We start from the raw sequence: 69,412 nt of genomic DNA, 5'->3' as shown, positions 1-69,412 counted from the left end.
TATCACCCTTCATTCTGGCTTCCATTTTTCCACTTGTCTATTCTCGTTCTCCGTCAGGGAAAGTGCCACATTCCTCAGGTAGTCCCTTAACAATCTGTACCTCTGTTCTGCCATTCACACATTCTGATCGCTTAATGGACACTTTCTTAGCCTTTCTCGTTATCATTTACATTTCCTTTGTCCAATTACAGCTGCCTCCCCTCATCTTGTCTGATTCTCTTTGCTCTCAGCCCTGATGAAGGATCCTAAGTTCATAAATTCATAAGATATAGGAGCAGAATTAGGCCATTCGGCCCATCGAGTCTGCCCCGCCATTCGATCATGGCTGATATGCTCCTCATCCCCATTTTCCTGCTTTCTTCCCATAACCCTTCAACCCATTACCAATTAAAAATCTGTCTAACTAAAGTTAAAGTTAATTTATTAGTCACAAGTAAGGCTTACATTAACACTGCAATGAAGTTACTGTGAACTCCTCCTTAAATTTACTCACTGTCCCAGCATCCTCTGCACTTTGGGGTAGCGAATTCCACAGATTCACAACCCTTTGGGGGCGGCACGGTAGCACAGTGGTTAGTACTGCTGCTTCACAGCTCCAGGGACCTGGGTTTGATTCCTGGCTTGGGTCACTGTCTGTGTGGAGTTTGCACATTCCCCTCGTGTCTGCGTGGGTTTCCTCCGGGTGCTCCGGTTTCCTCCCACAGTCCAAAGATGTGCGGGTTAGGTTGATTTGCCATGCTAAAATTGCCCCTTAGTGTCCTGAGATGTGTAGGTTAGAGGGATTAGCGGGTAAATATGTAGGGATATGGGGGTAGGGCCTGGGTGGTATTGTGGTCGGTGCAGACTCGATGGGCCAAATGGCCTCTTTCTGCACTGTAGGGATTCTATGATTCTATGAAGTTTCTCCTCAACTCTGTTTTAAATTTGCTGCCCCTTATCCTAAGACTATGACCTCTCGCCCTAGAATGTCCCACAAGAGGAAGCATCCGCTCCATGTCTACTTTATCACCTTATAAACCTCAATTTGATCTCCCCTTATTCTTCTAAATTCCAGAGAGTATCGGCCTAAATTATTCAATCTCGACAAACCCCTCATCTCTGGAATCAGTCTAGTGGACCTCCTCTGAACTGCCTCCAATGCCCCACTACATCTTTCCTCAAATAAGGGGACCAAAACTGTGCACAATACTCCAGGTGCGGCCTCACCAGTGCCAGGATCATCCAGACTCGAAATGTTGGCCCCATTCTCTCCCCGCTGATGCGGACAGCATTTTCTATTGCAGCAACAGCGCCCCCTCTGGCCTTGGGGCAACACTGCAGTAACTGCACCCCCCCCTCCCTGTGGCCACGCCAGGAACTGCAGCATGCTAATGTCCTATGTTGAGTCACCCTCCCCGGTCAGATATGGGGAGCGCACCGGTTAATGCAAAAAAAATACAAACACAAATGTTGGAAATGTTCAGCAGCATGGGTGGGGAAAAGAAACAGAATTAATCCCTTAGCTCAACGGTCAGTTTGGAAGGTCACCCAGTGGAAGGGACAGAGCACAGTGACCAGTGTCCTGATGGCTGGGTAGCCCTCGGCCCCCAGACGGGAGGTCTGATGACTCCTTCAAAGATGCCACATTGGACTCGAAACGCTGGGCGGAATTTTCCCGTCCCGCCTGCCATGGAAACGGGACGGGACAGGACCATGCAAAAGTCTGTTGAGCTCGGGTGGGATTTTCCAGTCTTTGGGGTGGGGCGCGGATGGAAAATCCCACCTGTTAACTCTTTCTCTCTCCACAGACGCTGCCAGACCTGCTGAGATTTTCCAGCATTTTCTGTTTTTATTTCAGACCTCCTGTAGAAATTTACTTCTACGTCCCGATGAAGGGGCTAGCGCGGCATTTTTCATTTCTCCGTAGATGCTGCCTAAAGTGTTTCTTGATTACATTTCAGCAAAAAAAGAAATTCCAGCTGCTTTTGCGGCCGGAACAAGACTGGTCTTGTTTTGCGATGAAGCGTCAGAACGACCGTTGTAAAGGGTTAAGACCACATGAGCACAAAGCCTTGTAAACAGTGCAGAAAAAAAACATTTTTCAAGGAAAACTGTGCCTCGAGTCACCCAGACAAGTAAACAAAACCTGATCAAAACAACTTCACTCCAGGGTTGGCCTGGAATCTCCTGGAATCAAACGTCAATCTCCAGGACATCACTGTGTCCAACCCTGGACAAAAAAAAAATCACCAGGACATTGAAAGATTTTTTGCCATTTACTTTGAACATTTCTCTTTACCAGATATTAAAACATTAAAAATCGGGAGGAAAGGCTGTTTGGGTGACAGTCAACCTTCCTTCTATTGGGGAATGTGTCTTTTTGCGTTCCGATTGGCGTAGGATCATGGAATCTCTACAGTGCAGAAGGGGGTCATTCGGCCCATCGAGTCTGCACCGACCACAATCCCACCCAGGCCCCATCCCCGTAACTCCAAGTATTTACCCTAGCTAGTCCCACTGACACTAAGGGGCAATTTAGCATAGCCAATCAACCTAACCCGTACATCTTTGGACTGTGGGAGGAAACCGGAGCACCCGGAGGAAACCCACGCAGACACGGGGAGAACGTGCAAACTCCACACAGCCAGTGACCCGAGCTGGGAATCGAACCCGGGTCCCTGGCACTGTGAGGCAGCAGTGTTAACCACTGTGCCACCGTGCCACCCTGCATGATGTAACTTGATGGGAGTGGAGCTGATACACATAGCCAAACTCAATAGGGAATCTGGGTCCTTGGCGAACAGGGAGCCAAAGAGTCAATCTCTTAATGCATGGCATTTAAGGACTGAGAAATAAATGGAGGAACAATAAGAGTGTAAATTAGAGTCAAACCAGATACAGAAAGAGAAATAAAGAGAGGGAAAGATGCAATTGAGAGAGAAAAAGGTAAAACTAAACTAAAATATCTCTACCAACAATTTCATACCTGCAGGAGTGAGACTGAACTGTACAAGTCCCACAGTCCAAAGATGTGCGGGTTAGGTTGATTGGCCATGCTAAAATTGCCCCTTAGTGTCCTGAGATGTGTAGGTTAGAGGGATTAGTGGGTAAATATGTAGGGATATGGGGGTAGGGCCTGGGTGGGATTGTGGTCGGTGCAGACTCGATGGGCCAAATGGCCTCTTTCTGCACTGTAGGGTTTCTATGATTTCTATGATTCTATGAAGTTGTTCCATTTTGGTTGATTGGTGTTCTATTAGCAAATATCACTTTGTTAAAAGATTTGTTTAAAGTTTATTTATTAGTGCCACAAGTAGGCATACATTAACACTGCAATGAAGTTACTGTGAAAATTCCCTGGTCGCCACACTCTGGCATATGGGTCACTGTCTGTGTGGAGTTTGCACGTTGTCTGCGTGGGTTTCCTCCGGGTGCTCCGGTTTCCTCCCACAGTCCGAAAGACGTGTTGGTTAGGGTGCATTGGCCGTGCTAAATTCTCCCTCGGTGTACCCGAACAGGTGTGGCGACTGGGGAGATTTTCACAGTAACTTCATTGCAGTGTTAATGTAATCCTAGTTGTGCCACTAATCAATAAATTTAACTTTTGAGTACAGACAAAACATATCATTTCATAAAGCACATAAGGGAAAAGGAAAAGGATAGAGTGCAGAAACATAGGAAGCCTTAGCCCCATTACAGTGTATTAAGTGTATTTTTGCCTTACTGGAGTGGGAGGATTGGAGGCCTTTGTAGTTGCTTGTCCTCTACTGCCTTGACCTGGAGTGAGGTGGGGAAATTCTAATTCTGAGTCTGAGCTGAGTGTAGTAGTGTATCTGGGAGAGGGACTGTGCCCTTGCTAACCTCTCCACCTTCACCCCCCCCCCCCCCCCCAACACCACGACCACTATTTATGTGGCATGGACCAACAGGAAGTGTCAGGGATGATGGATCGGGCAGTAGCCGTGATCGGAAAGTTATGTTTCCTGTCGGATGTCGCAGATCCAATGTTCGCAGCTTAGCATCAACTCCACAACAGGTTCCCGACGGGGAACTTTGAAACTAAGACAGCTCCTGAGAAATGGCTGGGCTGAAACATAAGACAAGGGGGCAGCCTGCCCGCCTGCTGGAGGGTGAGGGAGTGCAAACCTTACAGGGTGGGGTGGGGAGTCAGACTACACAGATTCCACTTTAATCCAGGGAGACAGGGGATAAACACTGCCTTTACTTTACCCTTCAGTGAAATCAAACTGAAGTGAGACACCATCGACAAAGACTAACAGGGGACATTGACAGAATGCAGGAATATTGGCAGTCTCAGGCAGCAGCTGCATCGAGGTGGGTCAGAGCAGTCAATGATATACATTACTGAATCACCATAACCAGTGAATAAGACACCCACACATACTTTACGCATTCACAGCAGCACAGTGTATGCCACTGAGTACATGCAGTGTATATTACTGACTGCGTGTTGCTGACTGTGGACAGGGTATATTACTGTAAAAGCAATATACTGCGATGCTGGAATCTGAAACAGGAAATGCTGGAAAATCTCAGCAGGTCTGACAGCTCTCCGAGAGAATAGGAACCAACGTTTCGAGTCTGGACGAGAGCTCTGACAAAAGGTCACCCAGACCCGAAACATTGGCTCTATTCTGTTTTAATGTGAGGGTATATTACTGACTGAATACAGAGTGTACTACTGACTGAATACAGTACATGTTTCTGCTGTGTGCAGTACATGTTACTGATTGAGAACAGTGTACATTACTGACTGTGAGTAGTGTATATTAGTGACTGAATACAGTGTACATTACTGATTGAGTACAGTGTATATTACTGTGTACAGTGTATATTACTGATTGTGTACAGTGTATATTACTCAGTGAATAGTGTATATTACTGATAGAGTACAATGTATCTGAGTAGTGTATATTACTGAGTACAGTGTATATTACTGATTGTATATAATGTATATTACTGTGAGTAGTGTATATTACTGATTGAGTACAGTGTATATTACTGAGTGAGTAGTCTGTATTACTGATTGTGTACGGTGTATATTACTGAGTAGTGTATATTACTTGACTGAGTACAGTGTATATTACTAGACTGAATACAGTGTATATTACTGATTGAATACAGTGTATATTACTGAGTGAGTAGTGTATATTACTGATTGTGTAGTGTATATTACTGAGTAGTGTATATTACTTGACTGAGTACAGTGTATATTACTTGACTGAATACAGTGTATATCACTGAGTACAGTGTATATTACTGATTGAATACAGTGTATATTACTGATATGCGAGTGCCTCGAGGCCACCATGAAAAGGTTGGCCTCCACCTTGGAGACTTTGGTCCAACACTTCCTGCTGGATTTGTGCTTGGCCATACCCTCCATAGCCACACACTCTGATAGGCACCAACAGGACGTAGGCGACATGGGGAGCGGGCACCTTGACCTCTCTCCCAGTACCTCATCTCCTGCAGGAGTCAGGCTGGGGCCCTCTGGCACTCAGAGGGAGAGCATGCTTCAGCATCGGAGGGTGAGCAGCCGCTCAGAGTCCCCTCTGCCTCTGACACGCACACACTCCAGCAGCGCAAGCCGTCGAGGGTGCTTGTGCCGCTCAGTGGGAGAGTTTTGAGGTTGGGTTCCTCCAGAGCTGAAGACAAGGGAAAATCTTCCAGGAATGCCTACCCTCAAGATGCACTGCTCTTCTGTTCCTCGTAAGAGTTTTAACAACACCAGGTTAAAGTCCAACAGGTTTATTTGGTAGCGAACACCATGTTCCTCACCATGGATAATACAGTGTAAATCTTGTCTGATTCTCCTTGTCCAGATGATGAAAGGTCATTGAAATGTTGGCTCTATTCTCTCCACAGCGTTTTGTTTTTGTTGTGAATGAGAGAGAGCTATGAGGGAGATTGGGCAAATAAGCTTTGGCACTTTAGATTGCCTTGTTCCTCACGCTACCTCTGCCCCTGTACTCTAGAACACACACAACAGCATTCCACTCCACAAATGTTACATTTGGAGCCCAGTGGGGGGACGGGGGGGGGGGGGGGGACGGTGTGATTGTGGCTCTGAATGCCACTCATTGACTTGGCATCATTTCCTTTACACAGGGTGAATAATTGGAATCTGCTTGGCCAATGATGAATGGCCTTGTTAACCCATGCCTCCCCCTCACTGGAGGGATGGCAGAAGAGGCGAGTCCCCTTTACTATAGCCTTCACTCTCCAAGGCTGTATTACTGTCTTACACTATGAAGCTTTTCCAATTTTTCCATGATCCTTTTGAGTTGTGCCTGTCCCTTTAAAAATGCAAGTTTAGAAATCTGGCTTGCTGTTGTTTCGTGGGCAACAGGGTGTGTGTCCTGTGTCATTGTCCTGGTATCTCTGTTCACTGGAGCAGCACCGGGGAGTTTGCATTCCAAGCAGGAGCCCAGCTCAATGGTCCTCCCACACTTTCTGTCGCCCCTAGACTGCCTCTCATCTGTGACTCCTTTCTGATTCCCAGCAAGAATGTCTGTACTGTGTGACTCCCTATCCGGCAGCCCCTGAACTTGAAAGGGAGGCTTGACACACTTTCCCTTTCCAGAGAGGACTATAGACAACCTTTAGAAAACACTACAGACCCGGCCTGTTTAGCTTTTGAGAAAACCTTCCTGAATGTGCCCGTGTCACACTAACAGGCACCCACGCCACAATCTGTCTTCATCCCTTTCCAGTAATACATGGGGTGGCACAGTGGTTAGCACTGCTGCCTCACAGAGCCAGGGACCCAGGTTCGATTCCCGGCTTGGGTCACTGCATGTGCAAGTTCTCCCCTGTGTCTGCGTGGGTTTCCTCCGGGTGCTCCGGTTTCCTCCCACAGTCTGAAAGGTGCCGGAGTGTGGCGACTAAGGGAATTTCACAGTAACTTCATTGCAGTGTGAATGCAAGTCTTACTTGCGACTAATAAATAAAGTTTAACTTTGTGCTATCCCCGAGACCCCCCTTGTTTGTCTGTGTTTCACGCAGCCTCGGCAGGGCCCAGCGTCCCTCCCCTCGGTCTTCCCTCTGCCTTCTGGTGTTCGACCTCTTCATCCACCTCCTTGCCCTTCCCCTACCTTGCAGAGCGCTCCTTCCAGATTGCCCCCAAGTGTTGGCTCTCCCCCACCTTGCACGGCCCCCCCTGCCACATTGCCCCCTAGTCTTCACCATGCCACACCTCCTCCCCGCATCTCCCCTCACACTCCAGTCCAGTCCCGGTCAAACTTTGGACTTTTGTTGTGGTGGCTGCATGAGTCCTGCAGCACGGCGCTGTCCCAATAGAGACTGGGATCGGGTGGGGAGGGGGAAAGAGACTCCTGTACTCCTCAATCCTCGACACAGTACTGACCCGAGGGTGACGCAGGAGGGTCCAGCAGCCAGTGTTGTCCATGAAGACCAACCAGCCGGGCTTGGAAATGGAGGGTGAGAACTGGTCTGCCCTGGCAGAGTGGTGTCCAGTGCATCAGAAGTGCAGCACTGCGGCAGGTAGCTTTTATTACATTCCCCTCCAAGGTCTCTGGCGAACTGAGGCCCACCTTGTCCCTTTTCATCAACTGGGTTTGATGTTGACATGGTTTCCTGCTGAGCATGGCGCACGATTGGAAGGCCTGGCACAATGAAGGCGAGCAGCTGTTTTAATGAATATTCATGAGGTGCAAATGCCACCCAGGCCACCTGCCAACAGGAAAAGTGACCCGCCATTGGGAGATTTGCAGTGCTACTTAACAGAGGGCTTCTCACTTCTTGGCTCCGGCCAATTTCACTGCTTCCGTCCACCACCAAACCCGCTGCTGGCGCAATGGGAGAATCCCACCCCACCTTCCTGGCTACACGGTGGCACCGTGGTTAGCGCCGCTGCCTCAGCGCCAGGGACCCGGCTTCGATTCCCAGCTTGGGGGTCACTGTCTGTGCAGAGTCTGCACATTCTCCCCGTATCTGCGTGGGTTTCCTCCGGGTGCGTCCGGTTTCCTCCCACAGTCCTAAAGATGTGCGGGTTAGGTGGATTGGCCATGATAAATTGACCCTTAGTGTTGGGGGACTTAGCTGGGATAAACGCATGGCGTTATGGGGAATAGGGCCAGGGTGGAATTGTGGTCGGTGGTGTCCAACCTGCTGAGTCTTTCCAGCATTTTCTATTTCCATTCTTGTCCTTTTATGTTGTTAAATCACAGATTATAACAAACGGACAATGAATTATTGGGCAGACCAGATAGCCAATTGCCACTCTATTGTGGAGGCTGCTGTCAACAGATTGAAGATGAGCAGGGAGGGATCAATGGTTGACAGGTAATGCTACTTACAACTGGCTGCAACCTGGGAAGTGGCCAGAGTTTGAGAAGCTTCCTTACTGAAATTTAGCACTGGAGAATCAAGGAGGAGATGGATATATTTCTAATAACAAACAGGGATAAGATGGGGAGGTGGATTGGGACCATGATCCGATCGATTGGCAGAGCAGGCTTGAAGAGCTCAATTTTCCTATTTCTGCTCCTAATTGCTACATACACATAGTCTGAATCATAGAATCCCTACAGTGCAGAAGGAGGCCATTTGGCCCATCGAGTCTGCACCGACCACAATCCCACCCAGGCCCTACCCCCATATCCCTACATATTTACCCACTAATCCCTCTAACCTACACATCTCAGGACACTAAGGGGCAATTTTAGCACGGCCAATCAACCCAGGTTTGGACTGTGGGAGGAAACCGGAGCACCCGGAGGAAACCCACGCAGACACGAGGAGAATGTGCAAACTCCACACAGACAGTGACCCAAGCCGGGAATCGAACCCAGGTCCCTGGAGCTGTGAAGCAGCAGTGCTAACCACTGTGCTACCGTGCTTAAATCATATGGGCAAAGGTAGCCTGGAATAGTTCATAGAGTGTTTCAGGTATAGCTCCTTAGAACAGTACTTTCAAGAGTCAACCACAACACAGGCTATACAAGACCAGGCATTGTGCAACGAGACATGACTAATGACCTCATAGTGAAGGTACCCTGAGGCAACAGTGATCATAATATGATTGAACTTTAACATTCAGTTTGAGGGAGAGAGAAATAGACTAGCATTTTAAAATTGAATGGGGGCAATTGTGTGGGCTTGAAAACAGAATTAGTTAAAGTGAACCAGCAAATATGGTCAAGGGGCAAGTTAATAGAGGTGTAGTAGCAGATATTTAAAGGAATATTTCAGAATGCATTTACTCCAACAGAAAGAAAAATTCCAAGGGGTGGATTTATCATCCATGGTTCAAAAATTCATTTATTCGTCCATGGGACATGGGTGTCACTGGCTGGGCCAGCATTTATTGCCCATCCTGAGTTGCCCTTGTTCAGAGGGCAGTTGAGAGTCAACCACATTGCTCTAGAGTCACATGTAGGCCAGACCAGGTAAGGACAGCAGATTTCTTTCCCCAAAAAAGGACATTCGTGAACCAGATGGGTTTTTCCGACAATCGACAATGGTTTCACGGTCATCAGTAGATTCTTAATTCCAAATTTTTATTTTTTTTTAAAAATTGAATTCAAACTCCACCAGCTGCCATGGCGGGATTCGAACCCGGGTCCTCAGAACATTAGCTGAGTTTCTGGATTAATAGTCTGGCGATAATACCACAAGGCCATCAATCACCTCCTTGGTTCAGAGCCTGGATTCGCTGCTCGGAGGAGAGAAGTGAGATTGAAACGCACCAGTTTGCAGGTAGCTAACCACAGCCTGGAAGGAAGGCAGTTTCTGCCGCATTCTCCCCACAACCCCAGCCCAGCCACACAAGCCTGTAACATGAATGAAGCTTGGACAAACAGCTTGCTACATACAATTTAATTAAACGTGTTGGTAAATGTTTAAAGCAAATGTTATTCTGTTTTAATTAAATGGTACAGTTAGGATTCAGTCCCCACCTCGTGTTTGTGGCTGTAACAGTGAGGGTTCTGCACCCACTGAATCTGAACCCGCGATTGCGATGGATTCCTCACCCGTGAGGGACTGCCTGGGCAAGGGTGTGCACGCACACACACGTGTGGAGTAGCTGGCCATTCCCCCACCCCCGCGGCAGATACCGAGCAGCTCGATGCTGTTAACCACACTATGCATCTACGGGAGCTGCCCTGGGAGAATTCCCTCCATATCTTCCGAGCTGCCAAGTTGGACAGTTCATTGGACTGCAACAACGGGCAGTCCTGGGGCACCGACTCTGGGCATCACTCCAGTCAGAGTTAGACGGCCAGGTTGGTTTTCCTATTTGGTACAAGTGTTTATTTCAAGCTGCCTGGGAAACCAAGGCTGCAGGCGGTGAGGCCACCCACAGCTGATCTGCCACAAGGCCATCAGTGAACTTGAGTCAGCGAAGCTTCAGGAGCTGATCAGAGGGGAGAGTTCCTTGTTGGAATGAGTGCACCCCCGCAACCCCTTATGACACAGAGCTTCCTCTGACTTCCAGCTGACAAGCTTTAGGAAGAGTCCCTTATAAGCAGACGAGAAGCAGGGTGATCACTAGGTGTGCACCCCGCCCAGTGCTGGTAACTCAGCCAAACAACTCTCCGCCATTCAGTGATCTGACGTTTGAGATCCAGTGTATTCAAAAAGGTGTGAACACCAACCAGCTGATGGGTCAGTGCGGCATGAACTGGGGGGGTGGGAAAGGGGGGTAAGGTCAGTGGTTGATCCCTCCAGCGCGGAGCCTATTGCTGCAGGAGCGATGGACACCCCAGGATCCGCATCACTGCACTGAACTGAACACAAGTGGTTAACTCCAAAACAATAATTTAAAAAAAAGAGTTTCACAGAAACTTCAAATCTTGAAGACATTACACAGAAGAGGAGGAGATACTCAGTGACACAAGAAGCCAATCTCCCTGATACAGCCAAAAGTCAGGCCTTGGCTTCAAACATTTCCAAAAACTCCCCAAAACAGACAAAATCCAGAGAACCAGTGCTTTCAGCAAATGGAAATTTGCCAACTCCGTTTCAACATTTCCCGCTGCCCCAGGGCAGCGAGAGTTTAACTTTTAAATAATTTACCAAAGAAGGGAGCCTTCTAGATTCCCTCCCTGCGGCTGAGCTCCCAGTCTGGTTCCAGTGCTATTGTACCCTCTCCTGCACTCAGTGCCAGCCACTGGGGAACATCACCAAGGGGTTCTGCTCACCACCTTGCCCAGGCCCACCCACACTGTCCAGCGAGATGGCCACTGGGTCACAGCCTACCTGCCGCCTCTAACCACACCCAGGCCCCCCCCCCCCCCCCGACTGATCAAAGGCTGGACTCGGGGGGGGCCTGGGATTTGGGTGATGAGAGGGGGGGCACCACTCATCCTTCCTTGCGATGACAGCAATAGCTTCAACTGGAAATGTAGCGGAAATCTGAAACTATCTGACCGCTGATGTTATCATGATGCTCCCCGCTTGCTCTCAGCAAGGAGGGGCATCTCTCCAGGGCTGGCCCACTCCATCTCAGGGTGAAAAAGCGTGTGTTCAGGAAGACTGGTCAGTCCCTTATATCCTCTACAGATCCCGAGGGTGCCCCCACCTGGCACAGGGACAGCAGGCACAGAGCACTCAGGTGGCAAACAGTTTGCATTTCTCTATCCTCCCTCGTGTCAGGGGCAGAGTTTCACAGGTTTTAATGAATCAGTAAGTGTTTAAATCAGTAAGCGTTACATCCCCTTTGACCAGGAAGTAGGTTTCTTTTAAATGGTAAAAGGCCTCCACCTCCCCGGCTAGTGTTTCATTCCCCGTTCTGGACCCAGTAGCAAATTGTATTCACAAACAAACATTTTGATTCCGTGTCACATTTCACGAGGGGCCAAGTTTTGAGTCAGTCCACCCGAGACTCACGGTGGCCTTCGCTCAGGGACAGTGGTTACCTATCACAGTGCACTGCACTTCATTCACACAACTCCTTAGGAGGCAGGGAAGAGAAGAGGAGTGAGTTTAGTACTCGAAAGAAATCTTAATTGGAATCTGAATCGAAACCAGCTTTGCCCCACGCTGAGAATTCTGGGGAGAACAAAAAAAAAATCAAAAAGGTGGGGAATGTGATGAAGGGATTTGGCGCTGGTGTCGATGTGGACTCGAACACCGCGCGTGAGAAGTCCCAGTAGTGGTACAATCCCAGACAGTAGATGCTGCACAGTCACACGGGCCCTCTGGCGTAGCTCTCACTGCCACTATGTAATCCTCCCAGTCTGATTGTAAACCTCGGCGGCTTTCACAGCTCCCTGGCCCCAGCTCTCTTTCCGATACGGATTCTCCAGTATGTACCGGTACTTGTCAAAGTTTTGCAGCAGGTATTTGGGAGCGTACATGTGCTCCTTGGGGTCCGCCGGGGGGTAATCCTGCTCCGTGCCGTCAAACCAGCCCCCCGTCTGGATCAACTCGCGGATGTAGCTCAGTTCCCTTTTCTCTTGGTAATTCCCCCAGCGGGGGAAGTCCCCGTTCTGCGCAGACAGCAGCTTGTAGCGAATGCCCTCCGGCTTAAAGCACCAGGAGCAGTGCCAGCCGGCAAAGTGGAGGGGGCTGCCCACCGCCCAAGGCACCAGGATGTGCCCGGTGCTGTTCTCGTACTGCCGGAAGTTTGGCATCAAGTAGTACTCCCTTCGCCGCAGCTTGATCCCATCGCCGTTGTACACCATGAAGAGCATGGCCACAGTGCAGCCGGACACCACCTCCAGGCTCCCTGGCTGCTTCCAGAAAAAACCGTACAGCGACTTGCGCAGATGGAAGGCAAAGGGTTCAGTCCAACCGTCGAAGAGTTTGAGGAAGAGCACGCCATCGTGAGCGGGGATCTCGTCCGCGTCGTTGATCAGGAAGATGTCATCGTCCCGGAGGTCAACGATGCGGCTCATCCCGTTCTGGGTCAGAAAGGTGCGCAGGTAATCGTCGGCGATCCAGCCGTCCTGCCTCCCGCCGCTGGGGAAGTGGTCCAGGAAAACGTACAGGACCTTGCGGCCCAGGTAGGCGTAGGTCCCGTTCAGGAGCATCTCGACAAACTTCAGGGGCTTGGGCTCCCCGAAGGCGGTGAAGTTGGACTCACAGATGATGAAAACGTCCACCACGTCACCCAGCTCGCGGAACCGGACGTCCAGCAGGTCAAACTCGTGGTTGATGTTAACGGCGTTGATGACCCTGCGGGACACCGCCCGCGGGCTCAGGCGCTCCTTGGTCGGCAGATTGGAATACTGGACCATGGTGGGCACCCCGCAGTAAGGCCCGTGCCAGCCTGGGAGGCAAGGGCACCCAACCCAGCGGCGTCGCGGCCTTCCACTCCACCCCCGGCTCGCCACCTTCTGCGCCAGCTGCTTATCCACGGTGCTGCGGCCCCAGTCCTGTGCCCCCTCCACGGTCGCGGCCGCCATCTTGGTTCCATGCTTGAAACAAATGGCCCCAGCCTTGGTCTGCATGAAATACTTGGCCTCGTCATCTTTCAGCTCAAACAGGGCTCGGTGCAAGGGCGTTCGGCCTGCACTCTGGGCCTTGGGAGTGATCTGAAGCCCGAGGCCGCCAGTGTTCATGTCCTCCACCACGTTCGGCTTCCAAAAGAACTGCGAGTCGACGAAGATGGAGCGGAGGGAAGGGCTGAAGGCAGACAGCTCGCGGGAAAATGTGATGTAGGACAGGGCTTTGAGGAAGTGCATGAAGGAGATGAGACAAAGTCCTGCCATACACAGTACCAGAATCACACGGTGACGCCGCATCTTCATCCTGAGCCGGAGAGAACAGAAAACAACAGCAATTAAAAACCCACCAAGAACTGTGTTTCCAAGGCAACTTTTCAACATATACATTAATGATCTGGAAGGAGGAACTGAGGGCATGGTTGTTAAATTTGCAGATGATGCAAAGATATGTAGAGGAAGCGGGGGGAGGGTTGCAGAAGGACTTGGGCAGGTTAGGAGAGTGGGCAAAGTAGTGGCAGATGGAATACAATGTGGAAAAGTGTGAGGTTATGCACTTTGGTAGGAAGAATAGAGGAAAATACTATTTTCTAAATGGGGAAAGGCTTCAGAAATCTGAAGCACAAAGGAACTTTGGAGTCCTGGTTCAGGACTTTCTCAAGGTTAACATGCGGGTTCAGCTGGCATTTAGGAAGGCAAAAATCAATGTTAGAATTCATTTCTAGAGGCCTAGAATACAAGAGCAGGGATGTACTGCTGAGCCTGTATAAGGCTCCGGTCAGACCCCATTTGGAATATTGTGAGCAGTTTTGGGCCCCATACCCAAGGATGGATGTGCTGGCCTTGGAGGGGGTCCAGAGGAGGGTCATAAGAATGATCCCAGGAATGAAGGGTTTGTCACATGAGGAGCGGTTGAGGAGTCTGCGTCTATACTCGACAAAGGTTAGAAGGATGAATCATAGAATCCCTACAGCACAGAAAGAGGCCATTCGGCCCATCGTGTCTGCGCCGACCACAATCCCACCCAGGCCCTACCCCCATATCCCTACATATTTACCTGCTAATCCCTCTAACCTACGCATCTCAGGACACTAAAGGGCAATTTTAGCATGGCCAATCAACCTAACCCGCACACCTTTGGACTGTGGGAGGAAACCGGAGCACCCGGAGGAAACCCACGCAGACACAAGGAGAATGTGCAAACTCCACACAGACAGTGACCCAAGCCGGGAATCGAACCCAGGTCTCTGGAGCTGTGAAGCAGCAGTGCTAACCACTGTGCTACCCAAAAAAAAAGGGGGGGGGGGGTGGTGGGAAGGATCTTATTGAAACTTACAGAATACTGAGAGGCCTGGATAGAGTGCACGTGGAAAGGATGTTTCCACTGGTGGGAGGGACTAGAACTCAAGGACACAACCTCAGAGTGAAGGGACGCTCCTTTAAAACCAAGGAGGAGGAATTTCATCAGCCAGAGGGTGGTGAATCTGTGGAATTCATTGCCATAGAGGGCTGTGGAGGCCAGGTCATTGAGTGTCTTTACGACAGAGATAGATAGGTTCTTGATCAATAGGGGGATCAGGGGATACGGGAAGAAGGCAGAAAAATAGGGATGAGAATCATATCAGCCACGATTGAATGGCAGAGCAGGCTCGATGGGCCAAACGGGCTAATTCTGCTCCCATATGTTATGGTACCTTTCACAGCACAAACCGCTTTTACAGCCACTGCCATGGCGTAGTGATGTGGTGGACATAACATGCACAGCAAGATCCCACAAAACAAGATTGTCAATTAGTCAGTTACTAACACTGGGTGAAAATATCCCTCACCACCTGGGAGAATTCCCAGCTCATCACCAAAAACGGGGCATATGGGACATCACAACCTTCCCCAGGGAGGCGAGAGAACCATCGTTAAATCATGATTAATAATTAGTACAGCCACTAAATTCCACAGACAGGCCAGGGAACACCAAGAGAAAAGCAAAATACTGCGGCTGCTGGCATCAGCAACAGAAACAGAAAATGCTGGAAAATCTCAGCAGGTCTGACAGCATCTGCGGAGAGCGAATAGAACCAATGTTTTGAGTCTGGATGACTCTTGTCCTGTCTCAAAACATTGGTTCTATTCGCTCTCCGCAGATGCTGTCAGACCTGCTGAGATTTTCCAGCATTTTCTGTTTTTGGCCAGGGAACGCGTTGACCTCGGAACAAGATGGATCTGTAACCTCTCAATCCTTCCCTCCTCCCCGTGGAATGAGGTTTTGATCATCAGCCTTTAGTCAACTAGGCTCTTTTGTTCAGTGAAATACCTTAGGATGTTTTACAACATTAAAGGTGCTGTAGAAATTCAGATGGTTATGCCTGTACTTGCTGGAGTATAGAAGAATGAGGGGGGATTTGATGGAGGTACATAAAAAAATACTCAACAGGATTGATAAAGTAAATGTTAACCAAATGTTCCTCCTTCGAGAACAGTCCAGAACAAGAGGTCATAGTTGCAGAGTAAGAGAGGGGGGGGGGGGGGGGGGGGGGGCAGGAGGTTCAAGACAGAGATAAGCTACTTCTCACAGAGGGTTGTGAATCTACGGAACTCACTGCCCCAGAGTGCAGTGGATGCAGAATCAATGGATTCAAGAAAGAGATGGATAGATATTTGATCAAAAGCGGGATAAAGGGCTACGGGGGAAAGGCAGGGAAACGGAGTCAGGATGAGATGGAGATCAGCCACGGTCATATAGAATGACGGAGCGGGCTCAAAGGGCTGAATTACTGACTCTTGCTCCCAATTCCTGGTCTTGGAGGGTTTGAGATCAGAGCCTGGGCGGCTCGACTCCCACATCAGGAGGAACGTGGCTAAATGAAGAATTCATTAGGGGGGCACTGGTTAGAAAAAAAGCAGCTGAATCTTATTGAAGATTTCAGGGAATGATAGGAAGTATACGTTCCATTGACAACAAGGCATGAAAAGCAGAATAAATAACCAATTATATCAGGGTACATGGTCTTTGATAAGTCCAAAGCTTGAAACTAAATGCAAATACTATCCAAAATTGCCCTCCTCCCCCACCTCACCCCCATCTCCCACCAACCGCTTAACCCCCTCCCCAATCCTCTCCCCCCCTCACTGTGGTTTCCCCCTCCCCCACAACCCTCCTCATCTTGTGCTTTCTGGCAGTCCAGTCATTACCTTGATGGCCATTCTGCCCGGACCCAACCAACCAACCACAGCTCGGGCTGAAGATGACCACGGTGATGGGGTGAGGCACGCGATTAAATGGATAACAGCCAGAATAGAGCTTGTGGGGAGAAGGAGAGAGAGAGAGAGAGAGAGAGAGAAGAGAGAAAGGCCATCCAGAGAGACAACAAAATAAGACTACACTACAGACGCAGAGACAAAGGACCAAAGCTGTGACAGAAACCATTTTTGCAAGCACGGCCGTCCATACCTGTGTGCGTTAATCTGCAAATCACCAACACTCAAGTTTATTGACATAGTCGTGCAAGAACTTAATAAACTTGCCCCGACTTTGCCTCAATAAAACTTTGATTGGCTGCAAAGCTTTGCTGCCAAGTCTGTTCCTGCCTTAAAAGGTTTAAAGACACACCCAAACACTGGCCTCGTCAGTAACACTGACACCTCATCAATGAGTAAATAGACCTCAACTCTAATCTATTTGCCTTGGCTCAATACTCCTCCCTAATTGGGTCTGGCAAATATCTGCTGATTACAGATAGACAATTGAACTTGCCTTTGGTACCTTGCTGGGATTACTTCACACTCCCATTACATGGTATTTCACAGAATCCCTAGTGCAGAGAAGGGCCATCCGGCCCATCGAGTCTGCTCAGACTCTCAAAGAGCATCGCACCCAGGCCCTATCCCCGGACTCACCTGATGAAGGAGCAGCGCTCCGAAAGCTCATGCTACCAAATAAACCGGTTTGACTTTAACCTGGTGTTGTGAGACTTCTTACTGTGCTTACCCCAGTCCAACGCCAGCATCTTCCACATCACGAAACCAGGAGTGTTTCCCATGGCTAATACACCTAACCTAGACATCTTTCGGACACCAAGGGACAATTTAACATGGCCAATTCATCTAACCTGCACATCTCATCAGGTTCTGTGACTTAGATGGTTAAAATGGCTGCCTAGTAAAGAGATAGGTAGATCCTGGGTTCAAATCCCAGCAGAGCCTTAATGCCTTTGCAGTCAGCTATGCAATTGGCAACAAGGCCAATGGATTCTGTTTGTTGCGAGCCAACATTGACTTTCTCGGTGGCAGTGGTTAGCACTACTGCCTCCACGTCGGTGTGGAGTTTGCACATTCTCCCCGTGTCTGCGTGGGTTTCCTCCGGGTGCTCCGGTTTCCTCCCACAGTCCAAAGATGTGTGGGGGTTAGGTTGATCGGCCATGCTAAATTGCCCCTAGTGTCAGAGGATTAACAGGGTAAATATGTGGCATTATGGGGATAGGGCTGGGTGGGATTGTTGTTGGTGCAGACTCGATGGGCTGAATGGCCTCCTTCTGCACTGTAAGGATTCTGTGATCTCTGGACTGTGGGAGGAAATTAGAGCATTTGGAGGAAACCCCATTTCACACACACACACACAGACAGAGTGACCTGAGGCCAGAATGAAACCCAGGTCTCTGGCACTGAGGCAGGAGTGCCAACCTGTGTTTGAAGAAGGGTTTTTCCCTTGGAGTTGTAAGGTGACTACTAAAGGATTATATGGATAGTAGAGACATGTTGCTCACAGAATCCTGGGAATATTAAGGCCTAAAAAGTACGATAATTTAGAAACATAGCATTCCTACAGTGCTGAAGGAGACTATTCGGCCTGTCAAGCCTGCACCGACAGCAATTCCACCCAGGCCCTATCCCCATAACCCCACGTATTTACTCTGCTATTCCCCTGATACGAAGAGGCAATTTAGCACGGCCAATCAACCTAACCCACACATCTTTCAACTGTGGGAGGAAACCGGAGCACCTGGAGGAAACCCACGCAGACACGGGGAGAACATGCAAACTTCAAAGACAGTCACCCGAGGCCAGAATTGAACCTGGGTCTCTGGCGCTGTGAGGCAGCAGTGCTAACCACTGTGCATCATTTATAGCTTTACAAGTTTATCCCTTAAAGTCAAATGGTCTACCAAGACAAAAGCTACGTGAAACAGGGTCATCACAACGATTAATGACTTTTTCCAAGAGGCTAATGATTGGGGCACAAGTCACAAAACAAAAGCCAGACCCAGATAAACATCCCTTTATGAAATCATTGTGGAGGAGCAAAGTCACATGACTTAAGTGACCATTGTGAAAGTGCTTTATACAAATAGTTGGAGGTAATATAGAATTCAAATTCTGTCTAAGTTTTTTATCGTGCATTCAGAATGTAAAGGAAATCAACAAATTCATAAGCAGAGTGCTGATTCATTGGCAAGTGAATCCTGATTGATAGAGGCATTGCCACAGATTGCATCAGTTGATAGCGACTGACTGTTAACTGCCAAACATCGCTTGAAATTTAAACCAGGCAATTTCATACAATCCCGACAGTGCAGAGGCCATACAGCCCATTGGGTCTGCACCGACTCCCTGACAGAGTAGCTTAGTATCTTTCTCAAGCCCTATCCCCATAACCCCACACATTTCCCATGGCTAATCCATCTAACCTACACACCTTGGGACACTAAAGTAGCGATTTAGCACAGCCAATCCACCTAACCTGTACATCTCTGGAGGAAATCCACACTGATATTGGGGGACTATGCAAATTCCACACAGGCAGTCACTCAAGCCAGGAATTGAACCCAGGTCCCTGGCACTGAGGCAGCAGTGCTAACCACTGTGCCACCAATGACTGAGTGGTCAAGAGTTCTCCCCATGTCTGCCTGGGTTTCCTCCGGATGCTCCAGTTTCCTCCCACAGACCGAAAGATGTGCATGTGCGCACGCGCGCATATGATCGAGGTTTGAATGTATGAATAAACTAAACTTCCATCCCTAAAATCCCAAGAGCGTTTGCTCAGTTACTTTAAAATTTAAATCGACACAAACCAAGGGCTACGAGCCACAGCCTATTTCAAAACAAGACACAGCTCTTGCTTCTAGCAAGAGAATAAAGTTCAGTTCTGCCCCGTTCTCCTGTCCATAACAATACTGCTTTACCACTTAAAACAAAAAACTTAAATCTCTAAACTTGGCAACAATTTGCCTGTAATTCATTGTGTTTCAGCTAACAGTCTCTTATGTGGAATCTTCCAGAATGCCTTCTGAAATCTAAAACAAACTACAACCCTTGACGTTCCCCGACTACTTTAGTCAATTTCTATAATTCCATAAGGCTCATTAGATCTCAGTCCCCTTTACAAATCCAGGATGGCTTCTCTTTACCAGCTCAAGTTTCTTGGTTATCTTGCCTTTAGGAGATTCCAAAAATAAATATTGCTCCAGATACTAGGCATCAACCTCAACTTCCTGCCATCTCTCGCTCTCAACTAAACGGTGTTACATTTGCAATTTTCTAATCTAAAAAAAAAATGGTACAAATTCTGAGTGGAGCACGCTTTGGAAAACTATAGCTGCAATTTCATGACCTTACCAAGCCCTGCACACAGAAACCACCAAGTTCTTCAATTTCACTTCGTGAATTCATTTTGGGTACACTGCTGGTTCTGGCTATTTACTAATTGCAACGCTATTAGATCTTAAAAATTAAACACAGTTTTTCTCATTTGCATCAAGACTAAAAAAGCACAAACACACCCCAGGAGTGTTTTCGGAAATGCAAAAATAAATGCTCAGAGTATTTCAGCAGCAGCAGATCTTGCCCAGCATAATTCCCACGGATTCTGCCACATTGTGCTGCAAATGCCACACTCCAGGGACCAGGCTCAAAGCAGCGCTTGGCTTGGCTCTCCCTCTGCTTGCACCCAGCAGTTACCTCCAGTAGATCTTGCTCAGCAAGTCAGCGAGTTTAATCCTCATCCCCGAAACAGGACACCAAGGGAAACCCAGACAAAGCAGAAAACTCAGATTCAGGCAACTCGGGAGCAAGGGTTTTGGCGCAGATTAGAGCTGGAAGATTAATGGTGAGTTAACAGTCATCACACGAACCCTTCCTGAATTCCAATTTCTACACATCCTGTACACTACTTTCAAGCTTCCGCCCCACGTTCGTATTACAGCTGTTTAATAACCAGGTGACGGGGCAGGAGTCACCTCCCTGATAGAAAGCAGGGCAGAGTGATAAACAGAAGGCTGGAACACGTTGTATAAATAGCAGTGGGATCAAAACAGATGGAGTCAAAGCCAGCAGCAACTACGAAGGTTCCAACACATCAACAGGTCTACAATAAAGACCGTAGGGCAAGCTACAGGTTAAGAACAAATCTTACCTTACAGGCTGCCTATTGGATGCTATTTCACTGTCAATATCACAGCTGGTCGACACCAGGAGTTATCTGCTGTACTTGGTACAAACCTGTTGGACTTTAACCTGGTGTTGAGACACTTCTTACTGTTGGTACAAACAGACAGGCGCAGCGCGCACACCCACATTTTGCATGTTCCGCTGGTATTAAAAATCTGCAAGTGTCACACCTCGCTGCCAATTCTCTCAATCCTTCTTATTGGCGAAAGACTAATATTAGTCTCAGAATCTCCCTATAGAGGGGGAGAAAAGAGGAATGCAGAGAATTCATCCACTCCGGCAAGCACTTTTGATCTACACCCATGGATGTGGAAGCTAACAGAACTGGTATACGCTCTGCCGAGCACAAGTGATCATCTTAACACAAAACCTGACTGCTAACCGTCCATTGTTTCTTAATTAGCCAATAATACTCAAAGCCACATTTTAAAATATGGGAAGGGAGCCAGGGTGTTATAAAACCACACACATCATTGCAACAAGGAACAAGTTTAGACCTTCTTGTTCTCCCTTCTGAAGATCATCTAGTCACTAATACAGACTCAAGGGCAGTGCAAAAGGCCATTCAGCCCAATGCACCCCTGCTGGTTTTCATTTATTAATGTCACAAGTAGGCTTACATTAACACCGTAATTAAGTTACTGTGAAAATCCCCTAGTCGCCACACCGGCGCCTGTTCGGGTACACTGAGGGAGAATTTAGCATGGCCAATGCAAAAGTTAAGGTAAAGTTTATTTATTAGTCACAAGTAGGCTTACATTAACATTGCAATTAATTTATTGCGAAATTCCCCTGGTTGCTACATTACAGGTGTATAAAATTATGAAAGGCATAGATAGGGTGAACGGTGGGAAGCTTTTCCCCAGGTCGGTGGTGACGTTCACGAGCGGTCAAAGGTTCAAGGTGAGGGGGGGGGGGGGGGGGGGGGGAGGTTTAACACAGATATCAGAAGGACATATTTTACACAGAGGGTGGTGGGGGCCTGGAATGTGCTGCCAGGCAAGGTGGTAGAGGCGGACACACTGGGAACGTTTAAGACTTATCTAGACAGCCATATGAATGGAGTGGGAATGGAGGGATACAAAAGAATGGTCTAGTTTGGACCATAGAAATCATAGAAACCCTACAGTGCAGAAGGAGGCCATTCGGCCCATCGACTCTGCACCGACCACAATCCCACCCAGGCCCTACCCCCACATATTTTACCCACTAATCCCTCTAACCTACGCATCCCAGGACTCTAAGGGGCAATTTTTAACCTGGCCAATCAACCTAACCCGCACATCTTTGGACTGTGGGAGGACCAGGGAGCGGCGCGGGCTTGGAGGGCCGAAGGGCCTGTTCCTGTGCTGCATTGTTCTTTGTTCCGGCGCCTGTTTGGGTCACTGCACTTAACCAGCACGTCTTTCAGACTGTGGGAGGAAACCGGAGCACCCGGAGGAAACCCACGCAGACATGGGGAGAATGTGCAAACTCCACACAGACAGTGACCCGAGCCGGGAATCGAACCCAGGTTCCTGGCGCTGTGAGGCAGCAACGCTAACCACTGTGCTACCGTGCCACCCCAGCACATCTTTTGAACAGAGAGAGTAAAGTAGAGCACCTGGAGGACACGGGGAGAACGTGCAAACTCTGTACACAGGGACCCGAGCCGGGAATCGAACCCGGGTTCCTGGCACTGAGAGGCAGCAATGCTAACCACTGTGCCGTCCCTAAAAGGGAAATGTCAGGACTAGAATTTGAACCCATGCCCCTAGAAAGGGATGAAAATTCACCAGGCAAGGAATCACACTCCGAGTCTGGCACCTTAGACCACTCAGCCGTCCTAACAATTGGTGTGAACGCTAACTGGGGAAACCGGGTCCCAAAACCCTTCTTAAAACTAGTCAGATTATCCGTGCAACTAGGGATGGGCAATAAATGCTGGCCAGCCAGCAACACCCATGTCCCACGAATGAATAAAAGAAAATTTGAACCTTTTGCCAAAGACACTGCAGATGCTAGGGGAAAAAGTCAGCTGGCCTGACAATATCTGTGGAAAGAGTGGCTCTTCTTCAGAGCTAAGGAGAGGGGGACTGGTTAGCTCAGTTGGATAGGTAGCTAGCTTCTGGATCAGATTAACATTAACAGCACCAGGGGTCAATCCCCACTGAAGTAGATTGTGAATTTGCCTCATCATCCTACCCACAGCAAAATACAACTAATTTCTCTCCCCACGTATGCACTGCCTTGTATATCCTCCTCCTCTTCAAACACTCAGCTACATTTTGTCATTACAATGAAATGGTGCATGTCTCAGCGACTCCAAACATAAGTGAGCCCGGACGATGCTGCCCTGGGCTCGCTACATAGATTTAAATGAGGAAATTAATATAGTAATCAGCCTCACGCGAGAACCGGTGCCCCACAATTGGATTTGATTTATTGTCACATGTATTAACATACACTGAAAAGTGTTGTTTCTTGCACGCTATACAGACAAAGCTTACCGTTCATAGAGAAGGAAACGAGAGGGTTCAGAATGTAATGTTACAGTCATAGCTCGGGTGTAGAGAAAGATCAACTTAATGCAAGGCAAGTCCATTCAAAAGTCTGATGGCAGCAGGGAAGAAGCGGTTCTCGAGTCAGTTGGTACATGACCTCAGACTTTTGTATCTTTTTCCCGACGGAAGAGAGAATGTCCGGGGTGCGTGGGGTCCTTAATTATACTGGCTGCTTTGCTGAGGCAGCGGAAAGTGTAGACAGAGTCAATGGATGGGAGGCTGGTTTGCGTGATGGACTGGGCTACATTCATGACCTTTTGTAGTTCGTTGCGGCCTTGGGCAGAGCTTAAGCAATACCAAGCTGTGATACAACCAGAAAGAATGCTTTCTATGGTGCATCTGTAAAGGTTGGAGAGTTATAGCTGACATACCAAATTTCCTTATCTTCTGAGAAAGTAGAGGCGTTGGTGGGCTTTCTTAACTATAGTGTCAGCATGGGGGGGTGGGTGCAGGAAAGAGATCTGGACACCTACACACTTGAAAGCTCTCGATCCTTTCTACTTCATCCCTGTTGATGTAGACAGGGGCATGTTCTCCTTTACACTTCCTGAAGTCGATGACAATCTCCTTCGTTTTGTTGACATTGAGGGAGAGATTATTGTTGCCGCACCAGTTCACCAGATTCTCTATCTCATCCCTGTACTCAAGGCTGTGTTCTCAGCCCCTTACGACACTCCTTATACACCTACACCTGTGTGGCCAAATTCCCCTCCAATTCGATTTTCAAATTTGCTGATGACACCACTGGAGTGTGTTGGATCTCAAACAATGACGAGACAGAGCACAGGAATGAGAGAGAACCTGGTGAACTGGTGCAACAACAATAATCTCTCCCTCAATGTCAACAAGATGAAGGAGATTGTCACTGACTTCAGGAAGTGTAGTGGAGAACATGCCCCTGTCTACATCTGATCTGTCTACATCTACATCCTTCACCTGATGAAGGGACAGCGCTCCAAAAGCTAGTGGCTTGTGCTACCAAATAAACCTGTTGGACTTTAACCTGGTGTTGAGACTTCTTACCGTGTTTATCCCAGTTCAACGCCGGCATCTTCACATCCTGTCTACATCAACAGGGATGAAGTGGAAACGGCAGAGAGCTTCAAGTTTCTAGATGTCCATTTCACTAACAACCTCCCCTGGTCCCTCCACACCAATGCTATAGTTAAGAAAGCCCACCAATGCCTCTACTTTCTCAGGAGGCCAAGGAAATATGGCATGTTTGCTACGACTCTCACCAACTTTTACAGATGCACCATAGAAAACATCCTTTCTGGATGTATCGCAGCTTGGTAATGGCTCCTGCTCTGCCCAAGACCGCAAGAAACTACAAAGGGTCGTGAACGTAGCCCAATCCATCACGCAAACCAGCCTCCCATCCATTGACTCTGTCTACACTTCCCGCTGCCTTGGAAAAGCAGCCAGCATAATCAAGGACCCCATGCACCCCGGGCATACTCTCTTCCACCTGGAAAAAGATACAAAAGTCTAAGATCACGTACCAACCGACTCAAGAACAGCTTCTTCCCTGCTTTTGAATGGACCTACTTTATATTAAATTGATCTTTCCCAACATCCTAGCTATGACTGTAACACTACATTCTGAACCCTCTCCTTTCCTTCTATGAACGGTATGCTTTGTTAGTATAGCACGCAAGAAACAATACTTTTGACTGTATACTAATACGTGACAATATTAAATTAAAATCAAAGCACAGCGCGAGGCTCATTGTGTTAGGAAAAAATGGCCTGGGAACAAAGAACAATACAGCATAGGAACAAGGCCTTCGGCCCTCCAAGCCTGCACCGCTCCCTGGTCCAAACTAGACCATTCTTTTGTATCCCTCCATTCGTGTGGCTAAGTCTTAAACGTTCCCAGTGTGCCCACCTCCACTACCTTGCATGGCAGCACATTCCAGGCTCCCAGCACCCTCTGTGTAAAATATGCCCTTCTGATATCAGTGTTAAACCTCCCCCCCTTCACCTTGAACCTATGACCCCTCGTGAACGTCACCACAGACCTGGGGAAGATGTCGACTGGCCGGATGATGATTCCCAGTTTGGATCTCCCGCTTAAATTTCCTGCCCCACTACTCAACCAGCATAGCGAGCCGGGAAAATCTTGTCCCTTATTTCTAAGACCTATCATAGAAATTTAATCATAGAAATCATACAGTGCAGAAGGAGGCCATTCGGCCCATCGAGTCTGCACCAACCACAATCCCACCCAGGCCCTACCCCCACATATTTACCCGCTAATCCCTCTAACCTACGCATCTCAGGATTCTAAGGGGCAATTTTTAACCTGGCCAATCAACCTAACCCGCACATCTTTGGACTGTGGGAGGAAACCGGAGCACCCGGAGGAAACCGGAGCACCCGGGCAGCACGGTAGCAGTGGTTAGCACTGCTGCTTCACAGCTCCAGGGAGCTGGGTTCGATTCCCGGCTCGGGTCACTGTCTGTGTGGAGTTTGCACATTCTCCTCGTGTCTGCGTGGGTTTCCTCCGGGTGCTCCGGTTTCCTCCCACAGTCCAAAGATGTGCGGGTTAGGTTGATTGGCTATGCTAAAATTGCCCCTTAGGTGTCTTGAGATGGGTAGATTAGCGGGTAAATATGTAGGAATATGGGGGTAGGGCCTGGGTGGGATTGTGGTCGGTGTAGACTCGATGGGCCGAATGGCCTCTTTCTACACTGTAGGGTTTCTATGATTCTATGAAACCCACGCAGACACGAGGAGAATGTGCAAACTCCACACAGACAGTGACCCAAGCCAGGAATCGAACCCAGGTCCCTGGAGCTGTGAAGCAGCAGTGCTAGCCACTGTGCTACCATGCCGCCCTAAACATGTCCTGCTCCTAAACCCTATGTTTCTAACTCACCTCATATTTCGCTCACAAACCTCCCACTTATAAACACACTATGTACCACTGGGAGGTAGCCAAGGTGTTATAAAAAGTTAAAAAGTTTATTTATTAGTCACAAGTAAGGCTTACATTAACACTGCAATGAAGTTACTGTGAAATTCCCCTAAAACCACGCTCAGCATCGTAACCTGGAACAAGTCCCTCAACATTCTTGTTCTTTTTACTGAAGATCCCAACACTAATTCAGACTCAAGGGCAGCACAAGAGGTTATTTGGCCCATTTCTCCACTGCTGGTGTGAACACCAACTGCGGAAACCGGTTCCAGCTCCATTTTCTCAAGATTCCATTCCGTTCATCGTAATTTTAGTCAGAGAGTCAGTAACAGGAGAGTATTAGCAGGCTGGCATTGATGGTTGTAGGTTCAAGGCCCACGCCAGACAGCCCACTGAGCAAAGATTATAGCTGCTATCTCAATTTAGTGGGATACTGACCAAGTGACATGTGCCTCAAGAGCTGGAATACAAACAGGTGAAGGTTACGGTAAGTACCGTGATCCATTCCGGTCAAAAAACAAAAGGGAGGGTCAGAGAAGGTCCAAAAGCAACACCATCCTCATTCAGCCTGAAGCTACCCACAGTGAGGATTTAGCAGAGAGACAACAACGCAGGCCAGCATTAGTGGAAGACAGTTTGCCTTGAATCGGTGGCCAAGAGTTTGTCTCGCTGCTACCAGGTTAACAATTGTGTCCTAGGCCCAGCCATCTTCAGCTGCCTCAATGGCCTACTCTCCAACACAGTCAAAAGTGGGGATGTTCACTAATGACTGCATAATATTTAGTAGATTGGAAACTGCTCAGATACAGAAGCAGTCCTTGCCCATCTGCAGCAGGACCTGGACAACATTTAGGCTTGAGCTGCTAAGTGACAAGTAACATTCGTGCCACACAAGTGCCGGGCAAAAACTAGAGAGAATCTAACCATTGCCCCTCGACATCATCATCACTGAATCCCCAACTATCAAAATCCGAGGGGGTTACCATTGACCAAAAATTCAACTGGACCAGCCGTATAAATATGGTGGCTACCAGAGCGAGTCAGACCAGGAATCCTGGGCAAATAACTCACCTCTTGACTCCCTAAAGCCTGTCCACCATCTACAAGTCAGGAGCATGACGGAATACTCCCCACTTGCTTGGATGATTGTGGTTCCAACAGCACCCAAGATGCTCAACACCATCCAGGACAAAGCAGCTCGCTTGATTGTTTGTGGGATGAGGTGCCATCCACTTCCTCCACCACCGACACACAGTGGCAGACGTGTGCGCCATCTATAAGTGGCACTGCAGGAACTACCAAAGCTCCTTTGGCAGCACCTTCCAAACCTGTCACCTCTACCACCTGGAAGAACAAGGGCAACAGACGGATGGGAACATCACCCACTGAAAGTTCCTCTCCAAGCCACTCACCATCATGACTTGAAACTATAATTTCGTTCTTTCACAGTCATTGGGTCAAAATCCTAGAACTCCCTCCCCAACGGCACTGAAAGTGAATCTTTGGAATTCTCTGCCCAGTGAAGCAGTAGAGGCTACCTCGTTAAATGTGTTTAAGTCACAGATAGATAGATTTTTAACCATTAAGGGAATTAAGGGTTATGGGGAGCAGGCGGGTAAGTGGAACTGAACCCACTATCAGATCAGCCATGATCTTATTGAATGGCAGAGCAGGCTTGAGGGGCTAGATGGCCTACTCCTGCTCCTATTTCTTATGTTCTTATTAAAACTAAGACAACACCTTGAAAGCTCCTTTGAGGTTGAGAAAAGTTGGATGGAGGTGGGGGGAGATTAGATTGAAGAGCAGAACTTCAAGGCGAATAATCGGAGTTGCACCCAGTGAAATGCCATACACACTTTACCTTCAGCTGCCCGCTTCTCACCCTCTGCTGCCCATATTCTAACTCAACCACATTCCATCTGTCCACCACTGACCTACACTGACTCCTGCGCCAGCCACACCTGTTCAAATCCCTCCTTTGCCCTCCCCATCTCGGTCATCTCCTCCAACCCCCCAGATTTCTGTTGTTCCGCCACTAGGGCTGTGCCTTCTGCGGTCAAGGAATTCCTTCCGGAAATTTCTCTGCCGCTTGCCTCAAGACATTAAGCTCCTTAAAACCACTTTGAAGAATCTGTCATCTACCTCAACATCTCCTTCTGTCGCTCAGTGTCAAATTTAGTTTAACTTAAACGATGTTAACTTCACTATACAAATGCAGCTTTATGGAGATGGGACAGGCAGAAAGGTTGAGATTCCTGGGACATTTGGATGAATTCTGGAGTGGACATATGTCTCCATCAGCTGGGATTTGCCAGAATTGAACCCATTGTGGACAGTGCCGCAGAAAGAGAGTGCAACAGAGAACGGGGAGCTGGAAAAGGGTTGAAAGCGGTTGGGCAAAGGAGGGACAATAATGGAAGCTGAACACCACGGATGGAGAAAGTCGAGGCAACCAGAAAAAAAAGGATGAATCAGGTTGAAGTAAAAGATCATTAATGCTGAAAAAAAACAACTTAGCAGGTCTGGCAGCATCTGTGGGGAGAGAAACAAGATTTAACGCTTCAGGTCCATACGACTCTTTCTTCAGACTGGGGACAGAGTCAAAACTGTTCCTCCCCCCGCAAACAGATGCCGCCAGAACTGCTGAGTTTATCCAGCATTTTAGAATCCTTACAGTACAGAAGGAGGCCATTCGGCCCATCGAGTCTGCACCGACTACAATCCCACCCAGGCCCCATCCCCGTAACCCCTCCTATTTACCCTGCTTATCCCCCTGACACTCGAGGGGCAATTTAGCACGGCCGACCAACCTAATCTGCACACCTTTGGACTGTGGGAGGAAACCGGAGGAAACTCACGCAGACACGGGGGAAGAACGTGCAGAATCCGCATGGGCAGTGACCCACACCGGGAATGGAACCTGGGTCCCTGATGCTGTGAGGCAGCTGTGCTGACCACTGTGCCACCGTGCCGCCTGTTCTGTGTTCATTTCAGATTTCCAGCACCTGCAGTATTTTGCTTTTAAAAAAAAAAGCTTGTTAGACAGCTATCTGGCTGCGACAAAATTCATGGCCTTGGGGGGAGTTTTTTTTAGGAATCTTCTCTCGTTTGTTGCCAGGATGGGATGGCCGCTGGGATCTGTTCTTGTTGGAAGCAGGAATTGCTAACCATCACTTGTTGGTGCTAGGTTGGAGCTCAGCCTGGGTTTAAAAAACAGAAAAAAACCCGCCATCACTAAAACAGCCTAACTGCTAAATTTAGCTCTGTGCTTTTAGTGGGACTTTGCTCTTGGTACCAGAGTGGCTTCATTAAAAGCACTTAGATATGAAAGTGCTAAGTAAGCGAAAAACTCCTCCAGGAGGCAGGTTGTGCCTAGCGATGAAAATCGAGCAGTCCCACACAGGGAGAACGTGCAGACTCCGCACAGACAGTGGCCCAAGCTGGGAATCGAACCCAGGTCCCTGGCGCTGAGAGGCAGCAGTGCTAACCACTGTGCCGCCATGAATTTGAGAGAAAAAAAAAGAGGCAACGATGGATCCCAGAAAGGCAGCAGCCAATGAATGAGGAATAATCAGCCTCCATATCAGCCTGTAGCAAATTCCAGTAAAAGGAAGCAAAAAAAAAAAAACAGAAATCTTTCGTCAGAGAAGCAAAGATTCCGGCTATTGTTCATTCAGTGTTTTGAGAGAGTTATTGGCGCAGTGCAGAGTTCGTGCACAATGCCCGCTTTCACATTCTGTGTCTCATCATCCTCACATTACACCCCTCACTCTTGCTCCGATTCAGTCAGAGAGACCAGATACCCTGGAAAAGTCAACTCCAAACAAGGGCACAGTGTGCCCAGATTGATTCACTCCTGCAACACAAGCCAGGCTGCAAAGACAGGAATGAAGAGAAATCCCCCAAACACAAGACAAGGCAGGCAAGCAAGCAGGGCCAAGGTGAAAGAGATCTCTTGTTAAAGAGGGAGACATTATTAAGCCACAACGTAAAGCCCCAGCAAGGAATTGGATGAGGGGTTTAGTTTTTTTTTATATTAGCGTCACAAGTAGGCTTACATTAACACTGCAATGAAGTTACTGTGAAAATCCCCTAGTCGCCACGCTCCGCTGCCTGTTCGGGTACACCGAGGGAGAATTTAGCATGGCCAATGCACCCTAACCAGCACGTCTTTCGGACTGTGGGAGGAAACCCACGCAGACACAGGGAGAACGTGCGGACTCCGCAAGTTTAGACAGTGACCCAAGCAAGGAATCGAACCCAGGTCCCTGGCACCGTGAGGCAGCAGCACTAACCACTGCGGCACCTGTACTGCTGAAGAGGCAGTGTAACAGAAACATGGTCACACTTAATATCTGTAAATGCAAATCCAACCTCAGGATGTTGAAATATTTTTAAAAAGGGAAGTTAATTTTTTTTAACCCCTTCCCTCCCCCAGCAACAGGCCTCACTGGTGCAGCTCTGTGCACAGTCCTCACTTGGAAGTGTCAGCAGTAACTCACTGCAACACTTGTCCAATCTGCAGAAGGTGTTCAGCCCACCCCACAATACAAGTCGGCAGACTTTGCACCAGCTCCTACTCCACCTTATCTTTTCTTCCAAGCATTCCAACTCTCGGCTGGCTCTGGCGGTTTTGGCAGTTATAGGAACTCCGGCTGTACAAGTCTGCTTGCTGAAGATAGGGAAACCACACCGGCTCGAATGGTTCCAGAACCCATTCCGTCTGCACAAGCAACTCTGAACCTCAGACACAGCTCACTGAAGCAGAGGTGAATCAGTCTGGGCAGCTGATCAAGTTTACACTGAACACGAAGCCCCACTCTCAAACACCTATTTACCACATTCATCCTGTTTGGACAGCATAGTGGTAGTGGTTAGCACTGCTGCGTCAGTGCCAAGGACCTGGGTTAGGTCACTGTCTGTGCAGAGTCTGCACATTCTCCTCCCGTGTCTGCGTGGGTTTCCTCCCACAGTCCGAAAGACGTACGGGTTAGGGTGCATTGGCCGTACTAAATTCTCCCTCAGTGTACCCGAACAGGTGCCGGAGTGTGGCGACTAGGGGATTTTCACAGTAACTTCATTGCAGTGTTAATGTAAGCCTACTGTAATAAATAAACTTTACAACCAGTTTTTTTTTTTAATTCTCTCACGGGACGGAGGCATTGCTGACTAGGTGAGCATTTATCATCTATCCCCAATTGCCCTCGAGAAGGTGGTGGCAAGCTGCCTTCTTGAACTGCTGCAGTCCACATGCCAGAGGTACACCCACAGTGCTGTTCGAGGGAATTCTAGGAGTTTGACCCAGTGACACTGAAGGAGTGGCAATATATTTCCCAAGTCAGGATGACGAGTGGCTTGGAGGGGAACTTGCAGGCACTGGTGTTCCCAAGTATCTGCTGCCCTTTTCCTATTAAATGGTGGGTTTGGAAGATGCTGTCAAAGGAACCTTGGCGAGTTTCTACAGTGCCTCTTATAGATGGTGCACATGGCTGCCACTTTTCAATGTTTACTATAGTGTCACAAGTCGGCTTACATTAACACTGCAATGAAGTTACTGTGAAATTCCCCTAGTCGCCACACTCCGGCACCTGTTCGGGTACACCAAGGGAGAATTTAGCACGGCCACTGCACCCTAACCAGCACGTCTTTCGAACTGTGGGAAGAAACCGGAGCACCCGGAGGAAACCCACGCAGACACGGGGAGAATGTGCAGACTCCGCACAGACCAAGCCCGGAATCAAACCCGGCTCCCTGGCGCTGCGAGGCAGCAGTGCTATGGAGGGAGAGCATGTTTAAGATGTTGGATGGGGTGCCGATCAAGCGGGCTGCTTTGTGCTGGATGGTATTGGGCTTAAGAGTTGTGGGGAATATACCGATCACACTCCTGCCTTGTGCTTTGTAAGTGGTGGACAGGCTTTCGGAGGTCAGGAGGTGAGTTACTAGTCACAGAATTCTCAGCCTCGGACCTGCTCCTGACAGTATCGTTCACATCCAACCGGGCAGGCTGATGGAGCATCTGTTTAATGCCTCATCTGAAAGGCAGCACCTCCAACAACGCAGCACTCCCTCAGTGCTGCAGTGGGGGATTAGCTTGGATTCCTGTGCTCAGGCCCTGGAGTGTGACCCAGAGAGGAGATTCGGAGGTGGGCGTGCTATTAACTGAGCCAGAGCTGGCCCTGGGCTGGAGGTGGGTGGGGACACGCTGCCCCTGAACAAGAACCCACAACCCCTGGCTTCACCCCCTGCTACTCGACCCGTCTAAATTGCCGGAGAGAGAGAGTGGTGTTCAGCACCAAATGCCACCACGGGTCACCTCTACAATCCTCGCACTTGGTCTTCTCCCATTTAGAGTCATTTTCTCTCCAGAGTCTCCTTCACTCCCACAACTTCTGCTCAGGCCAATCCTCATCCTGGCGTTTCAAGCTCTCAATTCCACACCCCTTGCCCTCTCCCCCTGCGGCACTGAGGGAGTGCTGCATTGTTGGAGGTGCTCCACACCCCTTGCCCTCTCTCCCCCCCCAATTAATTAACTGCCCTCCAATTCTCCCTGAACTTCCCGCTCCATTTCGTGTCCTGCCCACATTAAAAGCTGCTCTGACCCTGCCACATTCTGCAGGGTCACAGATGGATCACCAATAGAGTTAATTGCTGGCTGCATCATATCATTCCCCTCCACCTTTCATTCCCGCGCTGGGTAACCTCCAGCCCATCTGAGTGTGGCCCCCCCATGGGACATTTTGTTGACCGTTGCCCACGCACAGGGTTGCCACATTCTGCTGGTTTCCGTCCGTGTAGTTTTTTCCCCTACTGGTGTGACTGAAGTGATTCTCTTGTAAAGCAAGGGTGAGTGAAGTGAGGTGTGTGCTGATTGCCCTCTTTTCAGGTCAAACCAAATAAACAAACTCAAATTAAGTCAGGACCACAACATTGACTGTGAGAGCCGTGCGCTCCCTCTGTATCCAAAGTGTCAATATTGCTTTTGTTTTTACCGTTTGAAGTTGACAGATCCATTAGAATCATACAGCGCAGAAGAGGCCATTCGGCCCATCACGTCTGCACCAAAACGTGACCTCCCACCTACTCCCATTTACCAGCACTTGGCCCATAGCCTTGAATCTTATACGCCAAATGTTCATCCAGGTACTTTTTAAAAGGACGCGAGGCAACCTGTCTCCACCACCCTCACAGGCAGCGCATTCCAGACCGCCATTGCCCCCTCAGTTAAAAGGTTAAGCATTTTTCTAACTAGTTATGAAATATTTGGTGTGTATTAAATGTATTTAATCTTATTCATGGGGTCACGGTTAATGAACAAGCCTGATTTCAATCTTGTGGCCCACTATTGTCCGGTGACCTAACATCCATCATTATGAAGTGCTTCGAAAGCTTAGTCATGGCATGAACCAATTCCAGCCTCCCTGGATCCACTACAGTTTTGCCGATCGCCGCAACAGGTCCACAGCAGACGCCATCTCCCTGGCCCTGCACTCAATCCTGGAACACAGATAACAAGGACACCTATTTTATCTACTACAGCTCAGTCTTCGACGCCATTATTCCTACAAAACTCATCACCAAACTCCGTGGCCTGGGGCTCGGCCCCTCCCTCTGTGACTGGATCCTGAACTTCCTAACCCACAGACCACAATCAGTAAGGATAGGCAACAACACCTCCTCCAAGATCATCTTCAACACCGGTGCCCTACAAGGCTGTGTTCTCAGCCCCCTGCTATATTCCTTATACACCTATGACTGTGTGGCCAAATTCCCCTCCAATTCGATTTTCAAGTTTGCTGACGACACCACCGTAGTGGGTCAGATCTCAAACAATGACGAGACAGAGTACAGGAATGAGATAGAGAATCTGGTGAACAGGTGCAGCAACAATAATCTCTCCCTCAATGTCAGCAAAACAAAAGGAGATTGTCACCGACTTCAGGAAGCGTAAAGGAGAACATGCCCCTGTCTACATCAACGGGGATGAAGTAGAAAGGGTTGCCAGCTTCAAGTTTAGGTGCCCAGATCACCAATCTGTCCTGGTCCCCCCATGCCAACACTATAGTTAAGAAAGCCCACCAATGCCTCTACTTTTTCAGAAGACTAAGGAAATTCAGCACGTCCGCAATGACTCGCACCAACTTTTACAGATGCACCATGGAAAGCATCCTTTCTGCTTGTATCACAGCTTGGTATGGCTCCTGCTCTGCCCAAGACCGCAAGAAACTACAAAGGGTCGTGAACAAAGCCCAGTCCATCACTCAAACCAGCTCCATTGTCCCCGTCTCCACTTCCCACTGCCTCAGAAAAGCAGCCAACATTATTGAGGAACCCACGCACCCTGGACATACTCTCTTCCACCTTCCTCCGTCAGGAAAAAGATACAAGTCTGAGGGCAAGTATGTACCAACCAACTCAAGAACAGCTTCTCCCCTGCTGCTGCCAGACTTGAGTGGACTTACCTCGCATTAAGTTGATCTTTCGCTACACCCTAGCTGTGACTAACACTACATTCTGCACTCTCTCCTTTCCTTCTCTATGAACAGTATGTTTTGTCTGTATAGCGCGCAAGAAACAATACTTTTCACTGTATACTAATACACGTGATAATAATAAATCAAATTTAAATGACAGAGGTGAAGGAGGGCCACTCGCTAGCCTAGGTTGCCGATCACTGATTTATTCCAACAGCCCAACAACATCCTTAAAGCTACATGAATGACAACACATACTATCATTCTATTTGTTGTGGTTTTTCATTTGTTAAACTGCACATCTCAGACATTTCCTTGACTATAACAGACAAACACACTCTGCCATTCCCCCCACCACCCTCTGAAACACACCCACCCTCTGCCACCCCCTCCTCTCCCCCACCCCATACAGACTCACTGATGTACCAGTCTGAGGTGCGATGGCATTGAAAGTTCTATTGTAAACCACAGATTTGACTTGGAGTGAGAGTTTGGAAAACAATCTACCTGTCAGTGAAGTAGTGGCCGTTATGAAGTGGTTATTTGCAGAGCTGCCAGCTTATCAACCACCACAGGTGTCGTGAGGCACCCATAATTCGTGGTTCTTGGCAGAGTGGAGCGAACAGCACTCTATTTCTATCACAGGAATTGCTTGGCAGCTTCTAGGCTGCACCCACTCCCCCTCGCTCCGTTTTGCACTCCTCCCCCCACCCATCTCCCACTCACCCAAACCTCCACCCACCCCACCTCAGCGCTGCTGAGCCTCCTTGAGCCCGCTGCAGTCTCTGTGGTGTAGACACACCCAGTGCTGTTAGGGAGGAAGTTCCAGGAATTTGACCCAGCGACAGTGAAGGAATGGCCGGTATGCTTCCAAAATCAGGGTGGTGAGTGACTTGGAGGGGAACTTGCAGATGGTGATGTTCCCATGCATCTGCTGCCCTTGTCTTTCTAGGTGGAAGAGATCACGGGTTTGGAAGGTGTTGCCAAGAAAGCAAGGAACATGAGGAGTGGTTTGAATATTCAAGTATGATATGGTGACAGTGGTTAGCACCGCTGCCACAGCAGCCAGGGACCCGGGTTCGACTCCTGGCTTGTTAAACTGCACACCTCAGACCTTTCCTTGACTTTATTAGGCACCAAACACACACTGCCACCCCCCGCCCTCTGAAACACACAAACTCTGCCACCTTCTTTTGATTTGATTTATTATTGTCACATGTATTAGTATACAGTGAAAAGTATTGTTTCTTGCATGCTATACAAAGCATACCGCTCATAGAGAAGGAAAGGGGAGAGTGCAGAATGCAATGTTACAGTCATTGCTAGGGTGTAGAGAAAGATCAACTTAATGCAAGGTAGGCCCATTCAAAAGTCTGATGGCAGTAGGGAAGAAACTGTGGAGTCTGCACGTTCTCCCCGTGTCTGCATGGGTTTCCTCCAGGTGCTCCGGTTTCCTCCCACAGTCCAAAAGACGTGCTGGTTAGGTGCACTGGCCGTGCTAAACTCTCCCTCAGTGTACCCGAACAGGCACCGGAGTGTGGCGAGTAGCGGATTTTCACAGTAACTTCATTGCAGTGTTGTCAGCCTACTTGTGACACTAATAAATAAACTTTAAAAACGACTATAACTGATCCACTGTTCCATCTCCTTTTTTCTCACATAGGAACCACATATGTCCACTAATAAGATATCCGATTGTCAATTTGCTATTTCTTCTCTTAATAAGCACAGACACAATTTACCCAGACCAGGGGTTTTATCCTTCAAGTCTAGTTTATCAATCCTCTCTCTCTCTCTCCCCCAAGCTTAAATATACCGGCATATAATTCCTGACCCCTCTTAAATGTCATGTTTCCCCCCCCCCACCCCCCCCAGTGAATGGTGAGGCCACACAATTATTAATATTTCTGCCGTCATTACCAATGAGAATATCACAGGAATCCATCCATTAGTGGGTTTTATTTCTGACCAGATTGCTTATTTGTGGATCTGGAGCAGTTGTACATGAGCTAATGGGGTGGGTGCAGGAGATAGGAATGCAGATGAACTAAGCAAGTACAGTGGGCAGGGCTGACCTTCCAACATGGGACAGGCATCATTCTGGAGGGGGAAAGAGAATGATATTTTTGTCAAGTGGCCAAGGCTCCTTTGTGTGAGGAGTTTTGGGGAGGGTGGAGGAGGGGGGGGGGGGGGGGGGCGTTGTGTTACAAGTGAAACAGTACTTGGCAGACCTGTGAATCGTGCAAATAGACGAGTTAATGGGTCAAATCCTTTACAGGAAATAAACTAAGCTTGTGGTAAACACTAGTGACGAGAGGAGGAAGTGGTGCCACGCTGAAGATAGGAGATTTTTTTTTTTTTAAAAACAGCAGACAGAAAAGTATTGGTTACTGTACATTGCCAGGTGAGACTCGGTCTCACAGTGTGCCCAGCTCAATGTGCAAGCGGACATCTCAGTGCCATGACTGAGGGAGCACTGCAGTGTCACTGCTCAAAATGAGGTGTTAAACCAAGGTCCCACCTGCTCCCTCGAGGTGTGTGCATAAAGGATCCCACGGGCATTGCTTTGAAGAGCAGCAGAGGCCCCTCAAGAGGCCTGGCTGGTATTTATCCCGCAGCCAACATCACAAAAACAGATAACCTGGCGATGATCACACTGCTGTCTGTAGGAGCTTGCTGTGCAGCAACTGACAGCTGTGTTTGCTACATTAAGACAGCGACGACGCTTTGAGCGCCAACTCACTGATTGTAAAATCCAGTTTTTAAAAAAAAAAAACTTTATTTATCAGTGTCACAAGTCGGCTTACATTAACGCTGCAATTAAGCTACTGTGAAAATCCCCTAGTCGCCACACTCCGGCGCCTGTTCGGGTTACACCGAGGGAGAATTTAACCACAGCCAATGCACCCTAACCCGCACGTCTTTCGGACTGTGGGAGGAAACCGGAGCACCCGGAGGAAATCCACGCAGATACGGGGAGAATGCTTCTCCGCACAGTGACCCCAAGCCAGGAATCGAACCCGGATCTCTGGCGCTGTGAGGCAGCAGGTGCCAACCACCCCTTAGGAGGTTCTGAGTTGCTATATAAATGAAAGTCTTTTAGAGAATGGAGACAAGGGGAGGAATTTTCCCATCCCGCCCGTCACGGGAAACGCAGCGGGCGGGACACGGACCATGCAAAGGTCAGTTGATTTAAGTGTGGGATTTTCCAGTCTTGGGGTGAACGTGGCTGGAAAATCCCACCCAAGGTTTGGCTAAACCATGGATGAGCAGTGGTCAAAATACGCTTGACCTTGAAGCCAGATACCAAGCCACAAAGGGTTTGATGCCCTCCTCCCTCACCGCTTGCTCCCTTTTCCCAAAGATCCCAACCCTTTCGAGGATGATAATTCCATGGAGTGTCAACTAATTCCGCAGCCGGGTTTGACAGTCACCGTCACACCAGTCGCGGATATTCCAGCTAGGCTCCGTGTCCATCAACTCACATTAGGGAGCAAGCCACCAATGGGGTGGCTCAATGGTTAGCACTGCTACCTCACAGCGCCAGGGACCCGGGTTTGATTCCTGGCTTGGGTGTCTGTGCGGAGTCTGCACGTTCTCCGCCCGTCTGCACCTCTAGGTGCTCCAGTTTCCTCCCACAGGCCAAAAGATGTGTAGGTTAGGCAGATTGGCCATGCTAAATTGCCCCTCAAGCGATTTGTAGTGGGTGGATTGGCAGGGTTAATACACGGGGTTAAAGGGATAGGGCTTGGGCAAAATGACTCTGTCAGAGAGTAGGTGTAGACTCAATGGCCTCCTTCTGCACTGTAGAGTTTTACAGTTAAGAGCAGGAACCCTATACAATGACTGTGCCAGTACCCTCAAGCAAAGGGGCCCAACTGCAGCACGACCAACACTCCACTTGGTCAGATGTGCTCTACCTGCTGGTCTCCGAGTTCTCCATCCTGCCGAGCGCTACATCTGCTCACTGACCCAAACCAGGGAACCCGACACAATTCAACGGCGATTTGAAAGATCTTGCGTGCGTCTTTCAAACGACCCGGCACTGAACAAAGTGGAGCAACACATGATAAATGAACGAGGAGGGGGTCAGATGGGAGAGTGGTGACACACAACCAGGGGGATGTTCTGAAAGGGAACAGGGCCCCAAAGGGAACATTTACTATCATGAATTACCTGGTGAACTAACATCTGCACGCTTACATCACTGAACCATTCTGACATCACAGCAGTGCCCTCTCCAGTCTGGGCACCGACAGGAGCAGGGTACACTTTAATCCAAAAAATATTCGTACACCGTTTTACAACACACGCAAAGGGAGAATTTCCTTATTCCGAGCAAGTGCTCCAACCAGTTTGGCCTCAATGTCGGCACTTTTCCACATGTTACACAAACTATGAATAGTCATATCTGCAAAGAGCAATTCCTGTGCTGAATATTTCTATCTTGAGGGGGCTGAAGGGTAAGGGAGGGAATTCTAGAGTCTGAAGGCACGGCCGCCAATAGTGGGAATTGGAAGGGCGCAGGTATCTCACAGGGTTGCGGGGCTGCAGGAGGTAACAGATCGGAAAGCACAAGGCGTGGAGAGATTTGAAAATTAAAAACTTTTAGGAAAAAAAAAATGAAGCTTCGCCAAGCCGGACGTGGGCAAGCACAGGATGATGGATGAATGGCATTCAGTGCATGCCAAGACAATAGCAGCAGAACCGCCAGCTTCACTGCCTGGTTGCCCTTGCTTGGTTCTAAGTCACTGCCAGATAATTCATTTCCAATGGGCCCCTTCTGCTCCTGTACACTGTTACTTCTGGAATCCCCAACAGTCTATCCTTGGGGACCCTCCTCATCTGACATCAACCCCATGCACGCACAACGTAGGTACCACATAAACACTGAAAACACCAGCCTCTCTAACCTCACCCCATCACCTCTCAACCACTCCCCTCCTGCCTCCAATTTATTAGTCCAACATTGAGTGCGTGTGGGAGAGAGAGAGAGAGAAAAATAACGGGAAAACCCAAAGCCTTTGGATTACCGCCAGACTTGACTATTCCAATGCTTTGGGCTAATCCAATCTTGCAGCTTGCTGAACTCGGTGTTCCTCCTATTCTACAGCTCCCATTTCCATCACCCTTTACCGTGGCCACAGTGGTGAGCACTGCTGCCTCACAGCACCAGGGACTCGGGTTCGACTCCCAGCTTGGATCACCGTCTGTGTGGAGTCTGCACATTCTCCCCACGTCAGCATGGGTTTCCTCCAGTTTCCTCCCACAATCCGAAAGACGTGCTGGTTAGGGTGCATTGGCAGTGCTAAATTCTCCCTCAGTGTACCCGAACAGGCGCCAGAGCGTGGCGACTAGGGGATTTGCACAGTAACTTCACTGCAGTGTTAATGTAAGACGACTTGTGACACTAGTAAATAAACTTAAAACCTTGACATTGGGGCAGGGGGCGGCGACAAAACAGCAGCTGCCTGGGGCAAGTTTTATAATTCAATTCCTTCCTTTGGGACATTCCTGGAAACTCACTCGAAGAGTTAGGTCACCAGCCGGAATGTTGCTCAAATTTTGTTGCATTATTAAACATCTCCATCAAATAACTCCGTAATCTCCTTTCCAGCTCAAATTTTGACATCTTGGTTTGCTTGCCCCCATACTGGGCAATACTTGTGAATATGTGCAGAACTCACTGTTGCCTCAATCTTCCCCCCGCCCCGTCTATAATAATAATCTCAGTACATCCACTTTTTAATATTCTCGGTCTCCAGTAATTAAGCCTGACACTCCATCGTGTGGACTCCATTAGCTTTCCTTTTGAAAAATAGCTTTCAAGTGTTGCTTTTAACATTTTGTGAAGTGAATCTTCCACTTCTACACAACAATTTTTCCTCTCAAAAAGGTAACATTTTGCAGTTTGCTTATTGACACAGTTTTAAAGCTGTCAGGGGCAGGGTACAGGCAGAAAGAACGAATGTGATGGTGATAGGAGGGTCAGCTCGAAGGGCCGAATGGCCTCCTCCTGCTTCTATTTTCTATGTTTCGAAGTTCCAATCTGCCATTTCCGTTACCCATCCCGTCCCGATCCTCTTGCGGTGCTGGGATTTACTTTACCGCCATTCACCAAACTTAGAATTGAACATGACTCCCCAACCACACAGTAACTGCAGCACCTCCTGATCTGCTTTATCAATGCCGACCAACCTCTAATCCAATCTGTCCTCTTCCCTCTAACTCCACGTGCCTCGATCTGCTGTTATCTTGCAAAAATCTCTCCGAAGATCCAGGTGCCCCAGGCCCACAAAACCCCCGTTACCTCCTCGAATCACTCACAGCAACTTCCAGGCGAGATTAGCTGAAGATGATTTCAAAATTCTCCATCATCCAGATCCCAAACTCCTGGCCTGGAATTATCCAGTACTAGCTGTTTCTCTTGTAGATACTGGGACATCACACTGTCAGACTGCATTTCTACACTCCAAGGGTCCAAGAAGGACCGCAAACAATGATGAGACGGAGTACAGGAAAGAGACGGAGAATCTGATGAACTGGGTGCGGCGGCAATAATCTCCCCCTTACATGTCAGTAATATGAAGGAGATAGTCATCGACTTCAGGAAGCGTAGTATGTCTACATCAACGAAGCAGAAATGGTCGAGAGGTTCAAGTTTCTTGGTGTCCAGATCGCCAACAACCTGTCCTGGTCCCTCCACGCCAACGCTATAGTCAAAAAAGCCCACCAACGCCTCTGCTTTCTCAGGAGGCTAAGGAAATTCGGCATGTCTGCTATGACTCAATTTTTTACAGATGCACCATAGAAAGCATCCTTCCAGATGTATCACAGCTTGGTATGGGCTCCTGCTCTGACCAAGACTGCAAAAGGTTGTGAACGCAGCCCAGTCCATCACGCAAACCAGCCTCCCATCCATTGACTCCGTCTACACTTCCCGCTGCCTCAGGAAAGCAGCCAGCACAATCAAGGACCCCACGCACCCTGGCCATACTTTTCCACTTTCGTCCGTTGGGAAAAAAAGATACAAAAGTCTGAGGTCACGTACCAACCGACTCAAGAACAGCTTCTTCCCTGCTGCCGTCAGACTTTTGAACGGACCTACCATTTATTAAGTTGATCTTTCTCTACACGCTAGCTATGACTGTAACACTACACTCTGCACCCTCTCCTTTCCTTCTCCCCTATTTACTCTATGAACAGTATGCATTGTCGTATAGCATACAAGAAAAAAATATATTTCACTGTATCCCAGTACACGTGACAATAATAAATCAAAAAGTCACTCTTCCGAAAGGAATTCCAAGGATGAATTTGACAACCATCAAATTCATTTTTTGGGATTATCGCAGTAATTTCATTGCCGTGTTAATGCAAGCCTAAAACCAAAAGATAAAATGTTGGCAAATCTCAGCAGGTCTGTGAGGAGTGAAAAGAGCTGACGTTGAATCCAAATGACCCTTTGTCAAAGCTACGACACAGAGGTTAGCATTGTTGTCTCACAGCTCCAGGGACCTGGGTTCGATTCCCAGTTTGGGTCACTGTCGGTGTGGACTTTGCACATTCTCCCCGTGTCTGCGTGGGTTTCCTTCAGGTGCTCCGGTTTCCTCCCACAGTCCAAAGATGTGCAGGTTAGGTGGATTGGCCATGTTCAATTGCTCCTCAGTGTTAGGAGGACTGGGTAAGTGCATGGGGTTATGGGGGTAGGGCCTGGGTGGGATTGTGGTCGGGGCAGACTCGATGGGCCAAGTGGCCTCCTTCTGCACTGTAGGATTCTATGAAAAGGCATAGAAAGTGGGGGATATTTACACTGTGGGAATGAAAGATGAAGCATAGCCACAAAAACAAGGGGAAAGGCTGCTAATGGCAGCCCATAGAGAGAATAGAAGAAGGTGCGAATGGCCAAACGGCAGAGAAGCTGAAATCAGAGGGTAAACTGTGACAGATGAAGATGTGGAAAGGCAGAGGGGAGGTGTGGGAGAGAGATAAAATTGAGTAAAAAAAGGGGGAAAGGGAAGCAAAGGGGAGAAAGGGTAAGAAAGGGAGGGATAAAATAGGGAGAAGAAAAATAAAGACATAAACAGTAGAGATTAATGTAAGCCTACTTTTGACAACTAATAAATAAACTTAATTTGAGCAAACAACCAAATGAAATTCTGTTTCCAACTATCCCGTCCCAAGTTTTCCTACACTTTACAAGGCCAGTTTTACGCAGGCGGCAACAAGTGAGAAATTTAGATTTAATTCCTTTATTTAGAAACTAGTTTTCCTTAGCCCCAGGGAAATCGATAGTCTGCAGGTACAAGCCCCAGACTGATTTACTCAGCCAGCAATCCACCACCCAACAGTCCAAACCCAACGCCGGGGGAGCGTAGTCCACATTTTAAAAAGGAGCGCCTGTCCAATAAACATCTGAAAACTTTTAAAACTTGGCACTGCCAAAAACCACAGACTGCCTGTGTGTGGTTTCGGTGGCATGCTGAAGTCAACATAATTGCAACATTTCCCAGGCATGTGAGGGAAGACAAAGGGACAAGAGCAAAGTTAAAGAAATACGGATATACAGCCGGAAGAGTCTTGAAGCTTATATAGAGATTATACATCAGACAAGGAGGCCATTCAACCCATGCGGGTCCACTGCAGGAGCTATCCAATCAGCCCTGCTTCCCCATTCCAAGAATTTTATCAAACTCCCTTTGTGAAAGTTGTTGGTGTCACAGTGGGTTAGCACTGCTGCCTCAGCGCCAGGAACCTGGGTTCGATTCCCGGCTTGGGTCACTGTCCGTGCAAAGTCTGCACGTTCTCCCCGTGTCTGCGTGGGCTTCCTCCGGTTTTCTCCCACAGTCCGAAAGACGTGTTGGTCAGATGGACTGGCCATGCTAAATTCTCCCTCCGTGTACCCGGCTGAACAGGCACCACCAGAGTGTGGTGACTAGGGTATTTCCAGAGTAATCTCAATGCAACGTTAATGTAAGCCTGCTTGCGACTAATAAACTTTACTATGAATCTGCTTCCTTTTAGGCAGCACATTCCCAATCACAACAACACCCTGCAAGAAAAATGTGCATTTTCATTCGGTTCAGCTGCAGAACACATTAGATCGGAGTCCTCTTGAATGCCGCTATTAAATCTCCCTTTAACCTTCTCTGCTCAAAAGATGAACAGCCTCAGCTCTTCCAGTCCCTATTACATAACCAAAATCCCGCAGCCACAGTCCCATCTATCAAATCCACTCCCGGATCCCCTCGGTGGCCTTGACACCCTTCCTAGAGGGTGATGCCGATAACAGGACAACATTCTAACAGGGGCCTAAGCGGTGTCTGCAAGGCTGATCGTAAAACCCTTGCTTTTTTTTTCCCCCCCGTTCACTGCCTTGAGGCAAAATAACATTCTGTTATCGTCTGCCTTAACAAAAAAAAAGGCTGATCATAAAACCCTTGCTTCGATCTGCTACCTTTAGGTTTTAAAAAAAAAATAGATGGACCCTATCTGTTTGCTTTTAATTCGAAAAACACAATAGCCTGGTCAACTTGCCCTGCCACCGTGAAAGATCTATAGAGCCCCAAGATTGGGGTGTGTTTTTGGGGGGAGGGGGGGGGGGGTAAACCCATGGAAAAACAACATTTAGTTTACACTCTTTCCCCTGCTTCCTTGGAAAATGCATCAATTCACATACCTCCCTCTCTCTCTCCCTCTCTCACTGACTGTTCATTGTTTACATTTTCCAAAGCTGATTTTTTAGCTCCATCTCCATCGACAGCAGCTGGTTTCCCCCCCAGCTTTTGGGGAGGTGAGGAAGAGAAAATGTGGGGGGGGGGGGGGGGGGGGGGGGGGGGGGGGGGAATGGTGGGGGAAAACAGGGGGGGGGGGTAGAAGGAGGGGGGAAGGGGGGAGAAGGAGTATAGGAATGGGGGAGAGGAAAGGGGGTAAGAAGGGGGAATGGAGGAAGAGGAAAGGGGGTAAGAAGGGGGAATGGGGGAGGGGAAAGGGGGTAAGAAGGGGGAATGGGGGAGGGGAAAGGGGGTAAGAAGGGGGAATGGGGAGGGGAAAGGGGGTAAGAAGGGGGAATGGGGAGGGGAAAGGGGGTAAGAAGGGGGAATGGGGGAGGGGAAAGGGGGTAAGAAGGGGGAATGGGGGAGGGGAAAGGGGGTAAGAAGGGGGAATGGGGGAGGGAAAGGGGGTAAGAAGGGGGAATGGGGAGGGGAAAGGGGGTAAGAAGGGGGATGGGGAGGGGAAAGGGGGTAAGAAGGGGGAATGGGGAGGGAAAGGGGGTAAGAAGGGGGAATGGGGAGGGGAAAGGGGGTAAGAAGGGGGAATGGGGAGGGGAAAGGGGGTAAGAAGGGGGAATGGGGGAGGGAAAGGGGGTCAGAAGGGGGAATGGGGGAGAGGAAAGGGGGTCAGAAGGGGGAATGGGGGAGAGGAAAGGGGGTCAGAAGGGGGATGGGGGAGAGGAAGGGGGTCAGAAGGGGGAATGGGGGAGAGGAAAGGGGGTCAGAAGGGGGAATGGGGGAGAGGAAAGGGGGTCAGAAGGGGGAATGGGGGAGAGGAAGGGGGTCAGAAGGGGGAATGGGGGAGAGGAAAGGGGTCAGAAGGGGGAATGGGGAGAGGAAAGGGGGTCAGAAGGGGGAATGGGGAGAGGAAAGGGGGTCAGAAGGGGGAATGGGGAGAGGAAAGGGGTCAGAAGGGGGAATGGGGGAGAGGAAAGGGGGTAAGAAGGGGGAATGGGGAGAGGAAAGGGGGTAAGAAGGGGGAATGGGGAGAGGAGGGAATGGGGGGGGAAGGAGTGTAGGAAGGGGGGAGATGGGGAGAGGGGGGAGATGGGAGAGGAAGGAGATGGGGAGAGGAAGGGGGAGGAGGGATGAGGGAATGGGGGGGGGGAGAAAAGAGGGAAGGGGAAAGGGTGTAGGAAGGGAAATGGGGGAGAGGAGGGAGGAGGGAATGGAATTGGGGGGGTGGAGAAGGGGGTTAGGAGGGGGCAATGGGGAGGGAGGAGGGAGGAGGCGGCAATGGGGAGGGAGGAGGGAGGAGGGGGCAATGGGGAGGGAGGAGGGAGGAGGGGGCAATGGGGAGGGAGGAGGGGGCATCACAGCCCTTTGCCCCCCCCCAAAAGAAAAATCACAGAGGGGGATTCATCCACTAGCCCGGGGGGGGAGGGGGTTCAGACCCTCTCCTCCCCCAAATAAAACCCACACACAATGAGGGGATTCAGACCCCAGCCCAGGAGGAGGGTCAGAGTGACTGGGGGGCGAGGAGCGGAGGGGGTGAAGGAGGAGGAGGAGGGAGGGGGGGGTGGTGGTGTCCAGGCCCTCCCCCCACACACTGAGGGGCTGCAGCCCGGTGCGGGGGAGGGGGGTCCGGCCCAGGCCGGGGTCTCTGTCACTCACCCATCCCCCGGCCTCTCGGTGCCGCTCCGGGCCGCTCGCTCTCGGTCTCTCGCTCAGTCTCGGCTCCGCGCGCCGCAGAGAATCCGCACCCACCTCTTAAAGGGACCGCCTCCCCATCCCTCCCTCCCGCCACCTCTTAAAGGGACCAGCTCAACTTCCCCATCCCTCCCTCTCCACCACCTCATAAAGGGACCGCCTCACCACCTCCCCTCACCTCTTAAAGGGACCACCTCCCTTCACCTCACCTCTTAAAGGGACCGCCTCCCCTCACCTCTTAAAGGGACCGCCTCCCCTCACCTCACCTCTTAAAAGGACTGCCTCACCACCTCCCCTCACCTCCTAAAGGGACTGCCTCCCCTCCTCCTAAAGGGACGGCCTCCCCTCACCTCCTAAAGGGACTGCCTCCCCTCCTCCTAAAGGGACGGCCTCCCCTCACCTCCTAAAGGGACGGCCTCCCCTCCTCCTAAAGGGACGGCCTCCCCTCACCTCCTAAAGGGACTGCCTCCCCTCCTCCTAAAGGGACGGCCTCCCCTCACCTCCTAAAGGGACGGCCTCCCCTCACCTCATAAAGGGACCGCCTCACCACCTCCCCTCGCTTCTTAAAGGGACCACCTCCCCTCACCTCATAAAGGGACCGCCTCACCACCTCCCCTCACTTCTTAAAGGAACCACCTCACCTCACCTCTTAAAAGGGACTGCCTCACTACTTCTCCTCACTTTTTAAAGGGACCACCTCCCTCACCTCATAAAGGGACTGCCCCATCCCACCGCCCTGACCTCTTAAAGGGACCAATTCATCCCCCCCTCCTCCTCTTCCTCCTCCTCACTTCTTAAAGGGATCATTTCGCCACCACCTTCCCCTCACCTCTTAAAGGGACCCACTCACCCCACCCACTTCACCTCTTAAACGGACTACCTCACCACCACCCCCTCACCTCTTAAAGGAACCACTTCGCCACCGCCCCCTCACCTCTTAAAGAGATCTACTCACCCCACCTGCCTCACCTCTAAAAGGGACTGCCTCACCACTTCCCCTCACCTCTTAAAGGGATTGCTTCATTGTGACTTGATGGGCCGAATAAACTCTTTTGGCACCATAGGAATTCTGTGATTCTATGATATCTTTTGGACTATGGGAGGAAACCGGATCACCCGGAGGAAACCCACGCAGACATGGGGGGAATGTGCGGACTCTACACAGGCAGTGACCCAAGCCGGAATTGAATCTGGCTCCCTGGTGCTGTGAGGCAGCAGTGTTAACCACTGTGCCAGCGTGCCGCCCAATAGAACCCCAAATGGCATTGCCCAGCGGAGGGGAAATGGCTCGCAGAGAGGGATGTTTGAACCCACATACAGTCCAGGCTCTCTCCGTCTCTGTTCAATTTGACTAACATGCCCCCTTTGTTAAATAATAGGAGATAGGTGAGTCATGGGTCAATATCAAGGCAGGTAGAGGAGCATGTGGCTTGTTAAAATCACAGGACCTCAACACTGGAGGAGGCCATTCACCCATCATGCCTGTGCCAGCTCTTTGAAAAAGCCACCCAATTAGTCCCACTCATTTGCTCTTTTCCCCCAAAGCCCTGAAAATGGTGCCCCGTAATCCAATTTCATTTTGAGAATTATTATGGAAACTGCTTCCAGGCCATGATCACAGGGTGTGCGAAGAAGCTTCTCCTCATCTCTCCTCTTTATCTTAATCCCATGTCCTCTGGTTGCCCAACTCTGCCACTAGACACAGCTTCACCTTTGCCAATGTATTAAGTTCCTGACCTAATCATCTGAGCATAACGTCCTTATTCTTGTATTCTGTCATAAGGTCAGAAGTGGGGATGTTCGCCAATGATTGCACAATGTTCAGCACCATTCGCAACTCTCAAATCCAGAAGCAGTTCATGTTCAAAAGTAACAAGATCTGGACAATATCCAGGCTTGGCGTGACAAGTGGCAAGTAACATTCATGCCACACAAATGCGAGGCAATGACCATCACCAATAAGAGACACTCTAACCACCACCCATTGACATTCAATGGTGTTACCGTCACTGAATTCCCCACTGTCAACATCCTTGGGGTTACCATGGACCAGAAAGAAGTCTCACAACACCAGGTTAAAGTCCAACATGTGTATTTGATAGCACGAGCTTTCGGAGCGCTGCTCCTTCATCAGGCGAGTCACCTGATGAAGAGCAGCACTCCGAAAGCTCGTGCTATCAAATAAACCTGTTGGGCTTTAACCTGGTGTTGTGAGACTTCTTACTGTGCAACGCCAGCATCTCCACATCACTGATCAGAAACTCAACTGGACTTGCCACATAAACACAATGGCTACAAGAGCAGGTTAGAGGCTAGGAATACTGTGGTGAGCAACTCACCTCATGGCTCATGGCCTCATGGCTCCCCAAAGCCTGTCCACCATCTACAAGCCACAAGTCAGGGTACCGTGACCGTGACCGGGCATTCGGCCTCTGATATTCGGGTAAGCGTTCTCCAAGGCGGCCTTCGCGACACACGACGGCGCAGAGTCGCTGAGCAGAAACTGATAGCCAAGTTCCGCACACACGAGGACGGCCTCAACCGGGATATTGGGTTCATGTCACACTATTTGTAACTCCCACAGAGTTTCACTGGCTGTCTTGTCTGGAGACAATACACATCTTTTTAGCCTGTCTTGATGCTCTCTCCACTCACATTGTTTTGTTTCTTAAAGACTTGATTAGTTGTAAGTATTCGCATTCCAACCATTATTCATGTAAATTGAGTTTGTGTCTTTATATGCTCTGTTTGTGAACAGAATTCCCACTCACCTGAAGAAGGGGCTTGCAGCTCCGAAAGCTTGTGTGGCTTTTGCTACCAAATAAACCTGTTGGACTTTAACCTGGTGTTGTTAAACTTCTTACTGTGTTTACCCCAGTCCGACGCCGGCATCTCCACATCATGCAAAACATTACCAACATTCCCTTTGAAAGTCAACACAGCATCAATTGTCCTCATCAACCCTTCCTGTTACTTCATCAATGTATTCTGTTTTCCCATTGCCCATTCCTAATTGCCCTCAAACTGAGGGGCTAACTTGGCCAATTCAGAGGTCATTTTCAAACACACTATTGTGGGTCTTTAATCTAGTAAGAAGTTTAACAACACCAGGTTAAAGTCCAATAGGTTTATTTGGTAGCAAAAGCCACACCTACCAAATAAACCTGTTGGACTTTAACCTGGTGTTGTTAAACTTCTTACTGTGTTTACCCCAGTCCAACGCCGGCATCTCCACATCTGTAATCTAGACCAGACCTCATAAGGACAGAAGATTTCCTTCCCTCAGGGGGACATTTTACGATAATCGACAATGGTTTCATTATTAGCCATCATTAGATTTCTTAATTCCAGATTTTTATTAAATCCAAATTCCACCACCTGCCGTGGTGGCATTCGAACTCGGGTCCCCAGAGCATTACCCTGGTCCTCTGGATTACTAGACCAATGACAATACCCACTGCACGACCAAATCCCTGGGATTTACGTCCCTGGGGTGGCACGGTGATTAGCACTGCTGCCTCACAGCGCCAGGGACCCGGGTTCGATTCCCGGCTTGGGTCACTGTCTGTGTAGAGTTTGCACGTTCTCCCCGTGTTTGTGTGGGTTTCCTCCGGGTGCTCTGGTTTCTTCCCGCAGTCTGAAAGACGTGCTAGTTAGGTGCATTGGCCGTGCTAAATTCTCCCTCAGTGTACCCGAACAGGCGCCAAAGCGTGGCGACTCGGAGATTTTCACAGTAACTTCATTGCAGTGTTAATGTAAGCCTTACTTGTAACTAATAAATAAACTTTACTTTACTTTAAATCCCCATCTCCAGCTGATCAAATCTGATTTGCGTTGAGAAAATCCATGTTGGCCGTTATTTATTAACTCATATTTTTTCCAAGTGACAATTAATTTGTCTCAGATTATTGTCTCTGAACCATGGGCGTTAGATTGACTGACCTGTAATCGCCGCATTTGTCTATCTTCCCCTTTGTGACCAGGGGTACGCAATGCAGAACCCCCATACTTGAGCAGGATTGGATTGGCCACAGCCTTACATTACCAACTTAACGTCCCTTAGCAACGCCACCCGGACTTGGTGGCACTTCTGCTTGGAGCAGTGCCAATGTCATCCAGTCCCATCGAGCTTGTACCGACTCTCTGACAGAGCATCTTACCCAGGCCTACCTCCCCCCTGCCCCCCCCCCCCCCCCACCCCCCCATCCCCATAACCTCACTCATTTACCCTGCTAATCAACCTAACCTACACATCTTTGGACACTAAGGGGCAATTTAGCATGGCCAATCCACCTAACCTGTACATCTTTGGAGTGTGGGAGGAAACCCGGAGCACCCAGAGGAAACTCACGCAGACACGGGGAGAACGTGCAAACTCCACACAGACAGTGACCCGAGGCCGGAATCGAACCCGGGTCCCTGGCGCTGTGAGGCAGCAGTGCTAATCACTGTGCCACCGCGCCACCCTCTTTGAAAGCCTCCCATTGTTTACTTAATGGCCTTCTATCAATATTTGATTTCAATCCACTTGGCTAGGTTCTTTTTTATTCATTCCTGAGGTACGGGTGTCACTGGCAAGGCTGTGTATTTATTGTCCTTTATTAATTGCCCCCAAGAAAATCTGCTTCCAGTCACTGAAATTGAACCCCTCTACTTTAATATTTTCACCATTTGACCCGTGGCTCCCCAGTGTCGGATTTTGGGGGTAGCCCAAAGAGGCACTGGTGAATCCCTCACAGAAGTCCCCAGGTAAGCGTTTACACAGCAATTGTTTAGAAGCGTTAATTTCTCCTGGACAATTGCCCTGAACTGGGAACCATCGACAAAGTGATTTAAATCACTAACTTTGGATGATTCTGCCAATAATAACTCCAAAAAAGCCAGAATAAATAAAACCACTTTGAACTTTGAGTAACTATTTTTAATACCCAGGCCAAGCTGTGCACGGCCCCATTCCCTGGATCCCTCCCACCTCCTGTCTAATCACCTCCCCCCCAACCAGTTTTCCAAACCCCCTACCCCCAGATGCCCGGTCGCAGGAGATGCCTCCCCCCAACCTATGGCCCAACTCTAATCCCCCCCGCCCGCACCCCCCCAACATCCCCCGGTGTCCAACAACAACCCCCCCCCCGACCCAACACCCCCCCTGGAACCAATCCCACCCGTACCTGCCCCGGATCCAACCCCGCCACCACTCGCCCTCCTCCACCCCGCCCACCCCAATTCCCGACCCACCCAAATCCCACCACTTGCCTTGGACACTTACCCTCTCCCTGGCCTATCAATTTCACCGGGCCCTTTAAACCAATCAGCTTCCCATCAGCCAGTGCAGTGAAAGAGTGGGTGTGGCCTCCCTCAGATTTTCCCAGAGCTGGATTGCGCTGGGACTTGTCGAAACTCTTTCGCTGCTGCCCCCCCCCCCCCCCCCCACTCCACCCCCCCCCCCCCCCCCACCCTACACCCAGCAGCTCCAGCCATCGGAGGTTTCAGTGAAGTTTTCCGGAGGGGGTAAGTGTAATTCCAGTGGGACATCACTCTCCGACACTAGTTGAAAGTTATAAGCCTTTATTTTTCCTTGTCCTTATCTGTAACCACTCTCAACTTAATAATATTATGATCACTCTTTCCCAAATGCTCCCCCACTGAAACATGCTCCACTTGATCCCAGAGTGACCAGCCATCTTTTAAAAAAAATGTTTCTCCCATATCTGAATCCAATTCCCCGTGTTGTTGGGCGTTGTTGTCCAATAATTCGGACCTTTAAATTTTGTATATTTGCAGTGCGCACTCTCCCCTTGTTTGTTTGCTCTAACAGCTCTTGCAAACCCACAACCATTTTGTAGAGACCCCCTCCTCCCATGGCTGGGTGTCCCTTACTTTTCACCATGAGGGTTGGACACTTGTCCCACTTCATTCCCCAGAACTAGATCCCACTACCTTGGGACACTCATTGTGGAAGATGCAGAGTCTAGCAACTTATCATGGGTCATGGTTGTAAGGGCAGCGTGGTGACATAGCATTGCTGCATCACAATGCCAGGGACCTGGGTTCAATTCCCAGCTTGGGTCACCGTGTGGAGTTTGCACATTCTCCCAGTGTCTGCGTGGGTTTCCTCCGGGTGCTCCAGTTTCCTCCCAGATTTGGGCAGGGCGATGGTTTTGTGGTATTTTCGTTAGACTATTAATCCAGAAACTCAGCTAATGTTCTGGGGACCCGGGTTTGAATCCCGCCACGGCAGATGGTGGAATTTGAATTCAATAAAAAATATCTGGAATTAAGAATCTACTGATGACCATGAAACCATTGTCGATTGTCGGAAAAAACCCATCTGATTCACTAACGTCCTTTAGGGAAGGAAATCTGCCGTCCTTACCTGGTCTGGCCTACATGTGACTCCAGAGCCACAGCAATGTGGTTCACTCTTGACTGCTCTCTGAAATGGCCAAGCAAGTTATTTAGTTCAAGGGCGACTAGGGATGGGCAATAAATGCTGGCCTAACCAGCAATGCCTATGTCCCACAAATGAATGAATAAAAAAAAAGATTAGATTGATTGGTCATGCTAACAAAAAATTGCCCTTAGTGTCAGGGGGATTAGCAGGGTAAATAAGTGGGGTTACGGGGATAGGGCCTGGGTGGGATTGTATCGGTGTAGGCTCAATGAGCTGAATCGCCACCTTCTGCACTGTAGGGATTCGATGCTTCATAATGAAAGTGTGTCTTCCAAAAGCCATTGTGTGGTCAGTGATGATGTACGCCTGAGAAAGCTGGACCATCAAGAAGAGTGACAAGGTTTGAAGAAGAGTATTTGAGATGAAAGGACGCATACGGATGTTACGTGTGTCGTGGGCATCCAAGCAGAAAATCGAGTTGGTGCTCGAGAAAGCTGGTGGAGGGAGGAACTTGTCTGAGGCAGCGATATGTCAAGGAAGCTCACATATTTTGGACATGCTATGCGAACAGGAGGGCAGTGTTTGGAAAAAGAGGTAACGCTAAAGTAAAGTTTAAAGTTTATTTATTAGTGTCACAAGTAGACTTACATTAACCCTGATGTGGAGGTGCCGGCGTTGGACTGGGGTGGGCACAGTAAGAAGTTTCACAACACTTGGTTAATGTCCAACAGGTTTATTTGATATCACGAGCTTTTGGAGCGTTGCTCCTTCTTCAGGTGAGTGGAGAGGTGGGTTCACACATATAGACAGAGACTCAAATGCAAGATAATGGTTGGAATACGAGGCTTTACAGGTAATCAAGTCTTTACAGGTACAGACAATGCGAGTGGATGCACAACAACGCAGAATTGCCGAGCAGAAATTGATAGCCAAGTTCCACACACATGAGGACGGCCTCAACCAGGATCTTGGGTTCACGTCACACTATCTGTAACCCCCACCACTTGGCCTGGGCTTGCAAAATCCTACTAACTGTCCTGGCTTGAGACAATTGACACCTCTTTAACCTGTGATTATCCCACTCTCCACTTGCATTGTCTGTACCTGTAAAGACCTGGTTACCTGAAAAGACTCGCATTCCAACCATTATCTTGCAATTGAGTCTCCGTCTATGTATGCCGTCTTTGTGAACCTAACTCTCCACTCACCTGATGAAGGAAGCTTATGATACCAAATAAATCTGTTGGACTTTAACCTAGTGTTGTGAGACTTCTTACTGTACATTAACACTGCAATCAAGTTACTGTGAAAATCTCCTAGTCGCCACACTCCGGCGCCTGTTCGGGTACACTGAGGGAGAATTTAGCATGGCCAATTAACCTAACCAGAACACGGTAGCACAGTGGTTAGCACTGCTGCTTCACAGCTCCTGGGTTCGATTCCCGGCTCGGGTCACTGTCTGTGTGGAGTTTGCACGTTCTCCCCATGTCTGCGTGGGTTTCCTCCAGGTGCTCCGGTTTCCTCCCACAGTCCAAAGATGTGTGGGTTAGGTTGATTGGCCATGCTAAAATTGCCCCTTAGTGTCCTGAGATTTGTAGGTTAGAGGGATTAGCGGGTAAAAATATGTAGGGGTATGGGGGTAGGGCCTGGGTGGGATTGTGGTCGGTGCAGACTCGATGGGCCGAATGGCCTCTTCCTGCACTGTAGGGTTTCTGTGATTCTGTGATCTTTCAGACTGTGGGAGGAAACTGGAGCGCCGGAGGAAACCCACTCAGACACGAGGAGAACGTGCAGACTCCGCTCAGACAGTGACCCAAGCCAGGAATCGAACCCGGGTCCCTGGCAAAACACCCTGGAAAACAGCTCTGACAAAGGGTCATCTGGACTCGAAACATCAGCTCTTTTCTCTCCTTACAGATGCTGCCAGACCTGCTGAGATTTTCCAGCATTTTCTCTTTTGGACCCTGGAAAGCATGCTCAAGGAAGAACTAAGATGCTGTGAATGGATAATAGCAGAACATGGACTGGCCTCGCTACGGGACAGGCAGTGAGAGCAGCAGAGAATAGAACTCAGTGGAGAAAGATTGCTCATAATGTGGTCAACTTTCGGAACAAGGATGGATTAAAGGCAAGACAAGGCAAGGAAATCTTAGCATTTATTGGAAAAGGACTAGATTTTAAAAGTAAAGCAGTGTTGCTACAATTGTATAAGGTCAGAGCACACCTAGAGTACTGCGCCAACGTTTCAAATCAGGGCGACCTTCCGACTGACGAAGGATCATCCAGACTCGAAACATTGGTTCTATTCTCTCTCCGCAGATGCTGGGGTGAATTTTCCCGTTCCGCTCACCATGGGAATCATAGCTGGCGAGGGGCGGACTGTGGAAAGGTTTGTTGACCTCGGGTGGGATTTTCCGGTTTCGGGGCGAGCGCAGCTGGAAAATCCCGCCCGCTGAGCTTTTCCAGGACTTTCTGTTTCTGTTTCAGTTTTCAGCATCCGCAGTATTTTGCTTTTATCTTGGAGTACTGTGTCCTGTTTTGGTCTCGTTATTTGAGGAAGGAGGTGGTGGCATTGGAGACAGTTCAGAGGAGGTTCACCAGATTGATTCCGGGGATGAAAGGTCTGTCGTACGAGGAGCGCTTGGATAGCTTGGGCTTGTACCTGCTGGGGTTCAGAAGAATAAGGGGGGCTGGTGGTGGTGGTGGTGGGGGGGGGGATCTGATCGATGTATATAAAATGCTAGAGGGGATTGATGAGGTGGATGTTGAACAGATGTTCCCCCTTGTGGGACAGTCTGGAACAAGAGGTCATTGATACAGAGCGAGAGGAGGGCGGCACGGTAGCACAGTGGTTAGCACTGCTGCTTCACAGCTCCAGGGACCTGGGTTTGATTCCTGGCTTGGGTCACTGTCTGTGTGGAGTTTGCACATTCTCCTCGTGTCTGCGTGGGTTTCCTCCGGGTGCTCCGGTTTCCTCCCACAGTCCAAAGATGTGCGGGTTAGGTTGATTGGCCATGCTAAATTGCCCCTTAGTGTCCTGGGATGCGTAGATTAGAGGGATTAGTGGGTAAAATATGTAGGGATATGGGGGTAGGGCCTGGGTGGGATTGTGGTCGGTGCAGACTCGATGGGCCGAATGGCCTCTTTCTGTACTGTAGGGTTTCTATGGTTTCTATTTCTATTCTATGAGGTAGGTTCAAAGCTGAGATGAAGAGAAACTATTTCTCTCGGGGGCGGCACGGTGGCACTGTTGCCTCACAGCGCCAGGGACCCGGGTTCGATTCCGGCCTCGGATCACTGTCTGTGTGGAATTTGCACGTTCTCCCCGTGTCTGCGTGGGTTGCCTCCGGGTGCTCCGGTTTCCTCCCACAGTCCAAAGATGTGCGGGCTGGGTTGATTGGCCGTGATAAATTGACTCTGGTGTCAGGGGGATTTATCAGGGTAAATATTTGGGGTTACGGGAATAGGGCCCGGGTGGGATTATGGTCGCTGCAGACTCGATGGGCTGAATAGCCTCCTTCTGCACTGTATGGATTCTATGATTTTCTAAGAGGGTTGTGAATCTGTGGAACTCACTGTTCCGCAGTGCAGTGGAGCCAGAATCAACCAACTGATTCAAGAAAGAAAGAGATATGTGTCTGATGAAAAGCAGGATAGAGGGGAGCAGGCAGGAAAGTGGAGTTGAGACCAAGATAAGATCAGCCACGATCTGATTGAATGGCGGAGTGGGTTCGAAGGGTTGAATTGCCTACTCCTGCTCCTAATCCTTAATGTTCCTACGTACAAGATCCAACACTGTTTCCTCCCTCATGGGATTAGAGACACACTGACCAACACACTTGTTCCAGGAATTCCTCCTCTTCTCTGTTCTTTACGTTGTTACAATCTCCATATATTTTAAGATAATGGGAGATAATTGAAATCTCCCATTATCGCGGCTCCATAACTCTCACACTTTCCTTTAAATTGTCTTTAAATTTACTCCTTTCCATGACGTACTGTATCCACCCCAGCACTCTAACATCTCATCCATTCTTCCATAATTCTCAAGAACGTCATCCCTTGAAACTGCTGTCAACGGTATCTTTGATCAATATTATCCTCCTTTCTCTCCCTTTTTTTATCTTCTGTATCTTTGCCAAATGCTTTGTAATCAGGAATATTTATTGCTCATTCCTCCCCTTCTTTAAGTCAGGTCTCATTTCGTTAATGCAAAAATATACCTCATTCGTAAAGTATCTGAAAGAACATTGCAAACATTTCAAAGTGGCCACCACATAAAGTGCGATAATATTCAGGTTTTCTGCACACTTCACTCTGAGATACTTAATATAAAGTAACACTACAGACATTTCAAAATGATCCTTACAAATGGTGCAAAGGTATTTAAGTTTTCTACCTGAGCCAGTTGCACTTGGAGATGCTTCAATACAATTGTGCTGCATGTAATATTCACTCTATACAGTCAATGTGAGTCACACAGCCCTATACAGTTCTATACAATTCCCCTCCCCTTGGTTCACTATGATGAAAGGTCTTAAACAGCTACCTTCCCCCATTGCGCCTCTGCGGCGGCTGCCCCAGGCTTGAGTGCGTCCCTCAGCACGTAGTCCTGGGCTTTGGAATGTGCCAGTCTGCAACACTCGATCGAGGACAATTCTTTCCACCGGGAGACCAACAAGTTTCGGGCGATCCAAAGAACGTCTTTCACCGAGTTGATGACCCTCCAGCAGCAGCTGATGTTTGTCTGGGTGTGCGTCCCTGGGAACAGCCCGTAGAGCACAGAGTCAGAATCAACCTCGCCAAATACCACTGCATCTGTCTACAAGATTATGAGAGGCATGGACAGAGTGGATAGTCAGAAGCTTTTTCCCAGGGTGGAAGAGTCAATTACTAGGGGGCATAGGTTCAAGGTGCGAGGGGCAAGGTTTAAAGGAGATGTACGAGGCAGGTTTTTTACACAGAGAGTAGTGGGTGCCTGGAACTCGTTGCTGGGGGAGGTATTGGAAGCGGATACGGTGGTGACTTTTAAGGGGTGTCTTGACAAGTACATGAATAGGATGGGAATAGAGGGATATGGTCCCCGGAAGGGTAGGGGGTTTTAGTTCAGTCGGGGCAGCATGGTCGGTGCAGGCTTGGAGGGCCGAAGGGCCTGTTCCTGTGCTGTAATTTTCTTTGTTCTTTGTTCTTTGTATCTCGCTCCAGAACCTTCTTTGCAAAGACAGATTCCACAAGGAGGTGGACAACGGACTCTTCCCCTCCCTCGAGGGCAGCGTGCGGATGGGGGGGAGACTCCGGGCCTGTAGGAAGGATCTGACCAACGAATTTTGGAATGTCTGTAATGTTTCTTTGTGTTGAAGTATCTCAGAGTGATGTGTGCAGAAAACCTGAATATTATCGCACTTTATGTGGTGGCCACTTTGAAATGTTTGCAATGTACTTTCAGATACTTTACGAATGAGGTATATTTTTGCATTAACAAAATGAGACCTGACTCAAAGAAGGGGAGGAATGAGCAATAAATATTCCTGATTACAAAGCATTTGGCAAAGATACAGCAGATAAAAAAAAGGGAAAGGAGGGTAATATTGATTAAAGATACCGTTGATAGCAGTTGCAAGGGATGACGTTCTTGAGAATCACAGAACAATGGATGAGATGTTAGAGTGCTGGGGTGGATACTGTACGCCATGGAAAGGAGTAAATTTAAAGACAATTTAAAGGAAAGTGTGAGAGTTATAGAGCCGCGATAATGGGAGATTTCAATTATCTTAAAATAGACGAAGAATGTAACAGCTCGGTCTTGGTGCTTGTTTGAAAGTTCTGGTGATGAGGCATTCTGCCAGATGACACTGACAGTCTGATCAGGGAACCTTCCGGCAGGATCCACCATCTCCTTTCCCCTCAGGGCCTTGAGGACGTTGTGTCCCTGACTTTTGTTTTTGTTTGTATCCAATCCAATCAAAGTCCGGTTCAAAGTCTCAACAAGTGAGACATTCCCGATCGAAGCCGACAAGACAGGCTGGCCGCTTCCTCCCTTGGGCTTGATCTACATGATCCAAGCTGATTGGAGTAGGCACTGTACCTTCAACCAAGGCTTGATCCCATTTGCATCTTAGCCAAAAGGCCGAGATGCCGTTTTTAAAACATTGCTTCAAATGAAGCCTCAGTGTAACCTCACTGGCTTCAACCAAGTGCAGGATGCCAAAACTACACTTGATCTTAGCCAGAAGGCTGAGCCACATATCTGAGTCCCTGCACTGGCTGAGCCGCAGTTCACCAACTCTACTCGTCACACTCTGAACATTTCACATCCACCTCAAACCAATCCTAATCTGCCTTGCAGTTTCTCCCTGTCTGACCCCTCCCATCTCCACCACTGTTAGTCTCTCTGTGCACCTGAATCTCCTAACTAATGCACCCCCGACGCACCCCCTCCCCTTCTTTTAAACCCCTCCCCCACAACTCTAAATAAACCCTCAGTGAATAGTCCTTATCCCCAGGTCCCTCCCGCCCTTTATATTTATTAGTGTCACAAGTAGGCTTACATTAACACTGTGTGGTGAACCATCGTTGGTTCCCACCAGGTAGTGCTGAGCCAGGGTCTGGCCAGTACTATGAGTCTGTATATATGTTACTGTTGGGGTTAGGGTTGGGCTCTTCCACATGTTACTGTTGGGGTTAGGGTTGGGCTGTTCTACCTGTATTATAGTTATTATGGTACATCCCAGTCGGGCTCCGCCTCCTGGGAGAGGTATAAAGGTCACTGCTCTGTCTGGGACCCTTTAGTCTGGGATCGTGTATTATATATGGTAGCTCTATTGTAGTAGTCAATAAAAGCCTTTATTTCCTCGAGCACCTCTAGCCTCGTGAGTTATATCGCGCATCACACTGCAATGAAGTTACTGTGAAAATCCCCCAGTCACCACTCTCCAGCGCCTGTTCGGGTAACACTGAGGGAGAATTTAGCACGGCCGATGCATCCGGACCAGCACGTCTCTCGGACTGTGGGAGGAAACCGGAGCATCCGGAGGAAACCCACGCAGGGAATGTGCGGGCTCCGCACAGACAGTGACCCGAGGCTGGAATCGAACCCGGGTCCCTGGCGCTGTGAGGCAGCGGTGCTAACCTACTGTGCCACCGTACCACCCATGTTCCTAATGCCCCAGGAGTCTGACACCTTCCCTCCCTGGTGCCCACACCACTTCCCCAGCCAAGCTTTAATTACCGCCCCCTACTACCCACTAACATGCGGCACAGTAATCCCAACATTATTAGCTTGTTAAGAAGTAATGGAAGGAAGATAAGTCAGGAATGTTGGCATTCAGTCCAACAGTTAGGCATGGATTGTGCAGTGAGTCCCGTGCCTGTACTTGTTTTGCTGGATTCATGGGATCAGTTACAAGTCCTGTTTGCTAAACGAGTTCTAATTAAACAGCTTACTGTGCTGAGAAGTTCAAGGAAATGAGTGCAAGTGATTGGTTCATTGCTAGTTCATGTTGGAACAGAAAAGAAAGATGGAGGGAAGAAGTAGAGAAGTTAAAGGAAGAGCGGATTCTTGAAACCTCCTTTTCCCGATGTTTGTATCCCTCTGGGCTCTGTCACTCCCGACAAATCAGTTTGACAAATAAAATCATCTAAGTTAAACCAAGTGAGGGACAAAGTAAAAGGGGCTTCCCCTCAAAGTGGGTATTGAGGGGGGGGGCACCTTCCAAAACAAAAAACAAAGTGTAAAGGAAACTTAAAACATCAAACATAAATGTGATTAACGGGGTCAATAATATACCCCAGCCCCTGCGGTGCCCAACGAGCATGGAAAGCCTCAATGGCCCCCGCGGACACCACTTGCTCCCTCTCCAGGGACACCCAGCCACGAATGTAGCCGCGGTAGAGGGACAGACAGTCGGGTCGGGCCCCCCTCTCGGTCGCCCGCTGCCTGGATCTGTTTATGGCGAGTCTGGCCAGGCCCAGAAGCGGGGTTCATGAGGAGGTCCTTCCCCCCACCCTCTCTGCACCGGGTGCCCGTAGATCAGGAGCGTGGGGATTGAAGTGCAAACAAAACATCCATAAAAGGTTTATCAGGTAACAAATTAGGGACTGCAGCCTAAGACAATTAACATAGACATGGTTCACGGATTCCACAAGACCGGATAAGGGGCAGGTTTCTTGGGAGCATCACTCCCGACCTGTGTCAAGTTCTCCAACTCCCGGCAGCACGGTGGCACAGTGGTTAGCACTGCTGCCTCACAGCGCCAGGGACCCAGGTTCGATTCCCGGCTTGGGTCACGGTTTGTGTGGAGTTATGACATTCCCCCCGTGTCTGCGTGGGTTTCCTCCGGGTGCTCCGGTTTCCTCCCACACTCCAAAGATGTGCGGGTTAAGTGGATTGGCCATGCTAAATTTCCCCTTCATGTCAGGGGGACTAGCTAGGGTAAATGCCTGGGGATAGGGCCTGGGTGGGATTGTGGTCGGTGTAGACTCAATGGGCCGAATGGCCTCCTTCTGCACTGTAGGATTCTATGAGTCCTCCCCCTGCTTATCACTCCTGGATGTGGGTGTCATTGGCATTGGCAGCCATGCCCTCAGTAACCCAGCTACGCACCCCAATTCCCTCCTCAGACTGCTCCAGTTCCTTCTCTTTCTCTCTCTGTCTCTCTCTCCGCTACGACCAAACCTATGGTCACCACCCCCCCTCTCACCCCATTTTCCTTTGGCTTGGTGTCCACACCTCTGTGAAGAGGGCTGGCTCACTGTCTGCACTGGGGATCTTGCAGAAGGAGCAAAGTTGTTGAAGTGACGAGATGGGAAAACCAGATGAGAATGTAGGGCCGGAGAAAGCGGAATGAAAGCATTGAAGGTGGACAAAGAGCGGCACGGTGGCACAGTGGTTAGCACTGCTGCCTCACTGCGCCAGGGACCCGGGTTCAATTCCGGCCTCGGATGCTTGTCTGTGCGGAGTCTGCAAGTTCTCCCCGTGTCTGCGTGGGTTTCCTCCCACACTCCAAAGATGTGCGGGTTAGGTTGATTGGCCGTGCTAAATTGCCCCTTAGCGCAGGGGTTAGCAGGGTAAATACGTGAGGTTATGGGGATAGGGCCTGGGTGGGATTATTGTCAGTGTAGACTCGATGGGCCAAGTGGCCTCCTTCTGCACTGGAGGGATTCTATGATTCTATGAAGTTTAATCTCATCCAGGCTCGAGCCTACAAAACCTTAGAATCCCAACAGTGCAGAAGGAGGCCATTTGGCCCATTGAGTCTGCACCAACTGTCTGAAAGAGAATCTTACCCAGGTCCCATACCCTCACCCTATCCCCATATCCCTTGGACTATCATGGCTACTCCACCTAACCTGCACAATTGTGGACACTAAAGGGCAACTTCTCATGGCCTTTTCGACACTAATCCACACATTTATCCAAGCAAATTCCCACCCTTCTAGCAGCCCTCTATCTGAATTTTACTGGGATGCCCTCGAATGCTTTACTTCCTTACATGTACCCTCCATGTGTTTAGCAATGAAACTCTTGTTGCCCTCAGAGCTTCCTCTGGTCCCTTGATCTGCCCATTCCTCAAACGCCAGGTATCGCCTCGCTTCCTCTGGCCCACTGGCACCAGATGGAGACCGGCCTGGAGGGTCTCTCGATCCAACAGGATAAGAATTGCAACCAAGTGTGCTGTGTAACCCTGCAGGGGAAATAGAATTGCGTCAGCGTGCAAGTGATCAAAGACCTCATATGGAGGCACATGGGGCATTGCATACATTTGACAGCGAAAGATGGCTTTCTCAATATGTTTGTTGAGCAGCAAACGATGGGGTATTCTGGATTTTAATCTCGAACAAGATTCAGGGACGGTAAGCCATCCTTCCACTGGAAACACTTCCACCAAGCTTTATCCAAAATCAAAACAGAAAATGTTGGAAATTCTCAACAGATCGGGTGGCATCTGTGGAGAGAGAAAGCGAGTTAACTCCCTGTTAGGACAACAGTGCAGGTTCCAGCATCAGATAAAGCTTTATTGACACTCGGTGATCTCAGTCTATCTCAGTAACCGCAATCTCAGGGACCCCTATCTCCATAACCACAGCCTATCTCAGTGACCCCTATCTCCATAACCACAGCCTATCTCAGTGACCCCTATCTCCATAACCACAGCCTATCTCAGTGACCCCTATCTCCATAACCACAGCCTATCTCAGTGACCCCTATCTCCATAACCACAGCCTATCTCAGTGACCCCTATCTCCATAACCACAGCCTATCTCAGTGACCCCTATCTCCATAACCACAGTCTACCTCAGTGACCCCTATCGACATAACCACAGTCTATCTCAGTGACCCCTATCTCCATAACCACAGCCTATCTCAGTGACCCCTATCTCCATAACCACAGCCTATCTCAGTGACCCCTATCTCCATAACCACAGCCTATCTCAGTGACCCCTATCTCCATAACCACAGCCTATCTCAGTGACCCCTATCTCCATAACCACAGTCTACCTCAGTGACCCCTATCGACATAACCACAGCCTATCTCAGTGACCCCTATCGACATAACCACAGCCTATCTCAGGAACTTCACTCTATCTCCGTTATCTTAATAAAGCTCAGCAATGTCAGTCTATCTCACTGACCCCAGTCTATCTCGGTGACCCCAGTCTATCTCGGTGACCCCAGTCTATCTCACTGACCCCAGTCTATCTCAGTGAACCCAGTCTACCTCACTGACCCCAGTCTATCTCCGTGACCCCAGTCTAACTCACTGACCCCAGTCTATCTCGGTGACCCCAGTCTATCTCGGTGACCCCAGTCTATCTCACTGACCCCAGTCTATCTCAGTGAACCCAGTCTACCTCACTGACCCCAGTCTATCTCCGTGACCCCAGTCTAACTCACTGACCCCAGTCTATCTCGGTGACCCCAGTCTATCTCCGTGACCCCAGTCTATCTCACTGACCCCAGTCTATCTCACTGACCCCAGTCTATCTCACTGACCCCAGTCTATCTCCGTGACCCCAGTCTATCTCCGTGACCCCAGTCTATCTCCGTGACCCCAGTCTATCTCACTGACCCCAGTCTATCTCACTGACCCCAGTCTATCTCACTGACCCCAGTCTATCTCCGTGACCCCAGTCTATCTCACTGACCCCAGTCTATCTCCGTGACCCCAGTCTATCTCACTGACCCCAGTCTATCTCCGTGACCCCAGTCTATCTCACTGACCCCAGTCTATCTCGGTGACCCCAGTCTATCTCCGTGACCCCAGTCTATCTCACTGACCCCAGTCTATCTCACTGACCCCAGTCTATCTCACTGACCCCAGTCTATCTCCGTGACCCCAGTCTATCTCCGTGACCCCAGTCTATCTCCGTGACCCCAGTCTATCTCACTGACCCCAGTCTATCTCACTGACCCCAGTCTATCTCACTGACCCCAGTCTATCTCACTGACGCCAGTCTCACTCACTGACCCCAGTCTATCTCACTGACCCCAGTCTATCTCACTGACCCCAGTCTATCTCTGTGACCCCAGTCTATCTCGGTGACCCCAGTCTATCTCACTGACCCCAGACTATCTCGGTGACCCCAGTCTAACTCACTGACCCCAGTCTAACTCACTGAGCCCAGTCTAACTCACTGACCCCAGTCTATCTCACTGACCCCAGTCTATCTCACTGACACCAGTCCATCTCGGTGACCGCAGTCTCTCACACTGACCCCAGTCTATCTCACTGACCCCAGTCTATCTCACTGACCCCAGTCTATCTAGGTGACCCCAGTCTCTCTCGCTGACCCCAGTCTATCTCACTGACCCCAGTCTATCTCAGTGAACCCAGTCTATCTCGCTGACCCCAGTCTATCTCAGTGACCACAGTCTATCTCACTGACCCAAGTCTATCTCCGTGACCCCAGTCTATCTCACTGACCCCAGTCTATTTCCGTGACCCCAGTCTATCTCACTGACCCCAGTCTATCTCACTGACCCCAGTCTATCTCACTGACCCGAGTCTAACTCACTGTCCTCGGTCTATCTCACTGACCCCAGTGTATCTCGGTGACCCCAGTCTATCTCACTGACCCCAGTCTATCTCGGTGATCCCAGTCTATCTCACTGACCCCAGTCTATCTCAGTGACCACAGTCTCTCTCGCTGACCCCAGTCTATCTCACTGACCCCAGTCTATCTCACTGACCCCAGTCTATCTCACTGACCCCAGTCTATCTCGGTGACCCCAGTCTATCTCACTGACCCCAGTCTATCTCACTGACCCCAGTCTATCTCCGTGACCCCAGTCTATCTCACTGACCCCAGTCTATCTCACTGACCCCAGTCTATCTCACTGACCCCAGGCTATCTCACTGACCCCAGTCTAACTCACTGACCCCAGTCTCTCTCGCTGACCCCAGTCTATCTCACTGACCCCAGTCTATCTCACTGACCCCAGTCTATCTCGGTGACCCCAGTCTATCTCGCTGACCCCAGTCTATCTCACTGACCCCAGTCTATCTCACTGACCCCAGTCTATCTCCGTGACCCCAGTCTATCTCACTGACCCCAGTCTATCTCCGTGACCCCAGTCTATCTCACTGACCCCAGTCTATCTCGCTGACCCCAGTCTATCTCAATGACCCCAGTCTATCTCACTGACCCCAGTCTATCTCGCTGACCCCAGTCTATCTCACTGACCCCAGTCTATCTCCGTGACCCCAGTCTATCTCACTGACCCCATTCTATCTCACTGACCCCAGTCTATCTCACTGACCCCAGTCTAACTCACTGACCCCAGTCTATCTCCGTGACCCCAGTCTATCTCACTGACCCCAGTCTATCTCACTGACGTGGAGATGCTGGTGTTGGACTGGGGTAAGCACAGTAAGAAGTCTCACAACACCAGGTTAAAGTCCAACAGGTTTATTTGGTAGCAAATACCATAAGCTTTCGGAGCACAGCTCCTTCGTCAGATGGAGTGGATATCTGTTCTCAAACAGTGCAAACAGACACAGAAATCAAATTACAGAATACTGATTAGAATGCCAATCTCTACAGCCAGCCAGGTCTTAAATGTACAGACAATGTGGGTGGAGGGAGCATTCAACACAGGTTAAAGAGATGTGTATTGTCTCCAGACAGAACAGCTAGTGAAATTCTGCAAGTCCAGGAGGCAAGCTGTGGGGGTTACTGATAATGTGACATAAATCCAACATCCCGGTTTAGGCCGTCCTCATGTGTGCGGAACTTGGCTATCAGTTTCTGCTCAGCGACTCTGCGCTGTCGTGTGTCGTGAAGGCCGCCTTGGAGAACGCTTACCTGAAGATCCAAGGCTGAATGCCCGTGACTGCTGAAGTGCTCCCCCACAGGAAGAGAACAGTCTTGCCTGGTGATTGTCGAGCGGTGTTCATTCATCCGTTGTCGTAGCGTCTGCATAGTTTCCCCAATGTACCATGCCTCGGGACATCCTTTCTTGCAGCCTATCAGGTAGACAACGTCCCGGAGCGGAGAAGCTACGGCATCTCCTCCGGAGCCTTCAACATGTCATTGATGAAGACGAACATCTCGCCAAGGCCATCCCCACACCCCCACTTCTTGCCTTCAAACAACCGCACAACCTCAAACAGACCATTGTCCGCAGCAAACTACCCAGCCTTCAGGAGAACAGTGACCACGACACCACACAACTCTGCCACAGCAACCTCTGCAAGACATGCCGGATCATCGACACGGATGCCATCATCTCACGTGAGAACACCATCCACCAGGTACACGGTACCTACTCTTGCAACTCGGCCAACGTTGTCTACCTGATACGCTGTAGGAAAGGATGTCCCGAGGCATGGTACATTGGGGAAACTATGCAGATGCTACGACAACGGATGAATGAACACCGCTCGACAATCACCAGGCAGGACTGTTCTCTTCCTGTTGGGGAGCACTTTAGCAGTCACGGGCATTCAGCCTTGGATCTTCAGGTAAGCGTTCTCCAAGGCGGCCTTCACGACACACGACAGCGCAGAGTCGCTGAGCAGGAACTGATAGCCAAGTTCCGCAGACATGAGGACGGCCTTAACCGGGATGTTGGATTTATGTCACATTATCAGTAACCCCCACAGCTTGCCTCCTGGACTTGCAGAATTTCACGAGCTGTTCTGTCTGGAGAAAATACACATCTCTTTAACCTGTGTTGAATGCTCCCTCCACCCACATTGTCTGTACATTTAAGACCTGGCTGGCTGTAGAGATTGGCATTCTAATCAGTATTCTGTAATTTGATTTCTGTGTCTGTTTGCACGGTTTGAGAACAGATATCCACTCCATCTGACGAAGGAGCTGTGCTCCGAAAGCTTATGGTATTTGCTACCAAATAAACCTGTTGGACTTTAACCTGGTGTTGTGAGACTTCTTACTATCTCACTGACCCCAGTCTATCTCACTGACCCCAGTCTATCTCACTGAGCCCAGCCTATCTCGGTGACCCCAGTCTATTTCACTGACCCCAGTCTATCTCACTGACCCCAGTCTATCTCACTGACCCCAGTCTATCTCACTGACCCCAGTCTATCTCACTGATCCCAGTCTATCTCGGTAACCCCAGTCTATCTCACTGACCCCAGTCTATCTCGCTGACCTCAGTCTATCTCACTGACCCCAGTCTATCTCACTGACCCCAGTCTATCTCACTGACCCCAGTCTATCTCGCTGACCCCAGTCTATCTCACTGACCCCAGTTTATCTCAGTGACCCCAGTCTATCTCACTGACCCCAGTGTATCTCACTGACACCAGTCTATCTCGTTGACCCCAGTCTATCTCAGTGACCCCAGTCTATCTGACTGACCCCAGTCTATCTCACTGACCCCTGTCTATTTCCGTGACCCCAGTCAAACTCACTGACCTCAGTCTATCTCAGTGACCCCAGACTATCTCGGTGACACCAGTCTATCTCACTGACCCCAGTCTATCTCACTGACCACAGTCTAACTCACTGACGCCAGTCCATCTCACTGACCCCAGTCTATCTCGGTGTCCCCAGTCTATCTCACTGACCGCAGTCTATCTCACTGACCCCAGTCTAACTCACTGACGCCAGTCCAACTCACTGACCCCAGTCTACCTCAGTGACCCCAGTCTATCTCAGTGACCCCAGCCTTTCTCGGTAACCCCAGTCTAACTCACTGACCCCAGTATCTCTCACTGACCCCAGTCTATCTGGGTGACACCAGTCTATCTCACTGACCCCAGTCTATCTCACTGACCCCAGTCTATCTCAGTGACCCCAGTCTATCTCACTGACCCCAGTCTATCTCACTGACCCCAGTCTATCTGACTGACCCCAGTCGATCTCACTGACCCCAGTCGATCTCACTGAGCCCAGTCTATCTCACTGACCCCAGTATATCTCACTAACCCCAGTCTATCCCAGTGACACCAGTCTATCTCACTGACCCCAGTCTAACTCACTGACCCCAGTCTATCTCACTGACCCCAGTCTATCTCACTGACCCCAGTCTATCTCGCTGACCCCAGTCTAACTCACTGACCCAAGTCTATCTCACTGACCCCAGTCTATCCCAGTGACCCAAGTCTATCTCAGTGACCCCAGTCTATCTCACTGACCCCAGTCTATCTCTGTGACCCCAGTCTAAATCACTGACCCCAGCCTATCTCACTGACCCCCAGTCTATCTCGCTGACCCCAGTCTATCTCACTGGCCCCAGTATATCTCACTGACCCCAGTCTATCTCAGTGACCCCAGTCTATCTCACTGACCCCAGTCTATCTCGCTGACCCCAGTCTATCTCACTGACCCCAGTCTATCTCGCTGACCCCAGTCTATCTCACTGACCCCAGTCTATCTCACTGACCCCAGTCTATCTCACTGACCCCAGTCTATCTCACTGATCCCAGTCTATCTCAGTGACCCCAGTCTATCTCACTGACCCCAGTCTATCTCACTGACCCCAGTCTATCTCAGTGACCCCAGTCTATCTCACTGACCCCAGTCTATCTCACTGACACCAGTCTATCTCAGTGACCCCAGTCTATCTCACCGACCCCACTCTATCTCACTGCACCCAGTCTATCTCGGTGACCCCAGTCTATCTCACTGACCCCAGTCTATCTCACTGACCCCAGTCTATCTCGGTGACCCCAGTCTATCTCAGTGACCCCAGTCTATCTCCGTGACCCCAGTCTATCTCACTGACCCCAGTCTATCTCACTGACCTCAGTCTATCTCAGTGACCCCAGACTATCTTGGTGACCCCAGTCTATCTCAGTGACCCCAGTCTATCTCACTGACCCCAGTCTAACTCACTGACGCCAGTCCATCTCACTGACCCCAGTCGATCTCACTGACCCCAGTCTAACTCACTGACGCCAGTCCATCACACTGACCCCAGTCTATCTCGGTGACCCCAGTCTATCTCAGTGACCCCAGCCTTTCTCGGTGACCCCAGTCTAACTCACTGTCCCCAGTCTCTCTCACTGACCCCAGTCCATCTCGGTGACCCCAGTCTATCTCACTGACCCCAGTCTATCTCGGTGACCCCAGTCTATCTCAGTGACCCCAGTCTATCACACTGACCCCAGTCTCTCTCACTGACCCCAGTCGATCTCACTGACCCCAGTCGATCTCACTGACCGCAGTCTATCTCACTGACCCCAGTCTATCTCACTAACCCCAGTCTATCTCAGTGACACCAGTCTATCTCACTGACCCCAGTTTAACTCACTGACCCCAGTCTATCTCACTGACCCCAGTCTATCTCACTGACCCCAGTCTAACTCACTGACCCCAGTCTATCTCGCTGACCCC

The 69,412-nt window shown here is 49.5% G+C and overlaps 2 protein-coding genes across 3 annotated transcripts in view; both read right to left on the bottom strand.

Moving 5' to 3' along the window:
* Positions 1–9,639: 9,639 nt before the first annotated feature.
* LOC144509142 (beta-1,4-mannosyl-glycoprotein 4-beta-N-acetylglucosaminyltransferase-like) lies at positions 9,640–46,265 on the bottom strand. 2 transcript variants are annotated; one of them, XM_078237551.1, is made up of 2 exons: positions 46,177–46,265; positions 9,640–13,722 (listed from the first exon to the last, which is right to left on the bottom strand). In XM_078237551.1, exon 2 carries the CDS (start codon positions 13,719–13,721, stop codon positions 12,189–12,191), a length of 1,533 nt encoding a protein of 510 aa, XP_078093677.1. In that variant the 5' UTR covers position 13,722; positions 46,177–46,265; the 3' UTR covers positions 9,640–12,188. The 2 variants fall into 2 exon arrangements, with proteins under 2 accessions (XP_078093677.1, XP_078093678.1); XM_078237552.1 differs by lacking the exon at positions 46,177–46,265 and adding an exon at positions 30,904–31,190.
* Positions 46,266–62,082: 15,817 nt separating this feature from the next.
* Positions 62,083–69,412, bottom strand: part of LOC144509471 (TGF-beta-activated kinase 1 and MAP3K7-binding protein 1-like) — a 24,665-nt gene continuing 17,335 nt past the window's right edge. Inside the window, exon 6 of the mRNA XM_078238381.1 lies at positions 62,083–62,286. Coding sequence (XP_078094507.1) covers positions 62,083–62,286 — 204 coding nt within the window. The remainder of the gene's footprint in view (positions 62,287–69,412) is intronic.

This window comes from Mustelus asterias, chromosome 21 (genome assembly GCF_964213995.1).
Source record: "Mustelus asterias chromosome 21, sMusAst1.hap1.1, whole genome shotgun sequence".
Classification (NCBI taxonomy): Eukaryota; Metazoa; Chordata; class Chondrichthyes; order Carcharhiniformes; family Triakidae; genus Mustelus; species Mustelus asterias.
Note: the sequence above shows the minus strand (reverse complement) of the source record. Positions and strands in the feature narration are given on the sequence as shown.

What these genes read in the sequence shown, in the direction of transcription:
- LOC144509142 (XM_078237551.1), bottom strand. Translation starts at nt 13,721, where the DNA reads ATGAAGATGCGGCGTCACCGTGTGATTCTGGTACTGTGTATGGCAGGA.